The following is a 72,089-nucleotide window of genomic DNA, read 5'->3' as shown; positions in this document are numbered from 1 at the left end:
AATCAATAACTTTTCATTTAGATATCGAATAGTTTCGATGAACGGATTAAAAGATATGGTCAACTGAATTATGATTGACGTTAATTAGAATTGCTTTTGAATCTGCAATTAATATTTAAACAACTTGTTTGTAAGATTGATAAATTGGATTTTTGAATATTACCAACCGAGTAAATGAATTCTTATATAAGGCACGTCTCGTTTTGTTGAACTATTGTCAAAATTGACTTTTTGAAACGACTTTGGATAACTTTTGTATGTCGATCTCGAGCATTAGGATTGTGATACACTATGACCTGACCTAGCTTAATAGACATTTATTGACCAACATACGTTCTCTAGGTTGAGATCTACGGTTATTTGGTATTCCGAGTTTCGGTCACATTTTGGTGAACGACTTTATGTGCTGCTAAGGTGAGTTTCATTTGCTCCCTTTTTAAATGCTTTTGCAATATATATTTTTGGGCTGAGAATACATGCACTTTATTTTAAAAACAATGGACACAAGTACATACTAAATTCTATACTGAGTTTGAACCGAAAATCCCTTAGCTTTGGTAACTAGTAACTTCCAGTTATAAGAACTGGTGGGTGCGAGTAGTAGTATATGGATCCATAGCGCTTGATATCCCCGTCCGAGCTAGAGCGCTAGCCTTTTAACGGACATATGCTATTTGAGAAGCGTACACGTTGGTTTGCGTGTATTATTAAGATGATTATACAAAGGGTACAAATTATATATACGTTAAGTTTAGTTACCAGGGTGCTCAATCTTGTAGAATATTTTGATAAACGTTTCTGGATGAAACAACTGAAAATCTTGTAATCCACCTTTATATACAGATTATACGAGATATTAAAACTATGAACTCACCAACCTTTGTGTTGACACTTGTTAGCATGTTTATTCTCAGGTTCCTAGAAGTCTTCCGCTGTTTGCTTATATGTTAGACAAGCTATGTACATGGAGTCTTACATGGCATATTTATCAAGGAAACGTTGCATTCACCAAATCATCACCATGTATCTTATTTTGACTGCATTGTCAATGGAAGTACTATTGTAAACTATTATTTACGGTGATTGTCTATATGTAGAAATCATCAGATGTCGAAAACCTTTCATTTAAATATTCATTTATGGTGTGCCTTTTCAAAAGAATGCAGTGTTTACAAAACGTATCATATAGAGGTCAAATACCTCGCAATGAAATCAATGAATGACGTGTTCGTCCATATGGATTTGGAGCGATCGTCACAACCAGCTATGTTGATTATAGCTCCTCGGCTAATTTGGTCAACTTTCTCAAGTTTTCCATTGGCTACCTCTACGAGCATACTCTCCTTTAAAGGAACTAACGACCAATTTATCTTATCGCAAAAGTGTCTACATACATAACTTCTATCGGCACCAGTATCAAATAGGACAAAAGCTAATAGATTATTGATAGTGAATATACCTGTGACCACGTCGGGGTTTTCACGAGCATCCCTTGCATTTACATTGAAAGCTCGTCCACGCGGTGGTCCGCCGTCCTTTCGCTTGTTGGGACACTCATTTCTGAAGTGGCCCATCTATCCGCATTCATAACACTTTCTCGGTCCATTGGGGTTTGGCTTCCCAGTCATGGTGGTGATCTTGCAGTCCCTGCCAATATGCCCGGTCTTTTTTCATTTTTCACAAACAACATTACAGTACCCGGTATGGTGCTTGTAGCACCTCTTGCACTGTGGTAGAGTACCCTTGTAGTTGGGGTTTGAGCCAGTGTTCGGGTTGGGGTTCCCACCATTGTTGTTTCCTTTGAAACCCTCATGTCGCTTTGCCAGGTTTTAATCATAGGCTCTACCCTTGTTGTTATCCCACTTACGCTTATCACTACTACCCGCTTCGGACTTAGCCTTTTCCGGTTCATCGATGATGATTTGGTTCATTAAAGTGTGCACCGTGCGCATTGCTTTCGGGACATTGGGTGGCTTAGACGAGGTGACATTTCCCTTAATGGACTTAGGAAGTCCCCACAAGTACCTTTCCATACGCTTGAACTCTGGGGTAACCATGGTAGGACACATCAGGGCTAATTCTAGATACCTACGGTTGTAACCATCGAGGTCGTTTCCCACAACCTTCAACTGCATAAACTCAATCTCCATTTTCTGGATCTCGGTCCTAGGGCAATATTCTTCAATCGTGGCCCCCTTGAAATCTTCCCACGGCGTAGCATACGCCTCGTCAATACCCTTTGCTTGAGCCAGAGTGTTCAACCAAGTTAGTGCGCCGTCTGACAGCGTACTTGAAGCATACTTGATTTTGTTCGCCTCTGAGCAGTTACTATCTCGGAACACAGATTCTAATTTCTCAAACCAACTAGTGAGACCAACTGGCCCCTCAGTTCCACTAAAGTTGTGGGGCTTGCAGCTTTGAAACTCTTTGTATGTACACCCATTATGAATGGGCTGGATAACCGGTGGCGGTGGAGCTTGGGGGTTCATTTCCGCTAAAGCTGCGGCGACTCGTTCATTGATCATTTCCTCGATTTGGGCTGCGGTGGGTGTTGATCTTCTGTTGGCCATTGATGTTCTAAACAATCATTTTGACTCAAGTAAAAATCCAGTATTCAATATATAATAACACAGTATATGGCATCTAGCATGAAATCAACACAACACATGCTAATTAAGTAACGTAAATAGATACAGATACCACAAAGTCATCATACAGTAACATAAATAGAACACTGTGCAAGAATTAAACAACACAAAGTTCCATTCTTTAATAATAAGTTGCATACATCCGCATAGATTCGTACAATACATAAGTGAAACATGAAACTACAACTAGCTTACATAATGAAATCTACTACAAAAGCCCTACGGTGACGGTGGGTGTAGGATGTCCAATACGTGGGACATCTGGTCCTCGAGCTCAGTTACCCGAGTACGGAGGATCTCCACCTCCCTCATCAGTTCCTCGACAGAGGGAGATGGTGGGGCAGGCGGTGCAGGCAGTGCAGTCGGTACGGGTGGTGCTGGTGGAGCTGGTGGTTCAGATGGTCTGGCTCCAAAAGTAGAGGCTGCAAAGCGGTAAGGCTTACGGATGAAGGGATCAGTAGGATACGGTACAAGCCGCTTTCGGGCGGTAACCCTACGACGCCGACCATGAGCGTCAACGAATGGTCGACCTCCATTAATCCCTGGAATGACGGTACCATCGAAATGGTACCGCTTCTTCGGCGGGGTGGAGGGTGGCTGTATAGGTGCATCATCAGGGTCCTCATCTGAATCCTCGTCACTAGATTCGTCAGAGGATGAGTCGTCGGATGAAGAATCGGCGGATGATGGGTCGTCTAAATCGGCTGGGGGTGGCTGCATGGGTGGCTCTCCTCGGGCGTCCATCATCTGTCGGTATCTTCCTGGTTCGATCGACACGAGACGTCCATCAGGAAGGCGTCGGCACCAATGGTTATGCTCATTAAGGACCGGACCTTCCGCAAGTTCCGCGGGAATTACAGCACCACCGGGATGGTGCTGTGGCTCCGGAGGTCCTGGGGCAAGTGGAGCTAGAATCTCCGGTGGGTCCTCGGCTCCGTATGAGGTAATCACTAGGCCGGGTGCATGGCTACTAGCTCCGGAGGACGAAGCGCCTGAGTCACTGGAGGGTGTCGACGACGGGATCTGAGAATCGGCAACGATGGCAGGTGAGGTGGCTGATGAGTCTGTGTCACTGTCCAAAATGATGACAGGTGGAATATCCAACATCTGAACAAGGAAAAATAACTTTTTCCATGTCAGTAAGTCATAAAGCAAGCACGTATTAGGCAAAGTAACTACGACAGTCTAAATCATGTGTAACAGTAAGTAGCATGGCAATAACGGCAAGTATCATGCAATCGAAAACAGATAATAGCATGCAGTAGTGAAGTCATGTAGTAGCATACAACATATAGCAGTAAAAGTAAGCAACAGCATGCAGCAAATTCTGCAGAGACAAGTAAACTAGCAAGTTGTAGATTAGTCCTATTAGTGAATCCTACTCGGGTCGGTCCAGACTCACTAATGCAACCTAATTCCCTACAACCAATGCTCTGATACCAAATGTGATGCCCCGTACAAAACCATCGTGTACGAATCATCAACAACAGGATCATTACAAGGTCAAATACTATATGCGGTTTCAAAAGAAGTTTGCATTCATAAATAAAAGTGATGTCTTAACCAACATCAAATGTCTTACAACAAAAGTATGCTTCAATGAACAGAAACAATTAGTAATAGTACGTGACCCAATGGTCGTTACAAATCATTGTTTCAAAAGATAACATAGTTTGAATGCAAATAAAACATTTCATGCGGTGACAACTCTTTCAAGCGCAGCGGGTGTCTACAAAGCATGACTAGTACAGCGAAAGCAAGCAAACCTTAAGCATCTGAGAAAAACATGCTTAAAAACGTCAACACAAAGGTTGGTGAGCTATAGTTTAAGTATAACAGTAATGTAAGGTAGGCCACGAGATTTCAGTGCTTCAACAGCGTTTCAAAACAGTATGAAAAGTATATGTATAACCGTGGGCACTTGGTAACTAACTTAATGTTTATCACCCCCTAAAAGTATACTTGGAGAGTGCGTATGTTTACGAAGTATTAAACACCCGTTAAATGCTAGCGCTACTAACCCGGGTGGGGATGTCAAACCCTATGGATCCATATCTAAGATTCGCGTTCACCGGTTCAAAGACCAATGACTAAACGTTACCGAGCTAAGGGGAAAGTTTATGCCGTTGTATAACCCACACATATATAAAGTTTAAGTACTTGTGCCTAGTATGTAAAACATAAAACACGCATGTATTCTCAGTTCCCAAAATAGTTAAAGTAAAAAGGGATGCTATAACTCACAGTGTAAAGAAGTAGTAAAGTTGATTCGGGAAAGTAAGCAAGTATGTAGGTCCGGAAAGTCCTCAACCTAAGTCAAAAGTTACTAAGTCAGTAAATCGTTCCCAAAGGTTTAAATGTATGTAAATTAGGTCTTAAGTATCATCATCATTCATCATCAAACAAAAAGTATAAAGTAAGTTTCATTCTAGAAAAGAGTTTAAAACAAAGGCTGACTTCGATCAGTCTCCACGGCCTCTATAAAAACTGAATTGAGGTGGGACCAGTGGCCGTGGCTCCGTATATGAGTCCTTTAGTTGATGTAAAAATTCCAAAACTAAACTCATCTTCGTTTGACCGTGGCGACGGTTTAAGTACGAGTAGGTCAGAATTTTCAGCACAACGTTAAAAGGACATAGTGACGTTCGGAGGGCCATAGATTCTAAACCGTAACTCGGATTAAGATGAGTCTTAAACGAAAAATTATCTACTCGAATAGAGATAACTGAAAATCAACTTTACAGTAGCCCAGGTATTCTGATAAGACCCGAAAAATAGTAGGTTTAGTGTTCCTGTGGGTTCTTGGTGCTCGATGCTCATCACGGTTCTCATCCTTGATGCATATAGCTTCAAGTGTACAACTCGTTGATGTGTTTGCATCATCTTTACCAAGTTTTAACCATAATAACATAAGTGTAAGTCTAAAATAAGTAGCACAACTCAATTAAGTGTTGCAAGTAGTTTGATGAACCAAAGTTACATCAAGATCTTAGATCCGACACATACATGAACTCTAAAAGTAATATTAAGCTACAAACTTGAAAGTAAACTAAATAATCAAGATCTTAAGTTGTAGAACATAGTTCTTAGTTAGATCTTGAAGATCCATGACCCAAAAGTCTAGATCTAAAGTTACTAAGTTAAATCCTAAGTCATAACACTTGAATCTTTACTTTAATGAAACCATAAGTTATGAAACTTAGATTCTCATCTTGTAAAGTGTATGTAAGCTTACAAGCTCTTGTTTACAATAAAATAAGAAGACCATAAGCTATAAAAACTTAGATCTATCAAAAGTATATGAAGTTGTAACTAGAAAGTTAAACTTCCATGTTCTTAAACTTACATAGTTAACTTTTAGTTTCAAGAAATATGAGATCAAGATTAACTAGTAATACTTGACCAAATTAACAACATTTCAACTTTAAAGTACATAAAATGAAGAAATAAATTAAATCTACAAGTAACAAGTTCATGGTTGTTCATACTTTAAAGATTCAAGCCAAGACTTTGATCTTTAAGAAAATAAACCTTAAGTTTACAAACATGGATTCAAGTATGATTTTAAAACTCATGAACTTTAAATCTTTTAAAGCATTAAATGTAGAACCATAAACTAGAAAGTTTAGGTTCTTGTTTGTTCTTGAAAAGACAAGATAATATGAAGAATAAACTAGGAAGTTTGATTCTTAAAACTATTAAGTAAACAACTACAAACAACAAGTAAGTAAACTACAACAAAGAATAAGTAACAAAACAAACAAATGATGATGATATACATGTATATGTTTCAGTTTTTGGAAGAGGAAAAAGAAGAGAGAAATTGTTCATGTTACTTACAAGGTAGAGAGCAAATGAGAGAAAAAAGAGAAGTAAGTTTGTGTGTGTGAAAAAGTGAAGTGAACTAGTGAATAAGTAACACCAAAAATTGAAAACAAAAACTCCCTCCCTAACTAGTGTGGTCGATGGTTTTTAGGAGGAAAAAGGGGTGGTCACAAGCTTGCTCTCATGCATGGGGAGGAGATGTTAGCCTAAAATGGTAATAAAGCAAGTTGGCATGGGAAAGTGTTGTAAGTTTATATGTAACTAGCCTCCTTACTTCACTAACCATTCTAGTTGTATCATAATGAACTACTTGCATAAAAGATGGGCTAATTAGTCCATTAAGTGTGTAGGGTGGGCTTCTAAGTCCATTAATAAAAGACCAAGTGTGTTAACAAATTAAATAAATAAGCCCAAGTAATTAACTAGTAACCTTAGTTAATTAAAATGATTAATAATAATTAAATCATGAATGTAAATAATATTCGAAAATATTATTCGTGATACGTACGTGCATCACAAAGACAATTCGGGCCATGAAAAGTTAAATACGGTAACAAGTAACACGTATAAGAACACGTTTATTAAAACGCAAGCATTAATAATAAATTATTAATAATTAAACGTTGGAAAATCCAGGGTCGTTACACAAAGACTTGGGAGTCGTCTCAAGACATATCGTATTACTACTTGCTACACGTATAACTCAACATGAGACCCATATTGAATTTCTAGAAAGGAACCTAACGACATTACCTGAACCCGAACATTTTGAAGAAAATTTCGGGACATTTAGGCATTGATGCATGACCTACGTGTAACATCCCGCGTTTTTCCGTTAAATTTATTTTAAAACCGTCTTTTTTTTTTAATAATATCTTTCGTTATTTAAATTCGTATTTTCCGTTGACTAACGTTCATAATATTCTCGTTATTTAATTATAACATCACTCGTTTACTCGAGCGTTTTTAAAATATTCGTTTGGTTAATTCCCGCACCAGCTTTGAAACTTGAGTGACTAATCTTGGCACTTGGCCAAATTTTGGTAACTAGTCACCACCACCTCCCACCATCTCATCCATTCATTTCTCACTTCATCTTCTCCCTATTTTTCTCTCTTCCATTTTATAACTCAAACACCCATCTTTATAAAATCATCATCTAAATCCGGATCAAGAAGGAAACATCAAAACAAATTACATATTCGTGATCCTCTCTTCATCCTCTACATTTTGGTACAAATTTCATCAAGTTTGGGTAACATTTCTAAAACTCTAGATTTTCTCTAAATTCGTGTTTTTATACTTGAAATGGTGTTAGTTAGTGTCTATGGCTCGTGTGTAACATGAATATATATTTTGTTTGCTCGATTTGTTGTTTTGAGTAACTAGTTTGAACATTTGAAATGGGTTTGCTTAATCTTGCATTTTGGAAGATTAAATGTTGTTTGATTGTTAAAGTTCATGTTTTAATTGTGTTACTAGTATCACTAGCTTCGTTTTGATGCGTAGGTTGATTAAGAAAACTTCAAACACATGATTATTGATTTTTGTGAATTTTGGTTAGGGTTTGATAGACTTTGAAATGAACTTTTGATGCGTTGAATGCTTGTTAATGTTGTTAGTAAGTGTTTAGATGCAATGTATGCTTAATTACCTTCGAAACGGCATATCGTATGTGTAAATTGGATTCCCGAATCATAAAATACGTTTTACGAACTTGAAACTTTGAAAATAAACCTTTCTTGATCAATTGACGAGTTTTCGGTTATTGTAATTGATGTTTTTGCTTGTGAAAGGTAGTTAATTGTATTCCTTGTCAAAAGAGCTTTCCAATGATATAAGATGCGTATTCTAAGTGTTTACGGTTTGCGTTTTGTGCTAAATTGAATTTTGGATCAAGACTTGAACTTTTGAAACTGACCAGGTACCAGGCCACGCCTAATGTCGCGGCGCGACACCTCGGGCCGCGGCGCGGCAATAGCCGTGTTTGGGTTCTGACCTACTTTGTCAAATTTCGAAAAATGTTTGCTATGCTACGCACCTCTGATTCACATGTAACTTGTTCTAACATGCTTATATATGAATAAAAACCTCAGAAAAATAGTTCGGGACCCGACCCGATCCCGTTGACTTTTTCGTTGACTTTGACCAAGTTTGACTTTTAGTCAAACTTAACAAAACACTTATACAATCGTTCTAATCTTATTTTATACTTGATTCTTGCATGAAACTTGACAACGTGATTCACATGCTATATAATCGAGTCGTAATGAGCCATAGGACTAATTGAACACATTTCGCCCGACCTTGTGTCGTAACCGGTTAATTGATACAAATTACTTGTTTAGGTCAAGGCTAAGCAACAATCATGCACACGTTTACTTTGTGAAGTACTTTTATACTCGTGCACTCGAGGTGAGATCATAGTCCCATCTTTCAACAACTTTTATGCTTTAAACTATGGGATGAGAAACATATACGTATCATACTTTTACACTTGAACACAAGTACGAAAACGAACATTCCACGTACGGGTTTGAACAAAAAGCCTCAATTCAATTATCATTAGTTACACTTGCAGGGTGTAAACGTGAACTTATATTATGTGATCACATGGGCTTGACGAGCCTCATTCGGACGGTTCGCTACCGTTAGCGGATGAAATATATTTTCGGGTCTAGTGTATGTTCTAACACTACGCAAAGGGTGCAAAACAGTTAAGTTTGATAATTGGGTGCCCGGGATACAAATAACAACTTTTGGAATGCAAATGATTTTGATAATCATCTTATATTAAATCTTGTGGTTCAAATACAACGTTTACTAAAACACCTATGATTTCACCAACGTTTTTCGTTGACAGTTTTCTATATGTTTCTCAGGTTCATACTTGGCTATTTGTTACATGCTTCCGCGTACACTCATACTTGCTTGGAGTCAAGCATACATACATACATACGCTAGTGATAGCACCTTTGGATTCAAACTTTTGTCTACAGACTTACGCTATTTATAGCAACCGTGATTTTCAACTTACTTTATGTCGCAAGTTTATTTCATTTATACATTACTTTTGTAAACTTAAACTTGTAGTCAATCCGTTTGGTAAACTAAACTTTGCAAGTCTTGTACTTTTCAAATGAATGCGACGAAATTTTGGTCAAACGAGTCTCATATAGGGACTACGACCACGTAACGGGACCTAAGTTAGCGGCGCCGTCAATGACGATTTGGTCGGGTCGCCACACTACGAAACCTACGCACCCACACCGAGAAACCGTGAAATTAATTATGTAGATTTTGTTTTGAGATAGCATAAATAAAGCACCGTTAAATGAAATTGAGTAGAACTTGAAGTGATCACGTTACATTGACCATATGGAGTGATACTGGAATGAATGTACGATTTAGTACAATATAATGACGCCAGGCCAGCGTGATTATATTGAAGTAAATCATGCAGAAGTTCCAATGTTACTACATGAGGAATATGAAGTGATTCAAAGAAAATTTTGGTAGGAACCACTTGAGTATACGCATTATGGTCTGTTAGATGTAGGGAAAGAATAACCACATAGCCCAGATACTGTACAAAAAGGGCCTTGATTACAGAATTGATAACCCAAAAATTTGTTATAGATATAGACACCCTGGACACTTAAGGAAAAAGTTCTCAAATAGGAAAAACTTTGGACTTACTTGCGGTAGAGCAATCGTTATCTCAGCTATGGAGACTCGCATGGATCCTGATTTTTAGTTAGGGTACGTTGCGTCACAACGTTTATTGTCTCGAAGTTGTTTAATACTAGAGCGATAGAAACCTTGTATCTAAGAACCTTAGTGTTATGACTAATAAGCCATTAACAACCACGAGAGTTAAGTATTCTATAGGACAAGCTAATGGTAAGCTCGCAGAGATAGAGGAATGATTTAAGGTAGTACCTTAAAATTAACAGGTGGGTCATTTGAAGATGACCTCATGTCAATAAAACTTGGAAGTTTTAAAGTAGTAGTTGGAAAGGATTAGTTACCTACGCCACATCTATGTTATTTGAGAAGATTGATAGAATTTTTCACAGTAGTATAATAAGATTTGGTTGAAATGAACCTTAAGATTAACCTAACACCCATCAATTTGGGAAGCTTGATGTAAAAGTTGGAATGGACTTTAGGATTAACCTAATACTCATCAAGTTAGGAAGCTTTGATAAAATAGTTGGAACGGACTGGCTTTCAAGGATGAAGGCGAAAGTTATTTATAGTGAGAAGATTATTCGTATAACTCGCGAGAATGGTGAGCCAGAAGCCATCTGGGTTACTTTAACAACCTGAAATCCCACAATGGAAATGGGAAGGAATAACAATGAATTTCATCACGAAGCTACCGAAAACGGTAGGCGGTTATGACACTATCTGAGTTATCGTTGACCGCCTCACTAAATCTGCTCACTTTCTAGCCATGAAAGAAACATATACAATGGACAAACTTGTACAACAATACATAAAGGAAATTGTATCCCGTCACTTCAGCGATTCAAATTCTATATTAAATACTACCCAAGAATCTTATTTGATACTCATTCTTACGCGATTCTAAATCCTAACTTATTCCGAGAGATTTCTTATTTGATGATAATCACACCGTCATCCTTCTTACTTCGATATTAGTCATACCGGTTCAAAATTTTCCAAAATCAATGGGTGATAAATTCTCATCCTCATACTCTCCCATTCGTATCTCACTTATAAGCAACAACTTCACACTTAAGCATTTTTGGTCGAAGGACTTATGCCCTACTAATAGTCATCAACCACATTTAAATTCAATAGTTTTCATTACCTCGTAACATTTTTGCTCAAATATCACCCGAAATTTTCAAAAATCTTTTACTCAATCCTCCTCAATCTTTTCCAACTTGTAACCTCCGAAATATGAAAATTTTATTTGCCAAAATTTTAACACACAATTTTACTGTGCGATCCTCTCAAAGTTTTATAAAAATAAATTTATTTTATTGTCATTCGTACAAATTTTAGAAACCATATATGTTATATATAATAAAGTAAATAATTACTTATTTTGACCAGTACATATGAAATTTTACTTTCACTTTTACAAATCAATTCTTTTATTCAAAAGATATTTTACTTAGAATAGTACATGTTGTAGTAGTTTACTAAGAACTACGTTTCTTTTCTTACACTGTCACCTTAAACGATTTCTATAAAATTTTCGTTACTTATTATATAAAATTTTTCGCTGCTTATTCGTATCCAAATCATCATGAAGACTTGACAACTGTCGAAATCAAGAGATTCATGCATGTGTGTATGTGATGAAGGCACTTACTACCACGTCATGTAGAGCCTTCGGGCATCCACTAACACTTAAACCATTCAAAAATTATTACGTTACCCCAAGGATCTTATTTGCCACACTTGTTGGAGCGATGCTCTTTCTTACATAACCCTAAGTCCTGATTTATTCCAAGATATTCTCATCTAGTGATGTTAACACCATCAGTATTCCGACTTTAATATTAGTCATAACTTGTCTGGCATTTTGCAAAGTCAAGAAGCGATTAACTTCTCATCCTCATGCTCTATCCTTCATACCTCACTTTTTAGCAACGGCTTCGCACATGAACATTTTTGGCCCAAAGACTTATGTCCTGATAATTATCAAAACTACATTTAATTCATTAGTTTTCATTACCTAGTAACATGTCACCCGATGATTCAAAGATTTTTCACTCGATCTTTTTCAACTCGTAAACTCTGAAATACGAAAAACTATGTTATCGAAAATTTTTACACGTTGTTTGTTTGTGCAGTCCTCACGAGATTTATGGACAAATGAAAGTAATAAAATTTTTCTGTCACTTATGCGATTTATAAAAAAATCATATATGTATATAATTAAGTTAATAAATTTACCTTTACTTATTTTGGTTAGTACATACTAAGTTATACCTTCAAATTATTTAAAAATCGCTCCTTTATTGAGTTGTTTAACTTAAGTCAAATAGTTTTGTGCAAAAAGGTACACGTTGTACATATTTCCAAATTCATTAAGAACTTCGTTCCGTTTATGTTGTTACATCAAACGTTTAAAGGTTTTTCAAAACTTCCCTGGGTGATTTTATTAAAGGTTTTCGTATTAGTCTACACCATGTACGGATCACACTTCTTCTCGTCCTCCGTTTAGGGATGAAACTTACTATTAAGATCTTTGTTAAAATCTCTTGAGCCACTTCGGATGGCAGTTTTATAAAATTTGTTAGGAAGTCTTGGTGCTCATAAAAATGTTCCTTTTAAGGTTAGACATGGCAAAAACGCGGGCCGATAAATCAGTTTTTGGGGGTACACTCAGTGGTCACCCTATCGTAGGAAAGGCACTAGGCGGGTTTCTACTCTCAATGTTTCACGACTAATAGCAACACCCTCGTAAACATCATCTCTATGAATCAGTATATTGAGGTACAAGAAATCATTTTTGGAGATTCTTTTCACTTGGAGTAAACCATTCTTTACGACCTAGGGTTCACGTATCTTCTCATCCGCGCATTCGCTTAAGTATAAGGATAAATTCAGAACAAAACTGCTCGAAGAGTTCACCCTGGTTCAAAGATCACACCTTACTTGCGATTTTCTTTCAGAAATGTAATGTAAAATACTTTAGGAATCTATGAATCTTGTTATCCTCTTGGAAGAGACTGCTTGAAACGTCTATAACACTGATGTGGTTACTCTATATACCTTCCTTCGTTGGTTGCAACTATATGTTGTTCTAGTTAATGTTAACCCTAACTTCAACATGTAACTGAAAGGATAAAGTTACATTATGGAACTGTGCTTTCATTCCATCCCGGGGATAAGTTCACATGCGGTATGTTGTGATCAGTATGTTTTCCATTCTACCTGTCAACCTTGTATTGTGATATAAGCGCTCAATGTTTTAGATGAGTTTGGTAACATTCATGATGTATTTTATGCATTCAGCTTACTGAAGATGCCTGTAAGGCTAAAAACATCATCTTTCCTTTTGTGGGTATTTATTCGGATGACATATTCGTGTTAGCAAGAAACGAAATAGATTTGTTGATCTCTTAGGACAATAGACTTAGTTAATGGCATATACCTATTCTCACCTTTATACGCCCAAGTACCTTTCAAGGTAAATAACTCACTTCTGAGCCCGCGAGTCTCTCGGAACTTTTATACGCTCCTTCTTATTCATATACGATACCATTGTTGGTCACTCCACAAAATTTTGGGACGAAATTTTCTTTAACAGGTGGGTAATGTAACGACCCGGCTTTTTCGACTTGCTTTTGTGCTTGTTGTTTTCACGAAACTGCGTAATTGTGCGTACTGAGCTATGTGATGCTCTTGGATCTTATTCCATGTTAATTACTTTCGGTAATATCTTACAACGTGCTTTTAAGTGTGTAGTCACTTAACTTGATCCCCGAATATTTTTACGACCGTTGGTGTCACTTGACGTTTGAAACGAGCTATGTACTTGGTACACGTTTAACTTTGGTCATAATCGGAATATTATGACTACGTAATACTAATTGTTATTTCCTAATAACAATTACTTGAGTTTTTGGATGCTTAATTACGCTTAGTAATTTACTTATGCTTACTAGTTAGTCTTGTTGGACTTTCTACCTTGTTGGACTTTAGCCCACCCTACTCTAGCTAGTGGACTATTTAATTAGCCCAATTATTAATGAATTATGACTCATTTATATGTAAGACAAATGCCCATTTATTAGAGGGAACATACTAGCATTTTTGTTAACCATAATCACAATTGTTGCATGGGATCCCAACATAAGTACTAACTTTAGACAACCATTAACCAAAAAGCAAAAGTTGTCCCCCCTTGTCTCCCCCCAAACCCATGGCATCACCACCTCCCCACCACCTCACCACTCTATAAATACCACACAAATCTCACCCATTTCACACTTAATCTCATTCACATTTTACACACACTTACTCTCTAATTCTCTCTCTAGTCTTTCTCACTCTAAAAAGTGTAAGTTTTAAATTTTCTTCTTCTTCTTCTTCTTCTTCTACTCTTCTCATTGTCGACATCATCATCATCATTAAGGGATCTAGCTTTTTAGCTTTTTGATCTTGTTATATCTTGTAGATTCAAACTTGGGTTTGAATCCTTCAAGAACATGAAAGATTCAAGCTTTCTAGCTTTGAATCTTCATTTACTTGTTAGATCTATGTTTTCTAGCTTATGATTTCTTTATTTTGTTATAAAGATCAAAACTTGTGTTTATGATCTTCATGTAACTTGAAGATCTAGTCTTTTTCTTTAATGATCTTCAAGAACATTAAAGATCCAAGCTTTCTAGCTTAGAGTTTCATTATTTTGTTAAAGATCTTAGCTTTTTAGCTTATGGTCTCATTACTTTTACTAGATCTTAGCTTTCTAGTTTATGGTCTCATTAATCTTGTAAAGATCCAAGCTTTCTAGCTTAGGGTTTTCTTTATACTTGAGATCTAAGTTATTATTGTAGATCTCACTTCCTTTTTGTGATGGTTGTGATGATAAAGATCAAATCTTCATCATCTCATATGATGAAGATGCATAAACTTGTGTAAAAAGGATAAAGGTTGAAGCTTTATTGGGTTTATGCAATAAAGAGGCAACCTTGATGTTCAAAACTTGTAGAATGATAGTTTTTATTCTTAGTTGTGTGTTGATGGTTAAAACTTGGTCAAAGTGATGCTAAAACATCAAAGAGTTGTACACTTGAAGCTAACACGCATCAAGGATGAGAACCGTGATGAGCATCAAGCACCAAGAAACCCACCGGAGCACTTGTTTGCTGTTTTTCGGGGTCTGATCAGACTCCTGAACTTCTGGAAAATTAATTTTCAGATAGTTCATTTCGAGTAGATGACTTTTCGTTTAGGCCTAGCCTAAATTCGATATACGGTTTAGGATTTATAGCCTTTCGAAAATCACTACGCCTTTGTAACGTTGTGCTGAAATTTCTGACCTACTCGCACTTAAACCATCTCCACGGTCAAACAAAGACGATATAGGTTCTGAAAATTGGTCTGCCGTTAGAGGACTCACATACGGAGCCATGGCCACTAACTACGCGTCTTTTCGATTTGTATAGAGGTCGTAACAGCTGTCCAAAGTCAGCCTATTGTTTTGATCTCTATTCTTGTTAAACTTACTTTAGCTCTGATGAATGATGAATGATGATGATGATGATATTTAAGACTTAATTTATTCACTTTTAAACTTTTTGGGACAATATACTGACCTAGTAACCTTTGACTTAGGTTGAGGACCTTTTGGATCGACCAACTTACTTGTTTGGACCAACTTACTACTTGCTTACATTGTCGTATCGATTTTACCGCACATTTACTGTGAGTTATAGCTTCCCTTTTTTACTTTACTATTTTTGGGACTGAGAATACATGCGCTTTTTATGCTTTACATACTAGACACGAGTACTTAAACTTCATATATGTGTGGGTGATATAACGGCACAAAGATTCCCCTTAGCACGGTAACGTTTAATCATTGGTTTTTGAACCGTGAACGCGAATATTAGATATGGATCCATAGGGTTTGACATCCCCACTCGGGCTAGTCGCGCTAGCATTTAACGGGTGTTTGATACTTAGAGAACATACGCACTCGCCAAGTGTACTTTTAGGGGTTGATATTTATTTTACGTTAAGTTAGTTACCGGGTGCCCACGGACAAGCATATACTTTATCATACTGATTTGAAACACTGATTTAAACTGCTGGTTGAAGCACTGAAATCTCGTGGTCTACATTACATTACTGATTACAAACAAACTATAGCTCACCAACATTCGTGTTGACTTTTTAAGCATGTATTTCTCATGTGATTAGACGTTGTTGCTTCCGCTGTTAGACTTGCTGTTATAGTCTTGGTGTATAGACTTGCTGTTACAGACTCGCTGGGTTAGACTTCCGCTGCATTGTTTAGAGATGTCTCAAGCATGAAACTTTTACTTTGCATTCACAACGTATGTTACTTTTAAATAATGGCTTTGTAACGACCTTTGTGTCACGTTATCTTTTGTAAAACGTTGTCTTTCCATGAATGCAAAACTTGTTTTAAAATACATGTAGTATTATACCGTGTAATGGACCTGTTGTTGACGATTTGTACACGATGGTTTTGTACGGGGCGTCTCATCTTTAACTAGTTTTTATTAAAAAAGGGAAAATGTTTTTGAAAAAAAATACAAATTTAACAAGAGATAATAACCTCAATGATAAAAGATAACTCCAACGATGCTCAGACCTAGAAAAGCGACTAACATACAAACTAACTATACTGAGTCTCATCTTTATCCAAACCGAAATATAATCTACAACAAAAATAGACAAACCACGAAGACAAAAGTACGCTCCGAAACATGAAGCCGATAATTAATATCCTTGATAAAGATTCCGAATTCTTTCATTAATTCGTCTTGAACAAATTTTTTCTTCCGCCTTTGTTGTTTTTTATTCTTTACCTCGGGAATTTCGCTAGAACTAATAAGAGTAAATTATGATTAAAAACACTAATTCAACTAGTCCCACTAACATTAGCATAAATAATTGAAAACCTGTTGTACTCTGTATTTACCACCACTCGTAACGTATCAACTAATTCAACTGCAATCGAAACACTTGCAGACAAGATCTGAACAAAAGCATATGGTGACTTCGGTCACTCTGGCATCTACTTCGGCATATACTCTCAAGATATAAGTTTTCATCTTCGTTGAGCTGCTGAGTTGAAAAATGAAAATGAGCAAAACCCTATTAAACTAACAATGGTGGATTTTACTCCATAAGTTATCATTTTTAAACAATTAGTGAGTTTCCTTTTTGTGGGTCTTTAGCCCATCATCGCTCGCAGAAGTTCTTTTTTATTTTAAATAATTAATTAGTAGTTGAAAAATAATCTTCAGATGTAAATAAGATGACAAATGAATAAGAGATTCAAGTTGTAGTATTTTGATAGGGTGATGATTCTCACACACACTTTTTTTATCCTCACACACCAAATTAAAAAAATGGAGTATTATTAGAAGAGTAAAAAGTTAAAATAGGTGTCTGAGAATCAAAAAAGGGTGTGTTAGAATCATTAAGAGATTCAAGTTGTAGTATTCAAGTTAACAGTAATGTAATAAATTTATTAATATAAATATTTAGTATGTAGTAGTATCTTTTAAGGGTATTTTGGAAAATAGCATAAAACTAGTTTTCGAACCCTCGCTTCGCACCGGGGGTTCGATTTTTAATATATTTTATTGTGTTTAGTTACGGAGCTTGCGAGTGATAAATCAACATATATGAATAGTACCCTAAATATTTAGCGTTTTTTTAAAAGTGTCCGTTTTGCGTATAGTTAGTGACATTGTGTTCACAAAATTATTTCGAGTTTAAGGATGGTGTCGGAAAAATTTAACTCGTTGCGAGCGAGAAGATATGACCTGTTGAATATTTGAGTGGAGTTTATTTAAGATATTTTATGAAAATTTTGATTTGACGCTTTAACCCCTGTGTTGGGGGGTCGATTTTAATTTTTAAACAAAGCGTGGGGGGCTTTTGTGGTGTTACTTGAAAGAAAGAATGGAAAAAAAAAATGAAGGTGGAAAGACGAAAATACCCCTGGTACTATTCATAAGTTTTGTCTAATACCGTAGTTAATATGGTTATGATAAAATTATTTCGGGTTTAAGGATGGTGTCGAAAAAATTTAACTCGTTGCGAGAGAGAAGATATGACCTGTTGAATATTTGAGTGGAGTTTAGTTAAGATATTTTATGAAAATTTTGATTTGACGCTTTAACCCCCTGTGTTGGGGGTCGATTTTAATTTTTGAACAAAGTGTGTGAGCCTTTTGTGGTGTTACTTGAAAGAAAGAAGGGAAAAGGAAAGAAAAAAAAGGTGGAAAGACGAAAATACCCCTGATACTATTCATAAGTTTTGTCTAATAGTTAATAAAAAGACGAAAATACTCCTGGTACTATTCGTAAGTTTTGTCTAATAGTTAATATGATAAACTTATTTCGAGTTTAAGAATGGTGTCGGAAAAATTTAACTCGTTGCGAGCGAGAAGATATGACCTGTTGAATATTTGAGTGGAGTTTATTTAAGATATTTTATGAAAATTTTGATTTGACGCTTTAACCCCTGTGTTGGGGGGTCGATTTTAATTTTTGAACAAAGTGTGGGGGCTTTTGTGGTGTTATTTGGAAGAAAGAAGGGAAAAGGGAAGAGAAAAGAAAAAAAGGAAGGTGGAAAGATGAAAATACACTTGATACTATTCATAAGTTTTGTCTAATAGTTAATATGATAATATACTCCAGTGGATAAAGTAAAATGGTGGATAAAGTAAAATGGATGTTGGATATATCATTTTTCTAAATTAAATGATACCAGTATATTACGGAGTAATTGTTATTCCCTGATAATCACTATATATTCTTTTTTATTACTTCTTGTACATAACCAAGAGTATAATTTTTAAATGATTTATGATGATTTTAAATTTACTCTTCTTTATTTTTTACTTAAGTAATCGAGAATAACTAGAACTCTGTTATAAAAGTTAAATTGGATGTTAATTTTATTATTATTATAGATATTGTATAGTAGATTTTTTGAGTATAAATATGTGTGTTATGAGTTTATAAAACACACACTAAATATATTCTCTCATATTCTCTCATATTCTCTCTATATACTTATTAGTAGTCTACAGTCAAGAACTAGGCCACTAAAGGTAGTTATAAGCCTACAAAATTATAACACGTTATCAGCACGAAGTGCTCTGTATAATCAAGGTTTATCTAAGCAAGCACACGTCACTAATCAAGGTAAGAAATTATCTAACTTTTATTAACTTCACTAACATTTATATTTATGTTATTTAAGTTATATATGGTCGGTTATACCGCCTGAATTATATTTCTGTAATCTAACTTTAATTAACTTCACTAACATTTATATTTATGTTATTTAAGTTATATATGGTCGGTTATACCGCCTGAATTATATTTCTGTAATCTAACTTTTATTAACTTCACTAACATTTATATTTATATTATTTAAGTTATATATGGTCGGTTATACCGCCTGAATTATATTTCTGTAATCTAACTTTAATTAACTTCACTAACATTTATATTTATGTTATTTAAGTTATATATGGTCGGTTATACCGCCTGAATTATATTTCTGTAATCTAACTTTAATTAACTTCACTAACATTTATATTTATGTTATTTAAGTTATATATGGTCGGTTATACCGCCTGAATTATATTTCTGTAATCTAACTTTTATTAACTTCACTAACATTTATATTTATGTTATTTAAGTTATATATGGTCGGTTATACCGCCTGAATTATATTTTCTGTAATCTAACTCTTATTAACTTCACTAACATTTATATTTATGTTAATAAGACCTCATGATTGTACGCAACACGTCATTTGACAACACGGTACTTTATGTACGCAACACGTCATTTGACAACACGGTACCATGGGTCGAGATTAATTCCGATCAATACGAATACGATGGGGTCTTTATATGTTATCTAACATTTATGATTACTTATGCAATTAATCATTATTTATTTCATGCATACTAATGTTTATTCTTAAATTTATAATCTTAAAAGTTAAAATAAGAAAAGGTAGTTTGTATTTTTATTAAAAGTAAATCTTAAAAGTTAAAATAAGAAAAGTAGTTTGTATTTTTATTAAAAGTAAATCTTAAAAGTTAAAATAAAAAAAGTAGTTTGTATTTTTATTAAAAGTAAATCTTAAAAGTTAAAATAAGAAAAAGTAGTTTGTATTTTTATTAAAAGTAAATCTTAAAAGTTAAAATAAAAAAAAAAGTAGTTTGTATTTTATTAAAAGTAAATCTTAAAAGTTAAAACAGAAAAGCTAGTTTGTATTTTTATTAAAAGTAAATCTTAAAAGTTAAAATAAGAAAGGAACATAAGTTCCGAATATATTCCTTTTTTTTTGTTAACTGAATATGTAAACGATTAGTCAGCCTATAAAATTGGTATAATATGATTTATATTTTATTTGATAATATGAAGCAGGTTATGAAATCAAAAGTTGTGTATACCAAAACTCTACCTAAGTTGTTGAATATATTTTATTATTATAATATATATGTAGTCGTAAACTGGATATTTCTCGTTTGAGTTATTAACACATTAGATCTATGAAGTAATTAAATAGTTGTGAATATTATTTTATTCCAAAAAGAAGAAATATATATATATATATATATATATATATATATATATATATATATATATATATATATATATATATATATATATATATTGCAATACTATGATCTGCTACTCTCATGTTATCATATTGTGGTATACTGTTTTAACTTGTATGATTGTATAAACCGACTACATATGAGCATGTTATAGAACATATTTGTGTCTAGTTATCTTCGGATAGAATAACTATTTTTGAGTCTTATGCATGATGAATATAATCATTGATTTACGTTTTATATTGACTAGGAATATTCTATTTATGGAATGAATATTGATGAATCATAATCATGATTTTTTAAGACAAAGTATACTTGGTGTATTTGATGTATGCATCAAGTAATTTTATACTTATATATGTATATATGTATATATTGTGATTATATATGCTACATGGTTATGGTTGCTACCTTGTAAGTTTTTAATTGGTCTAACATGAAACTTGGAAAAAGTGGTTATATTAATTTGTTATATCATGACCTATGCTATTATTAATCTAATTGATTAATAAGTTAGTGGATTAGATTGGCATATTATTTTGTGACCGGTGTACTCTTTTAAACTCTCGCCATATACATGATTATATGTGCTATACACTAATGCAATTTGATTTTTTTTTAAATCACGATAAATTGCATGTTGGATTATTTTAATATTTAATGTATAATTGATAATCATCATGATCTTTTAAGATTAGAAATATATTTGATCTGTACATAAATTAGTTGTATACTTAATATGCATATCTTTCAAGTGAATATAATTCACAGACCTTTGATATATTAGATCGATTTACATGGTAATTTAATATTTGAAATGTTACCTTATATTTGATATATATTATTTTATGCAAAAAAAAATAATAATAATAATAATAAAAAAATAATAAAATAAATAAATTATGTGGAGTCCAGTTTTATGATGATTAATTGGGCTTATCATGACTATTGCTACTAGGTTACTAGTACGATTGTTGAGTCGATTTCTAATGCGGTTCTTTCTCAGATTGTAACTTGTTTGCAGATAATGGTAACATACACACTATGATCAAATCTAAGAAATATTTCATTGATTTAAATCAAATGAAGGAATTATAAATACTATATCAGGTCTTTCAAACTTGATATAAGGAACGGAAAAGGCAAAAATTCATATTACCAAATGGTAAAAATTTTCTGATAAACAATGCCTTGTTTTCTCAAAATCAAAGAGAAATTAATTGAGTTTCTCTGATATATATATATATATATATATATATATATATATATATATATATATATATATATATATATATATATATATATATATATATATATATATATATATCATAATGGATATGATTATCAGTAAATGATAACAGATAATGAGAAATATCTATGTAGCACCGAAAAGCGCATATGATGAAAAGCGCATATGATAAAAAGCGCATATGATGAAAAGCGCAACGCATATGATTAAAAGTGCATATGGTGATTAATGAAAAGCACATTGAGAAAGAATCACCAATATTTCTTGAAAGAATTCAAGGGAATATATATGGACCAATTCATCCATCATGTGGACCATTTTGATATTTCATGATTCTAATAGACGCATCTAGCGGATGGTCTCATGTTTGTGTGTTATCAAGCCGTAATATGGCATTTTGCAAAGTTTCTTGCACAAATTATTAAATTGAGAACACATTATTCTGATTACATCATTAAAAGGATGAGACTTGATAATGCTGGTGAGTTAACATCTCAAGTATTGAATGATTATTATATGTCTACAGGGATTGTTGTTGAACATCCAGTTACTCATGTGCATACACAAAATTGGTTTAGCTAAATCAATAGATAAACGCTTGCAGCTAATAACTAGACAATTGGAAATGAGTACAAAACTCTCAATATTTATATGGGGACATGTAAAATTACATGATGCGACATTAATTCGTATTAAACCAAGTGCAAGTCATAAATATTCTCCATTACCAACTTAATTTTGATCGAGAGCCAAATATTTTTCATCTTAAAACATTTGGTTGTGCAGTGTATTTTTAATTGCACCACCACAATAAATGATTCCTCAAAGAAGGATGGAAATATGTGTTGGATATGAAACATCTTCAATCATAAGATATATTGAACCCATGACGGGTGATGTTTTACAGCACATTTTGCTGATTGTCACTTTAATGAAACATTGTTTCCTATATTAGGGGGAGAAATGAAAAATAAATAAAAAGATGCTTCATTATGTGAACATCAATTAAGGTATATAGAACTCGCACAAAAGAATGCGAAACGAAAGTTCAAAAATAATGCATATGCAAGAACTTGCAAATTAATTACTTTATGCATTTAAAGATACAAAAAGAGTGACTAAATCATATATACCAGCAGTAAATGCTTAAGCTAGAATTGAAATTCCAAAAGCTGGCAATAATGTCACTCATGAGTCTTCGCCACGTCTGAAACGTGGAAGACAAATTGGTTCAAAAGATAAAAATCCTAGAAAAGAAAAATCAGCTGATAATGAGGTAAAAAAAAAGTGTTCAAGAAGAACCACAAATCAATATTCCTTCTGCAGAGGATATTGATAAATGTAAATACATAAATTACAATAAATTATGCAATATTATGGAACCGAAATGAAATGAAAAATCTTGATGAGATATTTTCATATAATGTTACAATGACATCATGAATAAAGATGATGATCTGGAACCAAAATCTGTCATTGAATATCAAAATAGACATGATTGAGCTCAACAGAAAGGAGCAATACGAGCTGAATTAGAATCACTCAATAAAAGAAAAGTTTTCGGATCAATCGTTATCACTTTTAAAGATGTGAAACGTATGGGATATAAATGAATTTTTATCCGAAAAAGAAATGTGCAAATGAAGATACAAGGCAAAACTAGACTTGTAACTCAAGGTTTCCCACAAAGACCAGAAATGAATTATGAGGAAAACTTATCCTTATGTAATGGATACAATTACTTATTAGATACTTAATCAACCTGGTAGTTACTTAAATGCATCTCATGGATGTTGTTACTACTTATCTATATGGATCACTTGATAGTGATATATATGAATATACCTGAAGGGTTTAAGGTATCAGAAACATCTAACGCAAAACCTAAAGAAATGTATTCCATTGAATCACAAAGATTTTTATATGGGTTGATACAATAGTATAACGGATTAAGTGATTACTTGATAAGAAAAGTGTATACATATAAACTTATTTGCACATGTGTTTTAATTATGAAAATAATGACCAGATATATATCGTAGTTATTTATGTCAATGGTCTTAATATCATGGTACAAATAAAGAGATCCATGAAGCCATTCAACTTCTAAAGAAAGAATTTGAAATGAAAGATCTCGGAAAAACCAAGTATTGCCTTGGTTTACAAATTGAACATATGCTTAATGGTTTACTTGTACATCAAACAACATATACTGAAAAGATTTTAAAACGTTTTAATATGGACAAGGCAAAACTATTAAGTACTCCTATGGTTGTTAGATCACTTAATGTTGACACTGATCCATTTCGTCCCTGTGAAGATCATGAAGATATCCTAGGACCAGAAGTACCATATCTTAGTGCAATTGGAGCTCTTATGTATCTTACAAATTGTACAAGACCTGACATTTCTTTTGCAGTTAATTTGTTGGCAAGGTTCAGCTCAGCTCCTACCAAAAGACACTGGAATGGGATCAAACACATATTTCGATACCTTCGAGGAACTACTGATTTAGGATTATTTTATTCTAACGAATCGAAACAAGATTTGGTTGGTTATGCAGATGCAGGTTATTTATCTAATCCACATAAAGCTAAATCTCAAAATGGATATGTATTCCTAAATGGAGGTACCGCAATATCATGGCGTTCTCAAAAACAAACACTTGTTGCAACATCATCAAATCATGCCGAAGTGATTGCATTACATGAAGCTACTCGGGAATATTTTTGATTGAGATCAATGACACAACTCATTACTGATTCTTGTGGACTAGAACGCGATAAAAGTCCAACAACTATCTATGAAGATAATGTAGCTTGCATAACACAGATGAAAGAAGGGTATATCAAAAGTGACCGAACAAAACACATACCTCCTAGATTCTTCTCATACACTCAAAATCTCATTAAGGACAACCAGATTGAAATGAGATATGTTCAGTCCAGCAAAAACTCTGCTGACCTTTTCACCAAAGCACTTCCAACTGCTATTTTCAGAACACACATTCATAATATTGGCATGAGGCATGTTCAGAAGATGTAACAATTCAGGCGTTGCCTAATTGAGGGGGAGTCAACTCTATGCTGCACTCTTTTTCCCTTAGCTAAAGTTTTATCCCAATGGGTTTTCTTTAGCAAGGTTTTTAACGAGGCAGTACTAGTTATTCTCTAATAAAATTGTCATCCAAGGGGGAGTGTTATAAAAGTTAAATTGGATGTTAATTTTATTATTATTATAGATATTGTATAGTAGATTTTTTGAGTATAAATATGTGTGTTATGAGTTTATAAAACACACACTAAATATATTCTCTCATATTCTCTCATATTCTCTCTATATACTTATTAGTAGTCTACAGTCAAGAACTAGGCCACTAAAGGTAGTTATAAGCCTACAAAATTATAACAAACTCTAAATTTTTTCATATGTTCTAATTATAGAGTATATGAATATGAATATGACTCCTTTTCTTTAACGTTTTGGAAATATTATTACGCTCATCATTAGAGGTTTAAATCGAAGGTTAAAACATAAAATTTATCGAATAATAGTCAGTTTTGATATGAAAGAATGGAAAAAAGAATATATTTGATATTGTTATAATTCAGTAGGCTTATAACTACCTTTAGTGGCCTATTAACTACTTAAATATGTAACAATATGTAAGAACAAAGAGAGAAGAAATATTGATATTGATATTTCAAGAGAAATGGTACACAATTAAATGGCTACCATACATGCCTATTTATAGTGTAAAATATTACTATGCAAGCTATACAAAGTTGACTAAAATTTATCATCCATATGACTTTTTGTACTCATATTATAACACTCCCCCTTGGATGATCAATTTTATTAGAGTGCAACTAGTACTGTCTCATTAAAAACCTTGCTAAAGAAAAACCTAGTGGGATAAAAACTTTAGTCAAGGGAAAAAGAGCGCAGTATAGAGTTGACTCCCCCTCAAGTAGACATCGCTGAGTCGTCACATATTTTGAACTTGCCTCATGCCAATATTGTGAACGTGTGTTCTGAAAACAGCGGTTGGCAGTGCTTTGGTATAAAGATCAGCAGAGTTGTTGATTGAACGTATCTCATTTTAATCTGGTTGTCTTTTACGAGATCTTGAGTATATGAGAAGAATCTGAGGTTTTCATCTGAAACTGTATCATCTAAATCTTTTATGTACAAGTTTAGCCCCTGTGATTTGTCTACAGTCTCCTTCATGGTTTGCTCAAACCCTTGTTGCAATTTCTATTCCCTTTTAGTCTTTTCTGAGCCTTACCAACATACCATTCTTTTCTATCAAACTTATGACCGTTAAGACCGTCTATGGCTTTAGCGTCTCGTCAGCATTTATATTTTGTTCTGTCACTTTTGATACTCTTCTTTCATTTGTATTATGCAAGCTGCATTATCTTCATATATAGTTGTTGGTGAAGATAGTTGTTGGTCTTTTATAGCGTTCTAGTCCACAAGAATCAATAATGATTTGTATCATTGATCTCAACCAAACACATTTTCTAGTAGTTTCATATAATGTAATCACTTAGTCATGATTTGATGATGTTGCAACAAGTGTTTGTTTTAAGAACGCCATGATTTTGTGATGCCTCCATTTAGGAATACATATCGAGTTTGAGATTTATCTTTATGAGGATTTGATGAATGACCAGCATATACATAATCAATTCCCGGTCTTTGAGAAAAACCTTGAGCTACAAGTCTAGCTTTATACCTTGTAACTTCATTTTTCTCATTTCTTTTTCGCACAAAAATCCATCTATACCCCACAGGTTTCACATCTTTAGGTGTGAGAACGATAGATCAGAAAACTTTTCTTTTATTGAGCGATTCAAATTCATCTCACATTGCTCCTATCCATTGAGTCCAATCATGTCTATTTTGACATGCAATGAAAGATTTTGGTTCCAGATCATCATCTTTATTCATGATGTCATTTATATGAAAAATCAATATTTGTCATTTTGTTTCGGTTCCATAATATTGCATAATTTATTGCAATTTATGTATTTACATCGTCAATATCCTCTGCAGAAGGAATATTGATTTGTGGTTCTTCTTGAACACCTTTTTACCTCATTATCAGATGATTTTCTTTTTCGAGGATTTTTATCTTTGGAACCAATTGGTCTCCCACGTTTCTGGCGTGGCAAAGACTCAAGAGTGACATTATCGCCAGCTTTTGGAATTTCAATTGGAGTTGAGCATTTGCTGCTGGTATATATGATTTAGTCACTCTTTTTATATCTGTAAATGCATCGGGCAGTTTATTCGCAAGTTCTTGCATATGCATTATTTTTTTTTAACTTCGATCTCGCATTCTTTTGTGCGAGGATCAAGATACATTAATTGAGGTTTGTGACAACCCGGAAGTTTTCAACCAAATTTAAACTTTATCTTTATATTATTCCGACACGATAAGCAAAGTTTGTTAAGTTAAATCTCAAGAATTTTAAATTGTGTTCATACATTCATTATAACCTCGACCAAATTCCGACGATTCACGAACCGTTATATATAAATAAATATGTATATATATGTATATATATATTATAACTTGAGAATATTAATAAAGTATTAAACGTATAATACTTTACATGAACGTATTTGTTTCAATATGTTTATCGATGGAATTAGAAGATAATATCAAATGATTGATTTATCAGATACATTATGATATGATTACGGGTCTATGTTATGAGGTCCACTGTGATTTAAGAAATCTATTCTTTTTGACAACATTCGAAAAATGGTAAAGTGATTTATATGTAAGAACGTGAAGTATAAATAACTTAGATGTTGGATATCGACAAGTTAATTAACTCGACATTTTTCATTAAGATGATTTCATACGTTTATTTAACCTTTGAACTTTATCCCATGCTTCACCAACAAACTGTAATTTAAAAACTTGAAACCTATTATGAATATATATGATTCTACTTTTCTAAAACATTTTATGATATAACGATTTCTATTATTTTAACCTTTAAATAAAATGATTCTTAAAAATATATTTGGTTTTGGAAAACAAAATTATTATATTTATTTGATTTAGTTTCAAACGTACAAAAATGTTTTCAGTTTAAAAAGAACTTTATTATTAAAACGTATATAACTTTTATAAATATCTAGAACCACTTTTGACAACTCATTACTTAACCAGTATGATAAAGATAACGATATTTATATTTTATTTTATTAAATATATATAACGATTTAAATTAATATTATATATATTTATACGCATATTATACGTACATGGTTTTATACTTTTACTATACTTAAACTTTACCTTTACTTTATTTTTACTTTACTTTAACTTTAATAATTCACTTTAATAATTCATACTTTAATAATTCACTTTAATAATTCATACTTTAATAATTCACTTTAATAATTCATACTTTAATAATTCACTTTAATAATTCATACTTTAATAATTCACTTTAATAATTCATACTTTAATAATTCACTTTAATAATTCAAAAATCTATTATAAATAGAATTCAATAGGTTTCATTATTTCATAGAAACTTGAAAATATTTTTCTCTAAACTCTCTCAATCGATTTACATATATATATATTTACTCCGTATTATTTCAAGATATTATTAGTATACATAAAATATTACGTCAGAGTGCTGTCCGAGTGATTTTGAAATTGTTTTTCGAGTGGGATTGGATTAAGGAAATTATGGGTTATAGCTATGGAGGTGATTGGGTATGGTTCATGGGTATGCTCGTGAGGTCAATATAGTGGTTATCATCTCCGTTGCGTCTACGTACCTTTCCTGCAATATTGAATCTCAATATTGATACGTTCGTGAATTCGAGGCCAACCTTGCACTTGTTCAATGACGTTATATGTATTTTTACTACGAAATACAGTATGGTGTTAAAGAAAATCTTCCGCTGTGCATTTGCTCATTTTAAAGATATTACTTGGAGTCTTTCATAGCATATTTCGAAGAACGTTGCATTCGAGTCATTGAGTTCATCAAAGATTATTATTAAATCAATTTATTGTTGGATAGTGTATATTATGAAATGGTATGCATGCCTGTCAATTTTTGATGTAAAGAAAGATTGTCTTTTAAAAACGAATGCAATGTTTGTAAAATGTATCATATAGAGGTCAAATACCTCGCAATGTAATCAACTATTGTGAATCGTTTATAATGTATATGAACGGGTTCTTTCAGTTGGTATCAGAGCGGTGGTCTTAGCAAACCAGGTCTGCATTAGTGTGTCTAACTGATAAGTCGTTAGGATGCATTAGTGAGTCTGGACTTCGACCGTGTCTGCATGTCAAAAGTTTTGCTTATCATTTCTAGTCGGAAATCATCTGCTTATCATCCATAGAAAATTACCTGCTTATCATTATTAGTCTAGACACGTCTTGCTACATTAATTACATGAGTAGTGTATAGACAAAATTCATATCTTAGCGTATCTGCTAAATCATATCTTATCGTATCCGTTACTTTAAACTTTGCCTGACATATCCCGCAAATTCCTCCGTAATCTATGAAATCTTTTGATCTCTATATATAGATATCCTATGTAAATAGAATACCACCCGACAGCCGAAAAATCATTTTATATCAAAAATCCTTTATCCAATCGTATGAAATGGAATTTGTCATCAGTTCAAGTCACTCGAATTCCGAAATGGAATCTCACTCAAGCTCCGAAAGCAGTGTGACCGGAATGGATCAACCAATCAGTCATCACCTATTCTGGATGAATTGGGGATGGGTTTGTAGCCTCTTCAATCATTGGAAACAAGAAGAAGGCGATCCTTTCCATCCACCACATTGCCCTCTTGGCGAAGAACCTGAAGCACTTACCGGCGAACCTGTTCGAGACACCATTTTCTCTCTCATTTCCAGGGTATCTCGTCACGATTATATACTACATCAAATTCTAGATTTTATTTATCCGCTCGTTTCGACCGACAATCATCCTGGAATAATAGAAGAAGTCAACGAACTTCACGCTCGGGTAGTGACTTTGGAGAATATGGTGCAGAGATTACAAACACCAGCAGCAGCACCAGCAGCATAACCAGTACCACCATCATCAACGCCAACAGTACCATTACCACCTCCAACCACAACCGCGTTGTAAACCTCAACTTCACAATCTGTCCCACTAGTATCAACGTCATACGCACCATAGATACCAAGGAGTACCAACAACAATAACTGACGAAGTATTAATTCATAACTTCATTGGAGAAACATTCCGCGGCGATTATATAATCTCTAAAGTCTTAGAGATTATCTAATCTAGCCCTAACCATAAATCAGTTAAGCGAACCAAAATGATAGAAGGAAGAGTAGAAACCCTGACAAAAATGGTGTGTGATTAACAAGTTAAACTTGTTTTACCAACAGCATCAACAGTACCGTCAACGTCACCAACATCGTCAGTACAGTCAACATCAGAATCAACAACACCTATAATATCACAAACTCCGTCAGTTCAAGAATCACTGTGGACATCATTACGAATCAATAACGTGTATATTGTATCAACAAGTTATGAAGAATTAACTCATTCCCTCTGAAGAAATTATATATATATTTTATATATATATATATATTTTGAAATAAAAAATAAATCTTTCCGTGCTAAGCTATTGTGTGTGAATCTTAACTACTCGATTAATTCATATTACAAATATGCAATAATGTACGTCCCTCGCCCGTGACTTAACCATCGTTAACTACAATCTCTGTCTCAATTCAACAAATTCCAATTCCTAATAAATCAAGTATATATTTGATTTTACACTTCATCACTGATGTAACCGAAACTTTTCAGATAACATCATTCGTACATTGCGAAGTTCACAAGAATTTAACAAAAACCAACATCACATCTCAACAAATAACGAAGTATTGATTCATAATTTCAATATTATTGAAGAAATACTTATGTAACCTCTAAAGCCTTCAAGGAATTATTCAATTCTAGTTCCAACCGTAAATCGAATGAGTTTAATTTAGTATTAACTCATTAAAATCTATGTTACATCTGAGGAGAATATATACATATATATTTTCATAAAGACTGTAATAAAATTCTTATGTACAAAATATTAATTGTGAAAATTTTTTAACGGGTAGGTAATACCCGAGAGATATATATAAATTCACAATTAATATGTTACATTCTTCGAATCAGATTAAGCAAATTATCAATTATACTTCCTACTTTCACAATAATATACATTCTTTCATAGAAATCAAAACAACCATACTCATTCAAACCCAATTACATATTCTGATTTTAAAATCTCAGAATTCAATTCGAGATATAACCGGTACCATCACTTTTAGATTCCTACATATTTCAAAGCTATACTTTGACTTCAAAAGTGTGTTAGAACATCAAATGTATACAAACAATTACAATATGTGTTCAAACCCTTCGAAAATCTCTGAAGACACTTCAAATAATGAGCAATCGAGATGATGATCCAACCACATATTACCCATAGTTATGTACTTAAAAAGCTCTCGAAACCAAAGTCATAATTCAACACATATCTGTGTCAGATCTTTTGGCATTTATTAGCAAAAATAACCTTGCCATTCCTTTGCAAAGTAGCAAATTATATCACAGCTCCAGCAAGACAACTTTGATTTTTCATTCGGAGTAGCCTTATCATAATTTTGATATATGTGATTACCTTTTTGTTACCGGAGAACCTTTCATATTCCACCACATTAGCAATAAACTTACCAACAACTTCACTGATCTTGGGCATTTCGAAGAATCTTTATATTTATCGAAACCTCATCATTTACTCATCTGCCTCTTGTAACGAGAATTGCCATACGAATCATTGGGAATTAGCAATCAGTATTTTGAAATCTCATAGCATGTTGACGCTAACAGTTATACATAACGTCTATTTCCAAGGCTTACATACTTCGAATGTGAAGTTTCTGAAAAACACTCTGAACCGCGAACTAGTTCTCGAAATGCTGATGAAGCAACAAAAACTGTAAATGACCTTAGCAGTAAAAAGTTTGATGATAAAGATTAGTGTATTAACAAAGCTCAGAAATAGAGAAGTTTTGGAATTGGAAAACGGATTGAGCAAAGTATGAAGGAGGCTGTGGACAAATCAAAAAGACTGAACCTGCCTTCAAAGAATCCAAATGATTCAGTGTCTGCTGAAGTCATTAACGAATACCTTGCTCCTGACACTAATCCCTTACAGACAATATTCTTCATCATCCTCTGATATTAGAAATTCTAAGATATCATCGTATCTTTCATTATAAATATCCTCCATATTTCTGAAGATATTTCCATAACTATTCTTATCTGGAATCATTTATCTCTTTGCACTATCTGTATTACATCAAAAAGGAAACTGTTTAGTTCCTATACTCTGTAAACTTTTGAGTTTAAAATATGAATGTTTTTGAAGTAGTGTTGGAAACTGAAGCATGAGTTAGTATAATATAATGACACTTGATCAACGTGATTATATTACAGTAATTCATGCTGAGTTTCTAAATGGAACGTAATGATTCACAGATCATAACATCATCATGTGCCATGTTATACGACTCTTGTATTCTATTTAACCTCTAAAATATCAAGAAAATATTTCTTGATGATTCGGCCTTTTCCAAGGTATTCTAGTAATTTGACAAGTCAAGATCGTGCCATCACAATTTCCTTCCTAGAACATTAACAATGTTCATTCCGAAATTCATATCTGTGAATTCTGGACCATTACAAGCGGTGCTTAATCGCAAGAAGAAGAAACGAAAGGACAAAACTTCGAAATAGAAATCGGGGTATAAATAGCAGCAAATAAAAGAGAGCCTTAACTGTGGATGACAATGATTATAGAAGATAGAAACAGAGACTTTGAAATATAAGGGAAGATATAAAGCCCAACGACAAACCAAAAATTATAAACCATATATATCGATGCATATAGCAATATAAAGACACGGGAGAACTAGAAACACTATAAACCCAAGAGTATAGTAGAAGTAAATAGATTCTTCCGGCGGTAGATGAAAAAGAAGAATGACCGATATGAAAGTTATAAGTATATCGAGAATCAGAACTGCATGGAGCATATTGATGAACACTTTAAAATATGAGTTGAGGGGGAAAGAATAGAAGGTGATGAAACATGACTAGGAACTTAGAAATCAACAGATTTAACTCACACAATGACGGAATACATGAATCAAACCCTCTAGTAAATAGGTTAAGCTTTTTGGGATTAATTTAGTCATACCATAACTAAATTAAGTGTGATTAGATCAACACCTAGAGCTATTATTCACCACCTGAGTGATTTGGGTTGAGAGAGAATCGGAGGAGCTCACCAGATCTGAGTGTGTGTAACAAATGAGAGGCTTAACCTAAAATGATGAACATTAGACTTTATATACCCCTGCTGTTGACTCACCCGTACGATTCATCCATCACACATACGAGTTGGCTTCATCAGCCGTACGGGTGATCACTCACTCGTATCTTCTCATTTAGGTTGTAATTGTGACTTAGCTCAGTATCAACCGTGCGTATGAGCCTATCAGCCGTACGAGTGAGGCTTCACTCGGACGTCTGACTAAGTCTAACATAGTCAAACATCCAAATCTCGTTCCTGCAGTTGCTGTAACCACATACAAACACGGATAGGATAATAACGAACGATCGTGGTGGCCTGTAAACTGTTGTACCTGCAATGGATGTGGGTAGATGTCTAGGGCCTTGCATAAAATGCATCAACAGAAGGTGTGAGTTGTAAGAAAACGAAGGAGGTGAATTTATAAGAAAATCTCTGACAGAACAATTAAAATGGACTATCGCATTTAAAGCGGATCCAAATTCCTTTTGTTACCGGAGAATCAAATCTTATTACAAAGATTTTCTTCAAATCCCTTGAAATCTGAAAATCAATCATATCTACATCAAATGATAAGAAGAATCTACACTTACTCATTTCACTCTTCTATGTTAGCTTCATTCGTACTCTTCATATAAATGGATTGTTTATCCAAATTATTCGCTGATGATAAAACTCTAATTTTCAGCCTGTATGCATCATGAAAACATACTTATTATCATTCACGACCTTTCCACTCAAATTTCGGGACGAAATTTCTTTAACGGGTAGGTACTGTGACAACCCGGAAATTTTCAACCAAATTTAAACTTTATCTTTATATTATTCCGACACGATAAGCAAAGTTTGTTAAGTTAAATCTCAAGAATTTTAAATTGTGTTCATACATTCATTATAACCTCGACCAAATTCCGACGATTCACGAACCGTTATATATAAATAAATATGTATAAATGTATATATATATATTATAACTTGAGAATATTAATAAAGTATTAAACGTATAATACTTTACATGAACATATTTGTTTCAATATGTTTATCGATGGAATTAGAAGATAATATCAAATGATTGATTTATCAGATACATTATGATATGATTACGGGTCTATGTTATGAGGTCCACTGTGATTTAAGAAATCTATTCTTTTTGACAACATTCGGAAAATGGTAAAGTGATTTATATGTAAGAACGTGAAGTATAAATAACTTAGATGTTGGATATCGACAAGTTAATTAACTCGACATTTTTCATTAAGATGATTTCATACGTTTATTTAACCTTTGAACTTTATCCCATGCTTCACCAACAAACTGTAATTTAAAAACTTGAAACCTATTATGAATATATATGATTCTACTTTTCTAAAACATTTTATGATATAACGATTTCTATTATTTTAACCTTTAAATAAAATGATTCTTAAAAATATATTTGGTTTTGGAAAACAAAATTATTATATTTATTTGATTTAGTTTCAAACGTACAAAAATGTTTTCAGTTTAAAAAGAACTTTATTATTAAAACGTATATAACTTTTATAAATATCTAGAACCACTTTTGACAACTCATTACTTAACCAGTATGATAAAGATAACGATATTTATATTTTATTTTATTAAATATATATAACGATTTAAATTAATATTATATATATTTATACGCGTATTATACGTACATGGTTTTATACTTTTACTATACTTAAACTTTACCTTTACTTTATTTTTACTTTACTTTAACTTTAATAATTCACTTTAATAATTCATACTTTAATAATTCACTTTAATAATTCATACTTTAATAATTCACTTTAATAATTCATACTTTAATAATTCACTTTAATAATTCATACTTTAATAATTCACTTTAATAATTCATACTTTAATAATTCACTTTAATAATTCAAAAATCTATTATAAATAGAATTCAATAGGTTTCATTATTTCATAGAAACTTGAAAATATTTTTCTCTAAACTCTCTCAATCGATTTACATATATATATTTACTCCGTATTATTTCAAGATATTATTAGTATACATAAAATATTACGTCAGAGTGCTGTCCGAGTGATTTTGAAATTGTTTTTCGAGTGGGATTGGATTAAGGAAATTATGGGTTATAGCTATGGAGGTGATTGGGTATGGTTCATGGGTATGCTCGTGAGGTCAATATAGTGTTTATCATCTCCGTTGCGTCTACGTACCTTTCCTGCAATATTGAATCTCAATATTGATACGTTCGTGAATCCGAGGCCAACCTTGCACTTGTTCAATGACGTTATATGTATTTTTACTACGAAATACAGTATGGTGTTAAAGAAATCTTCCGCTGTGCATTTGCTCATTTTAAAGATATTACTTGGAGTCTTTCATAGCATATTTTGAAGAACGTTGCATTCGAGTCATTGAGTTCATCAAAGATTATTATTAAATCAATTTATAGTTGGATAGTGGATATTATGAAATGGTATGCATGCCTGTCAATTTTTGATGTAAAGAAAGATTGTCTTTTAAAAACGAATGCAATGTTTGTAAAATGTATCATATAGAGGTCAAATACCTCGCAATGTAATCAACTATTGTGAATCGTTTATAATGTATATGAACGGGTTCTTTCAAGGTTCACACTATGAACCATCATTTTCTTTATTTTTTATTTCTCCCCCTAATCTAGGGAACAATGTTTTATTGAAGTGACAATCAGCAAAACGTGCTATAAAAACATTACCCGTCATGGATTTAATATATCTTATGATTGAAGATGTTTCATATCCAACATATATTTCAATCCTTCTTTGAGGAACCATTTGTTGTGGTGGTGCAATTAAAAATACACTGCACAACCAAATGTTCTAAGATGGAAAATATTTGGCTCTCGATCAAAATTAAGTTGGTAATGGAGAATATTTATGACTTGCACTTGGTTTAATGCGAATTAATGTCGCATCATGTAAATTTACATGTCCCCATATAAATATTGAGAGTTTTGTACTCATTACCAATTGTCTAGTTATTAGCTGCAAGCGTTTATCTATTGATTCAGCTAAACCAATTTTTGAGTATGCACGTGAGCAACTGGATGTTCAACAACAATCCCTGTGGACATATAATAATCATTAAATGCTTGAGATGTTAACTCACCAGCATTATCAAGTCTCATCCTTTTAATGGTGTAATCAGAATAATGTGTTCTCAGTTTAATAATTTGTGCAAGAAACTTTGCAAATGCCATATTACGGCTTGATAACACATAAACATGAGACCATCCGCTAGATGCGTCTATTAGAACCATGAAATATCAAAATGGTCCACATGATGGATGAATTGGTCCATATATATAACCTTGAATTCTTTCAAGAAACATTGGTGATTCTTTCTCAATATTCTTTTCATTAATCACCATATGTGCTTTTCATTAATCACCATATGTGCTTTTTCATTAATCACCATATATGCTTTTTCATTAATCACCATATGCGCTTTTAATCATATGCGCTGCACTTTTCATCATATGTGCTTTTAATCATATGAGCTTTTCATCATATGCACTTTTTATCATATGCGCTTTTAATCATATGCGCTGCGCTTTTAATCGTATACGTTGCGCTTTTCATCATATGCGCTTTTCATCATATGCGCTTTTTATCATATGCGCTTTTAATCATATGCGCTGCGCTTTTAATCATATGCGCTGCGCTTTTCATCATATGCGCTTTTTATCATATGCGCTTTTTCGTTCCTTATATCAAGTTTGCAAGACCTGATATAGTATTAAGAAATATTTCATTGATTTAAATCAATGAAATATTTCTTAGATTTGATCATAGTGTATATGTTACCACTATCTGCAATACATAGGTCTTTACCATTTAATTGATGTTGTATTTCAGTAGGATTCATACTAAAACTTCAAATAAGATAAGCAAATAATGAGTTATATTTCAGCAAGATAATCAAATTATATTACCTGCAAACAAGTTACAATCTGAAGTACATAAAAGATAACACTTAATAAACATATGCGTTATGGTCTAAAACCATTTATTTATGAGTGATACATAACAAGCTAGGCATCTTAGAAAATTCAAACCATTCAAGTCTCAAGGTAGCTCAGGTTTATTTAATCAAGATTTTTCAACAGATTCACTCTCGTTTTCTTTGCTTTTGGGGCTTATTTGTAGAGTTAAACAAGATGTTCATGTATTCAAGAAATACTAGACTGATGATCCACATTACCAGATCATTAATAAGAATATCCGGGATTCTTATAAGAGCGTCTACTAACATCTTCAATTTTATTCTTTCATGGATCACCGTTATTTCTTGATAATTAATATCGTATCTATCTTTGAGTATTTTCAATAATACACTTGGATCTTTGATCATATAATATGTAGATTCTAAGGACTCGTGAATATGTTTGCTAAGAAAAATACTTGCTATTGCTTTCTCTTGTTCGGAACAATTGTTATTTTCATTCAGGGTTTTTAAAAACTAATTGATTCGAGATGTTTTTTCTACATTCATAACCCATGTTAAGTAGTTGTTCTCACTTGATTCTAAAGGAGTAAATTTAAGCCTTTTTAAATTCGACATTTTCTATTAAAAAAAATGAACAACATAAATAATAATCATAATCAAATTCTATTCATAGACAAATAATAAAATGAAATTAGAATCATTTTAAATTCATAAGTAGCAAACAACAGAATAATGGCATGATTACAAATGAAAAAAACACAAGAGCAAGATAGAATATAGGTTCACCCGGTGGTATATTAGCAACAATGATGATAGTAAGTATGACAAATACAATAGGAAAAATCATCCTTGTGTGAATCATCTTTACAAATATTTTTTTTTTTTTAGAGTGGTAATCTGAGAAAATGAAGATTGATTTGTGAAAATGTGAAAACGGAGATGTTTATTTTATATTTGAAAAATATAGTCGTTGTAACGTCGTCAGTTGACGTTAACAACCGTTATGTATATATGACCGTTGTAACGTCGTTAGTTGACGTTAACGACTGTTATGTACTCGTTGTATTAATAATAAGATACAAGTTAGAATTTCTTGATACACTGTTTCGCGTAATGCTATATTGGAAGTGTTTGTCTGATATTCGAGTGGCATGTGTTTCATGGAATATTTGTTTATGCGTCGGATACTGTTATTAGGATCTCACAGTATCTTATTATTGTATATTGTCATATGTCTGAACCTGTGTTATACTGTTATTAGTACAGAGGTATCTAATTATATTTTAACCTTATTATTTTTATATTTTCCGTATAGAATGACATGTGAAAACTTGTGACATCTCACATCAATTATATGTGTGGTTGTACTAGATCCTAATGAACTCAGTCTTGCATTTGTTAATTAGCATACTAATTAAATATATTGCATGAAAATTCACTAATCATGATTTATTTTTTACATATAGTATAAAGTATAAAAACGAAGAAAGAGAATAAACATATTATACATAAATAATAAATTTTAAGAATAAACATTAGTATGCATGAAATAAATAATGATTAATTGCATAAGTAATCATAAATGTTAGATAACATAAATATAAATGTTAGTGAAGTTAATATGAGTTAGATTACAGAAATATAATTCAGGCGGTATAACCGACCATATATAACTTAAATAACATAAATATAAATGTTAGTGAAGTTAATAAAAGTTAGATTACATAAATATAATTTAGGCGGTATAACCGACCATATATAACTTAAATAACATAAATATAAATGTTAGTGAAGTTAATAAAAGTTAGATTACCTAATTATAATTCAGGCGGTATAACCGACCATATATAACTTAAATAACATAAATATAAATGTTAGTGAAGTTAATAAAAGTTAGATTACATAATTATAATTCAGGCGGTATAACTGACCATATATAACTTAAATAACATAAATATAAATGTTAGTGAAGTTAATAAAAGTTAGATTACAGAAATATAATTTTACTTATGATGATAATAATATTTACCTTACTAATAAATAATAGAAGATATCGTTAAAGAATTTCTTACCTTGATTAGTGACTTGTGCTTGCTTAGATAAACCTTGATTATACGGAGCATTTCGTGCTGATAACGTGTTATAATTCAGTAGGCTTATAACTACCTTTAGTGGCCTATTAACTACTTAAATATGTAACAATATATAAGAACAAAGAGAGAAGAAATATTGATATTGATATTTCAAGAGAAATGGTACACAATTAAATGGCTACCATACATGCCTATTTATAGTGTAAAATATTACTATGCAAGCTATACAAAGTTGACTAAAATTTATCATCCATATGACTTTTTGTAATCATATTATAACCGATATTTTGTTTAATTTTTTTTTTTCAATATTTCATTTTAAATTAAAAGGATCTCACTTCCATCCCTTTCATTCCTGTTCATTTCATTTCATCTCTTTTCTTTTAAGAGGGTTTTATTTTTGTTGATCAGGAAAGAGCAAACAAAGAGAAAAAAGTAAGGGTCTGATCAAAGAAGAGAATTTTTTACTAGTTTTTATTTAGAACGCATCACTACTATTCCTAACTTGTTTGTGACATCACATACAAATTTTCATTTTTTTTGCCAAAAAGTGCGATCTTCCAGTGACATGTTAGTGTCAAAATTTGACCCTCAAATACAAAAGTGATGACACACAAACAAAAGTAATCTAGACATGGTATTGATGATTCCTCATTCATTTCAAATATTCGTCCCACATATCGGGAGTGGTTCCATACGCCAATTGGCATATAGCCGAAGTACATTTTTGTAAGGTAGTAAAAGTAGGTCTACCGATAGCATCATAACGTTGGGTGAAATAACTAAAATATTCGGGAATATTATCACTTTAGAAATTAGTTATACCTTGCACAATTCAGAGGAATAATTGTATCCGCATTCGAAAATGCCTTTCAACTTTTTTGCGCATACTTTGGCGTCTCACAAAAAAATAATCTCTTCACAATTATTCAGCAGCCTCTTCACAATCTCTGGGGATGTAACCTCGAAATTTTGGAATATGCGATGCGGATTCGACTTTGGATTCATCTTCTTCTATTTGTTAAATACGTAGAACAACGTGCATATCTTTCAAATCGGAATTGAAACCAAGTAACCTCGAACTCATATATAAAAATAATAGTAGACTTTATAATACATAGTAAAATGTAGATAGAAAATAAGTTGTTTGGTGTGTAAAAACTGATAATGGAAATGAGTTTAAATAGATAAAATTAAAAGGTTAAAAAAGTAAAAAAAAAAACAGGTATATAGCCATTGCCAACGGTTATGTATCCTAAACCAATCAAGCGTTGTCACCTAGCACTTGACCTTCCTTTTTTTCTGTCAAAAAATCAACTGACGCCTCCTAGCGTCAAAATCCGACGCCACGTCAGAGGCGTCGATTGTGCCAACTCAGTTGACGGAGGCAACTTTGATGCTGCTTTAGGAATAATCTTAAAATAAGGGTTTGTGTCTCAAAGACGATGTTTTCTAGTTTCTAAAAAAATCTAGATTTTCTTTTTTAAGGACGTCTCAAATTTCAATTCATACAAAAACACTTTCTTTAAAAGGTATAAAAAAACTTTAAATTTTTATTCTTATATTTTTCTTATGCAAGCAGATAAATTTTCGACATCTCAAAAATGAATATCAAACAATAAATATACAATTAAGGATTACTCGTTTCTTCAACCTATTTTTATATTTAGGTTATGTTTCGTACATAACCATTTTTTATCCATACACAACCAAACAAGTCTTAAAGTATTGTACAATAATATCATAAAGCATGTTTAGTTGTGTGACGATCGCTCCAAATCCATATGGACGAACACGTCATTCATCGATTTCATTGCGAGGTATTTGACCTCTATATGATACGTTTTGTAAATATTGCATTCTTTTGAAAAGGCACACCATAAATGAATATTTAAATCAAAGGTTTTCGACATCTGATGATTTCTACATATAGACAATCACCGTAATATAATAGTTTACAATAGTACTTCCATTGACAATGCAGTCAAAATAAGATACATGGTGATGATTTGGTGAATGCAACGTTTTCTTGAAAAATATGCCATGTAAGACTCCATGCACATAGCTTGTCTAACAGATAAGCAAACAGCGGAAGACTTCTAGGGAACCTGAGAATAAACATGCTAACAAGTGTCAACACAAAGGTTGGTGAGTTCATAGATTTAATGTTTTGCATAATCTGTACATAAAAGTGGATCACAAGATTTCAGTTGTTTCATCCAGAAACGTTTATCAAAATATTCTACAAGATTGAGCACCCTGGTAACTAAGCTTTAACGTTATAATAAGTACCCATGTTTTAACATACATGCAACCAACATGTACAATACACGCAAACCAACGTGTACTAAACTCAAATAGCATACGTCTATTTTATAGTTCAGGCTAGGGTTTCTATACCTGGAACAGACGGGGATGTCAAGCCCTATGGATCCATATACAACTACTCGCGCCCACCAGTTCTTATGACCGGCAGTTACTAGTTACCAAAGCTAAGAGATTTTCGGTTCAAACTCAGTGTAGAATTAAGTATGTACTTGTATCCATTGCGTTTAAGATAAAGTGCATGTATTCTCAGCCAAAAAATATAGATTGCAAAAGCATTTAAAAAGGGAGCAAATGAAACTCACCTTAGCAGCACATAAAGTCGTTCACCGAAATGTGACCGAAACTTGGAATACCAAATAACCGTAGATCTCAACCTAAAGAACATATGTTGGTCAATAATTGTCTATCAAGCTAGGTCAGGTCATAGTGTATCACAATCCTAATGCTCGAGATCGACATACAAAAGTTATCAAGAGTCATTTCAAAAAGTCAATCTGACTCAATACAATAGTTGAATGATCATGGCAATCTAAACATTTTAACATTTCACATAGTTTCCTAATTTTTGTAAAATTAAACTATAGTTTTTATAAGACTTTAAAATATGATAAAACAATCAATTTTGACAATTGTTCAACAAAACGAGACGTGCCTTATATAAGAATTCATTTACTCCGCTGGTAATATTTAAAAATTCAATTTATCAATCTTATAAACAAGTTGTTTAAATATTAATTACAGATTCAAAAGCAATTTCAATTAACGTCAATCATAATTCAGTTGATCATATCTTTTAATTCGTTCATCGAAATCATACGATATCTAAATGAAAAGTTATTGATTTTTCGCCAGCTTTTCAAAAATATACATATCATATACCTTTTATTAGTAATATATGTATTTAATTCGTGATTCATCATAAAATGTTTAACGACGAAATTTAGCATACTAGCATGCATAAACATATATACTCTAACACTAGACATGTATACACTATTAATATATAAAAGATAAGTTATAAATGCTCACGTATCAATATTGTGATTCAATATTGCAGGAAAGTACGTAGACGCAACGGAGATGATAAACACTAGGTTAGACTTGCGAATAATACCCATGCACATTACTCATAATCTCCATAGCTATAACCCATAGTTTCCTTAGCTTAAACCCGTTTGAAAACTTGTTTTTAAAGTGACATGCTCATGATCTCGTCGTAGTATTTTATGTATAATACTAATTAATAATACTCCGGACTATAAGATTAATAATAATAATAATAATAATAATAATAATAATAATAATAATAATAATAATAATAATAATAATAATAATAATAATAATAATAATAATAATATTAATATAATTATATATAGAGAGAGCAGAGATATTGAAAGAGTGTAAAACATTCGGCAAAAACTGGAGCATTTATAGGACTTTTGCTGAATCCATGTGCCATGCGATCGCATGGCTTGGTAGAGGGATTCCCATGCGATCGCATGGGGTCCTTTTCCGGCTCACATGATTTTTGTTATTTTCCTCGTCGACATAATATTAAATTAATATAATATATATAATTTAAATTAATTAATTAATTATATATTATATTATATTCTCGTGCCTAGTTAACTTGTAATCTTGGTTCCGATGTCTTGTACGTTTATGTTCGACTTATGTCCCGCTTCCGGTTTCTCGAATGCATTTTCGTACGCTTAGAAAACTAGTACTTTTCGTTACGCGACGTGTACCTTTATCAAAAATTAAACTTAACCTTTGATAAACTATGTCACTCGAAGTGTAGCTTTAATCAATTAAGTGTTTTGGTTATTTGCTTCTATAAATCATCGCCTCGTAGTATATACATATACATATATACATTTTCATTTTGAAATAGTGTTTTACTGTAACAAAGTTACTGTAGCAAAGTTTTTTTACTGTAGTAAATAGTGACTTTCAAAAACACTGTAGCTTTTCGGGTACTGTAGCAATTCGAAAATACTGTAGCAAATTAGTGTTTTACTGGTTCATCTTAAACGTTTTAGTTAACTTATCTAAATATCAATCGAATCAATAATCGAATGTTACTATCGCTTACTAAATAACTTGAAATCATATATATATATATATATATATATATATATATATATATATATATATATATTGTTCGTGAATCTTCGAGAACAGTCAAAGAATAATTGATTACATGAATATAGTTCCAAAACTTGAGACTCAACATTACAGACTTTGCTTATCGTGTCGAAAACTTTAAATCATTTAAAGATAAAGTTTAAATTTGGTCAGAAATTTCCGGGTCGTCACAAGTTGTGTATGAATAAAAAATGATTGTATACAAATCACTCTCCGTATATTTAAAACCAAAAAATATAAGGTTATATCCTTTTATTATTCCGACTCTATACTATGTCTATACTCTAATGTATGTAGTTTATCTAGTTAACCCGTTACTGTTTTTAACTCATTATTAACCACCACAAAAATTGGATATGAAATCTCTTATAAAATACAAAAACCTCGTATGAAATCTCTTGCAAAATATTAAGACCTCAACTCAATCAACTACTAGACTATATTTTGAAACCAAAATATTTTCAGAATATATCTAAAAACTGAAGAAATGCTAAGAGAGAATATTTAGCCATTTTATGTAATATTTCATGTGACGCCCTGTACCCTCGTTGATATAAAATACATAAGCAAATATAATGGACGTTAACAAGATGACACGTGACACATATTACCTCAATTGCAACCTTTATAAGATTTTTTTTTTTAACCTCAATTACAACTTTTAAAAAATATAAAATTAAATTGCCTTCTTAAAACTCATCCTTACACAGCCTTGTTCATTTGCATGTGATATTCGTTAAAACAAAAAACTACAATCACGAGTGTTAAGACCAATTTTAACCCTTCGTCACTTTCTATCCGTCAGTTGATGTGCTATTTTTAACGAAAACTGACATTTTCTAACGCGGCGTTAGTTAGTCCGAGCTCCATCCGTCAAGGAAGTGACACATTTCTTTGTGTCCGTGAGTTCCCTCAACAACCCTCACACATTTTCTTGATTTAATTAATACTCTGTATATATTTTTTATTATTAGTTTATTTTTTCCCACTCAATATCCAATCAGATTTTACCACATCACCCTACTCAATATTTGAAACAAAAAACTGACACAACGGTAATCACATTTAAATTTCACTTTTTGGTCAAAAAGTGCACAACCTTGATATCACCCCCAAGGTTTGAAACGGTCTATAACTGCAAAGACCTGCATACATGGCGGACCAAACAACAAATCCACGCTTTTAAAAAAAATCCACCTTTTCTAAGGAACTAGATCCTAATCCTATGCCACTCTTGCAGGATTGAGCCCATGACACTCTCTAATCGAACCCGAATTGGCGCTTAATGCATCTTGCTAACTAATGTTAACCTTTAGAGTGTATTCATTTACATCATAAACAACTAGCTAGACATATTACGGTAAGAAGATAGGAAGTCGTAAAGTAAATAAGATTCCACAAACAAAGTCCAAAACTCTAGGCTTCACTAATAACCGGAAAACTCAAACTCGAATGATGTAACGAATCTAGCATTATTTGAAAACTCAAATTAGAATATGATGTAATGAATCTAGCTTTATTTGATTACAAAATGAATTATTTATTATTAGATAAACAGTAGTCTCGACAGCCTGGTCCGCTTACATCACGAACACATAGAAAGCTGCTGTTAAGTATAATTGTACAACATAATAAGGAAATAAGATATGAATAATGCTTCTAGTTTCCTTAGACTTGATCAGATTGTGGCTATTTGAGCTGAGATTTTAAGCTTGCTGGGTGAGGTCTCTGTGAGTGTAGACTACCCCTTTATCGTTATCCACCACATGTCCATTTCCTCTTGCAATCCTGATGATTTAAACACATAAACCGAATCAAAGTATGTATATTTTTACACTAAAAAGGAGCTTCATGTGCAAATCATAATTGTGTCTGAAAATATAAACAGACGTACCATCGTGTTGTGAGCAATCCTTCAACTCCAACTGGCCCACGAGCGTGGATCCTGCTTGTACTTATACCAACCTGTTGTGTGGTTAGACAACCAAAGTGACTATAATTAACAAGAGAGAAAAACAACGCAATGGTATTTTTTAGGGGGTGTTTGGATCTGCATCTTTGTTGATTATGTAATATTGAATAAATCAAAATCTAGTTAAAAATGGAATGTTTATCAGAAGTTATGTAAGAAGAAGAAGAATAATGAAAAATGATACCTCTGCGCCAAGTCCAAAACGAAATCCATCACTAAATCTTGTGCTGGCATTATGAAATACAGCAGCACTGCAATTTGGATGTTAGGATGATAGCAATTTAATTAATTGTTCCATGCACATATATATAACTTAATTAATTAAAGCTGATGATATAAAATACAAGAAAATATATGAACCTGTCAACTCGATGCAGAAAAATGTTTGCAACTTCTGGATCTTCTGTTATAATGCAATCAGTATGTGCACTGCAAACAAAAGTATCCCAGATATAGTTATAAATAAATAAATAATTTGTATAATACACATGTGCAAATTCTGACCTATCTAGATTTGTAGTAACATAATAATTCTTATTTGTATTCATATGTACCACAATTACTATTTACATAAAATGGAAAAATGAACAAAATGTTATGTTTGCAGGTCGATTGTTCCATGTCTAATAAAATAAGATAGAATAAATACAAGACATAGTTATAAGTACTACATATGTTAACTTGCCTTCCATGTTTGTGTATGTGATCAATAGCAGCATGCACATCATCCACAATTTCGATAGTACAAGTAAGGGAACTGTATTCATGATGAAACGATGGTGCTGGTGGTAGATTAAGCAACGTACACGCCCTTGGACCCCCATTGATACTCACACCTGAAACAATAAACACATCCATCCATATAACATTCAATCCTTCCTTTTCATTATACGATAAAAATAAAATAATAATAATAATAATATCACTTTAATTTTTCAGTCTTATGTATGTGACAACGTTTATTTATGGTCGTTTCGTAACAAGTAAAATTAAGTTTCATGCCTTTAATTTGAAGTTCAATGAGAAGCTCATTAACACCACCGTTCTCCATCAGTTCCTCATGAACAAGAAGTGTTTCCTGGCAAAGCATATCAAAAACTATCATTATGCATTACAACATATTATATTATTAATTAAATATTATTATTATTATTATTATTATTATTAAATAAGACTGTCAACTAAAGGGCAAAAGCAAAAGATGTTATTTACCATAGCATTACAGGCTGCAGGGTAATCGGTTTTCGCATCCAAAACTATGTTCTTTGCTTTTTCCATATCAGCAGATTTATCAACATAAACATGACAGATTCCATCTGAAAAGTTGGGAAATCGGAAATATTATATCGTCCCTCACACGTCAAAACATTTTTTTAACCTTATAACACGGGACAACTTACCTGCATGACCAAGAACAGGAATTTGTGTTGCAGACTTTATTTGATAAACTAGTTCATTGCTGCCTCTTGGAATCACAAGATCAATAACATCATCAAGCTGCGTCAGAATTTAAGTCGTACATATTTTAGAGTATTTAACAAAAAATTTACAAATCCAGTTAAATATAAAACCAACCTTGAGTAATTCTGGAATTTCTTCTCTAGAAGTCACAAGCCCAATTAATCCTTCACCAACTGTCTTCGGGATGCATGAAGTAATAATCTAATAATAATTCATAAAAAGTATAGGAACGTGATATTAATAAAACGAGACATTAACGAGTAATGTGTTTGTATCAACAATTAACTAAACAAAGTTAAACCTTGTGCAAGATTGCATTAGAGCGTTTTGCTTCCTTCCCTCCTTTTAATAAGAGCCCATTTCCAGTTCTGATGGCTAGTGATGCTATCTGTTTTCAAAATGAGATGAACATCTTTCGAAAAATAAACTTAGTATTTTACCAGGATTGAACCTCAACCGCACACAGTCAAATAGTGACATGTTTATTTGCAAGCGAGCTTGTAAGGACCTCAAAACATCACTCACTTTGAATATCAATAATACACAAAAGGATACAACATCTAATTTAATACACTATCATGGTACCTGAACTAGTGCCTCTGGCCGTGACTCGAAGATAACAAGAAGAACACCCAAGGGAGATGACATCTTCTCTAAGATGAATCCATCCGACAGCTGGAAACAACAATATTCATTCGATAAAACACGTTGTTTCAAAGCGTGGATAATTCCTTGTTTCATTGAAATTTATAAAAAAAAAAAACAAAGTGAAAACTTATTACCTCCGTTCTCTTCAGAACTTGGCCAATTGGCTCTTCCATCTTTGCAAGCACACGGATTGCCTTTGCAAGACTTGACACCTGTCAAAGACTAAGATTTAAATTACAAAAAAAAAAAATAGTATTTCAAATCAGGAAATGACCACATATAAGATGTGACTTGCCTTCCCAGGCTTGAGAGCCAACCGATTAACTAAGGATAAATCATATGAATCATCTTGTGCATTAGCAACATCAGCTTCATTTTCATGAATGATAATTTTCTCATTTGCTTCCAGAGCATCAGCTATCGCTAGCAAAATTTTACTCCTCTCTTCTGCAGGCATTCCCTAAATAAAAGTAGCAACTTGTATAATATCTATATCGTCATGTTTATCCAAATGGGTCGAATTGGGTGGAAATCTTGGCCCGTTTACTTATATATCAGAAAACTTAAAATGAAAATTGTTCGGGGTCAACCCAACCTGGTCTACCCCGTATCAATCCATACCAAAAAACTTGTAAACTTTTGACTTCTTACCTAACCTGCCCAATCAACCCATTTTGCTACCTCTAGCTTTCAACTGTGGTGCTCAACATTAGACACATATTGAAGGGGTTGCCTCTTACTGTTAAAGAAGACAACTTTAAAAAAAAGTTATTCAAACTAATTACCTGAAGAAGCCTGGAACTTTCTCGCGCTGCAACCGCCATTTCACGTGAATTTAACTCTGCACTTGGAATCCATGTATGAGCATCTTTATGGAATAACGTCCCAATGCACTGTCCTCGTAGAACTCTTATGATATTGTCACCAGCAAAGCCACTTCAAAATCAATAAAACACATCATATTCTGTTATTTACTGTAAATCAAAAGCATATTGTAAAAATAAAACTCAAAAATGAACAAGCGACATGTGTCAACACCTCGTGATGACAACAGGTATTCCAGCGTCGGCGGCATAAACAGCTGCTTTTACTTTAGCAGTCATACCACCTCTTCCAAGCCTAGACTTGTCACCAAACGTAATCGTATTTTCAAGTTTTTCCTTAATGTACGTATTAATTAATCTCGATTGCGGATCACTTGGGGGCCCACTATATAGACCATCTACATCACTCAACAGCACAAGAAGATCGGCTTTTAACTCCAAAGCCAATAGCGCAGCCAAACTGTCATTATCCCAGAATATTCCAGAAGAATCCTACAGAAATTTGCACACGGCGTAACGTAATGAGAACACGTAACATAATACAGATGCAAATTTCAAAAAATTAAAGGAATTATACCTCATATGGCGCCCTGCGGGTGCTAATGGAATCATTCTCATTGAAAACGGGAATAACTTTAAGCGATAACAACGAATCCACCGTTTCAGTAAGTTGTTTCCTGAACTCGGAACTCCTAAAGTCATTGTCAGTTACGAGAAGCTGCGCTGATGTCACATCCAGCTGCAAATAAAAATAATAAGCATTTTTTTAGCAGGGTAAAAGGCGAAATAAGAAATAAAGGCATGGATTATGTATTCACCTGGCTAAACAATGTATCATAAAGTGCCATAAGACCATTTTGTCCAACAGCTGCACATGCCTTACCATCAAGCTCATCTTGTGGTTTCTGAAGATCAGCAAAGCTTCAAAAGAAAAAGAACTACTAGTAATCAATATACCATTTGATTGAATATTACTATCAGAATAGATTAGTTTTGAACTTTGTGACTTAATTATAACAAGAACAAAAGCACAGATGTAAGCAATGAACTTAAACACTTTCAGGAAAAGCTGAATTGGCTTATGAGACACACAGAATATGATCACAGTATAAAGATCACTGTACCATCACATGATATGCTTAAACCAAGCATAACACAAATATCTGCTGCCATTTTCTCTTTCTTAACCTACTGTTGCCCTTTTAGAACTCTCCTATTCGAGAGAGAGAGAGAGAGAGAGAGAGAGAGAGAGAGAGAGAGAGAAAGAGAAAGAGAGAGAGAGAGATGTAAAGATCAAAACTTTTTTGTTTCCTAATTGACCAGAAATCTATTTCTATGGTTCATTGTTCGTTTGGATCAGATATTGGCATTAAATATCTCTCATGAAGCTATTGGCACGGAAAAAAGGTAGTGTTGCACATTGACGAACACTTCTACATAGAAGTTTATCAATGGGATAGCATTTACATTGTAGATAATTTTGCACAAAACTATATGATAATCAATATTCTTTTTCAGTATACTCCGTAATAAGTAGCATGATTTCTGTTTCAGAGTGACATCATAAACTTTTAATTTATCAGTGCTCAAACTGATTACACATGTTGTAACTAAGATTCTACATGATACCATGGTTGGCTTGTAATCTTAATAAGCCATGATCTTGTATAGTTATAACATATAACCATAATACTATGTATATGGTGCCATTTACATCTCAATCTTCGTTTAGAAGGCAAAAGGTTAAATCTATAGGCATAATGATTACCTTTTGTAAAAAGTGTGAAGTATCAAGTATGACAACCTACAAAGAGATCAGAGCGCTTCCCCACGTTTATTACACATAACCTTCATAACGCATGTGAGTATGTACCCTCATGTCCTATTTTGAATTTCCTCCATACATTAAGTGCCTGAGGAGTAATGATACTGTTTTATATAGTATTTTGGTGACAAAACTATTGATGAAAACATGGAGGGGAAGGGCCCTGCTCAAACTGATTGCATATGCTGTAACTAAAATACTCGTTTTCTGTTACAGTAGTCCATCGACATCGACCGAATTCTGAGCTGGACTTCAAGATCCTTCGTTTTGTAGTAATGTATCGTGAAGGATGCATTCAAAGATTCATTTGAGCACCTCAACCTAGAAGTGCGAGGCGAATCAGCGAAACTATAGAAGAGTTTTTAAAATATGGTCCAAATTCGAATGGATCATCACCAAATAGAGCGGGTCGAGGTTTTGTCGTCTTGTTCGCTAACGTCCAAATTCAAGCGGTCCAAATCCGCAGTTTTCGCGGCATGTTGGAATATTCCGCCTATCGACGACAATGAGATTGGGATTTAACCACTTTTATTGGTCATTCAAAAAGGTCCACACTTGATAATTTAGAAATAGTTTATAACATTCCAACTAATATTGAGACTCCGCCCACAACCAAATTTCATCGGTACCTTCCACCCTTCTCTGGTCCTTGAAGCAACTTCACCACGTTTCCCCAGTTGTAGCATCCAACTTTCAGCCTCGTAATTCGTCCTTTGGTTCTCTAATGTACTTTCAGCCAACCCAGTGTTTGGGGCCCTGACATCGTTGCAAAAGGTCTTAGGTTCGAATCTTGGAGTGGTCAGGGAAGGGTTGGAAACATCCAGGGAGTATTTCTGATGGGTTGCGTATGGTAGAGTATGAGGTCTGATTACTCGCCCTCCCGGGTAACCCGAATAGGGAAAACCATAGAACTTTATTTCTTTTGGTTGTGATGATCTCATTGGTGGTAGTTATCATTCTTATATTTACATCTTTGAGACGATGTTGGTGTCAGTACCTCGTCTCCTTGTAATTGTGTGTCCGGTTTTTGGGTGCCTCAAGATTGTCGTCACATTATAAATTTGTTATATCTTTGAACCAAATGTTAGGCGGTGTTGTGTTTGATGGTATTGTCATTAAGAGTATGGTGTTTGGATGGTATGTGTTTGTGAATTGGGTTTGAGACATCTGGTATGGATGACTACACATTTGTGAGTTTAAAAAGGTTGATATTGACGGATTTGAAGAAGATGATACGTTCGGGAAGGAGTTATATCAGGAGCGAATGTGGTACAGATTGTTCAGGTTGTTCGACATCTTGAATTACTGAGCATCATAGTGGATTGAATTACTGAGAATCATAGTGGATTATTGTGAATCATAGTGACTTATAGTGAACAAAAGAGTTTTTAAGTATGAAAATAAAATTGAGTTTTGATTTTGTTTTGAAGTGTTGTATTTTTAGGGGATTAAATACTAGGCTATAAAATTAAGATTAAAAAAAATGAAAAAGAAACGGATGTTTAAAATATTTATTATTAAAATTAGCCGTTAGATGATTTAAAAAGGAAACAAATGAAAAAAGTAGCATCGCAAGACCGACGTCGTTCCTAACGCTGGTGGAAAGACAGCTTGAAGAGTAAAAACGACGACAAAATGTCGCTTACTCCGTAGGCTCAAGTGGATTTGAATTCAAAATATCCATCAAAGAAAGGGAAAAAACTCTCCTCAAGTTTCTGTACTAGAAATGACCATTAAAAACTCATCAACATTTTAGACGACTAATTCAATTCAATGATCAATACACATACAAATATAATACTCCGTACATTATTTGCTTACCAATATCAAAATGACTTTTCTAACCATAAAACTATGGGTTCAAGTCCAGTGGTAGATAGTATGCATATACTTGTGGACGAAAACTGTGTTAAGGTGTGTGTTGTCTTTTTTAAGTAAAACATACAAATATAACACACAGATACTTTACACTAAAATACAAAAAAAATATGCCACAACAATACAAAAAACTTTTTATCAATAATTTTTGCTACCATAAATAATAAATAAATCAAGTAATAATAATTGCATAAAGATATAATTTTGGGAGGTTCAAGCAAGTACCTGCTGTTGATTAGTTTCCTGTATCTAAGTCGTTGTCGACCAGCTCCAACTGCACCAGATGACACCAAGATAACCTCAAATCCTTGAGTATTCAGTGCTTGAATCTGTTCATAAGAAACCGTCATCGTTATAAACGTTCAAACTGTATCAAATAAGTATACAGATATGCTTTTTGTCATACTAAATGAATTATCCACCTGTTCGCAAAGTGCTCCCAATCTTCCTAGTGCAAGCCTTCCATCATCTCGAGTTACAACCGCTGTCCCAACCTTCGAATCCAAAACATAATCATTTCAGATTAAACGAGTAAACATAAAAAGTTTTTCCTGTTCAGACTAACCGGAAATAGGTAGTAAATTTTCAGCATGACTATGTTAAGTATATAGATAAATACATGTATTTACAAAAAAAATAAAAAAATAAAATAAAAAAAATTAGTCATAAATAACATATCAAATTAGGGGAAAAAATCGTCTTAAAACGGGCCAAACTGAAGATTACTAGCTTTCTGCTAAATGATTATTTTATTGTTATTCTATTATATGTTATTATAATTAATAATTATAATTATATTATATTGCATAACTGAATAAAACAGAGCATACATTAACTGCGTAATTACCAGTATCAGTATAATTAAACCCTTGCCACAAACAAAATAACATAAATATAAATTCATGAAGAATAAAACTTGTGATTACAAATTAACACATAATTATGCATGATCAGCTACCAAAACAAAAATTTAGCGAATGTGATTTGAAAATAAGTAAGCTAGAAATGAGTAATTAGATGATTAAAGTGAAAATAATATACGGAGTAATAGGGACTAAATTAGGAATAATGACCTTAATAACGATTCGTCTAACATCTTTAAGGAAAACGCGAGTTGGATCAATTCCGTCCATTTTGTTGAATTGAATTGAATTGAATTGAATGAAGTTGATATAATAATGAATTAGACAGTGTGTGTGTGTGTGTGTGGTGTGGATGAATGATGGATGAGGAAACTTGTGTACGACTGAGTTCTAATCGTAGGGTTCCATCTGATTTTTGCAGCGATTTCGCCGCGTATATATATATATACATATATATATGTATAATTAAATTAAAATAATAATTAATTAACAACATGCATAATCCATAATTTCGCTTTCTACCAGTTCTAGTCGCTCTATTTACATTTCTTACGATTGCATCCCTGTTCTATTATTTTATTTTATTTTATTTTATTTTATTTTATTACTGGATGGATTATGGATTATTACTGGAAGTTAAATCCGTTTGTTAAACGGAATTTTTGAATTTAATATGAAAATGAATTTTATACAAATTTATTTAAATAGTAGTGAAATGACCCGTGGAATCACGAGTTTATTTAAACGAAATAGTTTAATCATATGTTTTAGGTGTTAAGTGAATATAAATACTAAAGTCATTTAGTTTAATGAACCGCGGAATTAAGGATTCCGACTAAAAAACTTGTCGTTGTTTTTACAAACATATTGATATACTTAATTTGGTCCAAAAAAATGAACTACATTTATTCTCCCACCACCCTCTTCCATTTTTTCTCAAAATTACTATTTTCATTGTTATAAAAGTCCACATTACAATCTTTTACCGAGACATGTATTGTTCATGCATATATAACGTAATTAATCCCGTAAAGAAAACTCATATTAGAATAATAATTATATAATAATTATAATTATAATTATAATAATAAAGTTTGCTTTAATATTGAGTATTTTATATTTTTAATAATAATTATTAATAATAACAAATGGCTATTGAAATTTTTCAAAAATTAAAATACAATTATTATAAAATGTTGTACAATATGCTTCAAATTTTGTACATGTGTTCATGGGTGTTTTATAAAAGATTGTACAGTTTGTTTTAAAGTTTGTACATATGATCACGAGGTGTTTTATTATAAGGTTCTACATAATGTTTTAAAAATTGTACATATGGTTATGGGGGTGTTTTACCATAAGGTTATACATAATGCTTCAAATATTGTACATATGGTCATGAAGGTGTTTTATCATAAGGTTGTACATAATGATTTATACCATAATCTAATGGACGATCGTACCCCTGGAAGCAAAGCATAAAAGATTCTGCCATTAAGGGTACAATAGTAATATCGGGGACAAGGACTTTAACCGGTGCAGTGAAATGTCAAATCACAGCAGCAGAAATGATTACCGCTAAGTTTAACTCTACAAAGCTTATATATTGATAGTAACGCTTCGTAAAATTAAACTGGGGGGCTTGATAGTGCACCCCACCTCCGGTTCGTTTACCAGCTTCGTAGTTTACTTCAGAGGATTTTGCTACAACACATGGTACGAAGGAAACTTCGGCTACAATGAACGAGGTCATGAAATCAGAGCAAGAATAGTGATCTTAGAGCCCATAAAACCTCGGTCAATTACAAAGTCAAGCTAGCGGAACTATTTCTAGCTCGGTTGCACGCTTGTACAACTAAGGAAAGGGACAAAGTTACTTTTCTCTGCAGGTTTACGAAAAGGGAAAAGTCAACTAGTATTCCAATACCATTGGGAACTAGCAAGCTGGTATAGAAAGCCACTCCAATCCACTTATAAATAGAATAGAATGCAGGATACATTCCACATTCAACACACACACACACACTCATATTAACATCATATGTTATACTCATTACTTCGGTGGCGTAAAACAATCACCTGATTGTTACCTTCGGGGAATCGCCAATGAACGAAGCTAAACCCATAATCACCCAATCTTATATTTCAATGACTAGGATATTCCTATATCAGCACTAGATCGCCGGTTATTGAACAAATAATTGGCGCCATCCGTGGGACACACATTTCATTCATCTTGTTGAGAAAGAACCGACGTTGATGATACGTATCATGATCCGTCTCAAAAAGGCACTAATTAGTAGCATCCAGGCTAGGGTTGTTCCCCGGCATAATCCTATCCCGGAAAAGGACGTCTTCCCGGCATCACCTCAGTGACCCGACCAGAAGGTTACTTATGCATGCACCCGGGAAGGACCACGTCGGACAATGGCTAGCCGGGAATGCCATCCAGCCCGGATAAGCATACACGCTACCGGCATAACCTAGACGGATGCAGAGGCATTAAGAAGTTAAGGACTATATCATCACAAATAAGTCTGCTGATAAACCAACAACAATTTGCCCGGTCATGACTAGCACCGCGAAGAAACACTTGGAGTAAATAGAAAACAAAACCTTCCCGGTTGAACTAAGTGCTCCGTGACATCTTAGCCGGGACCAACACGCTGCCGGTACCGTTACTACTTCCCGGTCCAATATTCCAACCCGGTATAAAGATACCTTCCCGAGACAAGCACTGTCCCGGAACAGACACTTCATCTCGGAACGAGTACTCGATCTCGGAACAAACACATAAGCAAGTTGCACGCCAAGACAGCCCACGAATCTAGGAAAGTTTGTTAGGATCTGCTCGATTATTCCCATGAAAGGGACAGGTGCCACGTCACCCTGATATCGGCCAAAAAGTCACGTTTTTACCCCCGATATTGGGCCCTAAAACCCATAAAGTTCCAAACTTTATCGCAAAAATAATCACTTTTTCGGTTGATTTTTTAGATTACATAATTACAAAGGCGATGCAAAAAGAATCAAGTAAAACGGAGCTAAAACGAAGAATCTAGAGCGAAAACGGTGAAAGACAAGAAAACGAGTTACGATCCAGAAAATCAGGCTGACCAGGCAAGCCAAACGGCTTGCCTGGCTCAGAAACAGCCTGCCAAATGGCCCAAGCAAATGGCCCAAGAAAACGGCCTGCCAAACGGCCTGTCAGCCGTTTGCAGGCAAAAATCAAGTCTATTTAAAGGGCCTTCTCCATCCATTTCAACACACACTCAATTTACAATTCATTTTATATTTTCAAGTTTTAGGTTAGTTTTTAGTAGTAGTTAGCTTAGCTTTTATTTTCCAGAGGATATCCCGGCGAGTCCCTGCGATCTCGGGCAGATTTCTTCAGCCTTTTCAGGTTTTTATCCGAAACGCTTGTCTTTTGTATTAAACATGTATTCTTATCTTTTATGTTTAATAATGCATTCCGATATTACCATGATAGCGTAAGTAATCTGTATGTTGCCATGATAGAAGTTTGAGTTAACGTAATTATGTTAAATTATTACGGTTATTGTTATTATGCTGAACTACGAAGTCTGATAGATTTGTATGCTAGCATCTTAAGGAGTAACCAACCTAGATTGTGATCAGGACTTGTCTACCTATATGAACTTAGCTACTTCATAGGATTAAGACCCCTGGTTATACTATATCTGAAGATTCTATGAACTCGGTATGGCCGGAGTTCCCGAGAGGCATTTAATGCGCTTTTAGGACACGGAACTTAGGAATTGAGACATGAATGACCTAGTATACCTATTGACTGTTCCAAAGAGACCTCTTAGGAGCTATTAATTTCTAGCCAGTGCCCTGACTGTATGATCCAAACATATTGCATGTTCTTGTTTGATTGTTGCCCTAGGACTAAGTCATACCAACTGTCTAGGTACCTGTTAGGTTTCTATCTGCTTTACTTTCAGTATATCAACGTTAATGTTGTATAACGTTTGTCTTAGTTTGATCTCATTAGTATGATGAAATGGTTGTTAGTTTTCTTTTAAGGTTTTGTCAACTTAACTCGACGTACTCCTTCCGTTTGTGATCAGTGTTCAATCAACATGGCACGTTGTTATTCAGTTAACCAAACTGATAATGAGGGCTAGGATAGAACTCAACTCGCTAATAAACCTAGTGCTTTACTAATGGTAACCTCCGAGGTATTGTCACGTTTCAGTTATACAACCACGTGATATACTTTTCACTGCTCAACGAGAACTCTGAGAGTTTAGAGATAAGTAGGTCTGTGTAATTGGCTCATCCAACCACATCTACACCATTTCAGTCATAAGCTTTAATATCAACATAATTACCTTTCCCTAACCCAAACTGATATCTTGGTCAATATTTCCTGATCTGCACACTCCGGACATCCTCCCACTTTATTTACTTTTTCGCAATTAGGATTTTAGCTTAAACCAACTACTATCTTTTATCCAGGTAATTTAAATAAAAGACAATTATCCATTTGATCTTCAATTCGTTAAACTATTCAAAAGCACGACCCTAGGTTAACTTACACCTTCTACATTAGAAAGTTAAAAGTAAATTTAGGCCCCGCAAAATATAAATTAAACGGCAACTTCTCTGTGATATACCAAATTTGACGCCCTGCGACCTAACGACACCACACGAACAAAACCGTCTGTTTTGGCTATATCATAGGAAGGCTCATCATTTTGGCGCCGCTGTCGGGGATCGAATATTTTGATTGAAAAAGATTTTAAGCAGACAAAAGTATTATTTGGTGGTGTCTAAGAAAGACATTTATACATGGACTTGGTTGTTGGATTTTCCAAACAGTCTCCAATTATATTGGAACCAAAAGGATCCTGCCTCTCCGTAGTCGGCCTGGCCACCTAGATACCTAGTAATCTGTAAGAAATCCTATCAATTGGAATATCGATAAGGTTAGTGACCGAATTTCAAGAATAATTGTTTTTATTAAATTATCGATCCTTTTTGTTAAAAATGGAACAACAAAACACCCTTGTTTCTATGCAAAAATCATGCTTAGAAGAAAGATGAGGACCAATCACCTTAGGAACTGAAGGAACTCCTGAAATTAGTTCACATATGATCAAGCTGGTCAATATGATCTGTAAATTTCAAGGATTACCGACTGACGATCCAAACTTTCACTTAAACAAATTTATAAGTCTGGTTGACTCTTTTAAGAAGGAAGAAAACGAGAAAAACCTTTTAAAACTTCACCTTTTCCAATATTCTCTGTTTTCACACGCTTTAACATGGTTTGATGGTCTTAACCCGAATTCAATAAACTCGTGGGAAGAATTAGCCACTAAGTTTTTGAACAAATTTTATCCACCTTCCCTGCAAACCTGTTTAAGAAATGACATCACCAAATTTTCTCAAAAAGAAAAAGAGTCATTGTGTCTAGCGTGAAATAGAGTAAAAGTGATGCTTAAAAGATGTCCGAATCATTCATTAAGTCGGGCAGACATAATCTGCACGCTTTACAATGGTTTGACCAAGGATGATAAGTCTCTCCTAGACATGGCCTCGCAAGGCAATTTCATGTCCCGAACAGCAGACGAAGCATGTGATCTTTTGGACACAATAGCTGCACAGCAGGATGATTGGAACAAAGAAGCTGCTGAGAAGGATGACATCTTCGCTCGTACGGTACAAATGCTGGAAAGTAGGTTACAAGATCTCACCCTCACTCTTCAAAGTTTATCGATTTCTAAAAGTACCGATGCTACTAGAACCAATCTAAGGTATCCTTACCGTAGATGGGCATATAAATAGCAGAATAGCTCGAACTTTAATATACTCCTCCCACTACACCAATCTGCTACTCTCTCTAAAGAAACTTTAGTTGAATTAATGAAAAAGCAATACACGATAAACCTTCAAGTCATAGAATGCCAGAACAAATTTGATACCTTGATAAAGACTTTTGAAGAGTTAATAATCAATTTTCAGCTTACACTTAAACGTTTAACCGCTAAAGTTGAATTAGAGAGTAGTGAGTTTGATGCCCTAGTAGTAACTAGAGGTGGGAAGGAAACAACTGTTAACATACCCTTACAAGATTTTTCCAATAAGGAACCTGTGTCAATTGACCCAGTTGTCAATCCACCAAAACATATCTCTCCTAAGGCCCCGAAAATCATTATGCGCGCCCGCATACCCTTCCCAGGTAGGCTTAGGAAGGAAAAACAAGAAGCGCAATTCGCTAAGTATTGGGATATTATTAAGAATTTACATTTGAATGTGCGACTAGTAGATGCTTTAGTAGAAATGCCAAACTGCGCTAAATTTTTCAAAGAACTGCTTTTGAACAAAGAGAGATTAAGAGAGATAGTTAGCTTGCCCTTAAGTGAAGAATGCTAATTAGTTACAACATGGTATTCCCCCTAAGTTAGGATATACAAGAAGATTTACGGTACCTTGCTACCTGCAAGATGTCCAGATTAGCAATGCTTTAGCAGACTTAGGAGCCAGTGTAAACCTAATGCCCTATTCATTATTCCAAAAGCTAGGATTAAAAGACTTACGACCAACCAGAATGACTATCCAACTCGCGGACAGATCAGTTAAGATGTGACGACCCGAGAATTTTTGACCAAATTTAAACTCAATCTTTATATGATTTCGACATGATAAGCAAAGTTTGTAATGTTGAGTCTTGAAAATTTTAGAAACTATGTTCATATATTCAAATTACCCTTTGACTATTCCCGACGATTCACGAATCAACTGTTGTTAATAAATATGTATATATATATATATATATATATATATATATATATATATATATATATATATAAAATATATGTTAAATTGAATTAATAAGATACAATTTAATAATTTGAATTGGAAATGTAAAGTAATATACGAACTAATTACGTCGTTATTAAAATGAGTTTATAAATAAATATATATGATGTCTATACATAATTATTATTATATTTTAATATACATATATATAAGAGATATAAATATTATGTGTTGAAACTTTTAATATATATTTCTTTTATGAAATAATATAATATAGTAAATAGATATATAATAGTTATATATATATATATATATATATATATATATATATATATATATATATATATATATATATATATATATATATATATATATATATATATATATATAACATTATTAATGTATTCCTATTTACATGATGTAACTAATATGCAAACACAACTACATACTATTATATATAAGATTATGTAAATATTAAATATTCAGTATATATTATTATGAAACTATATATGATTTCTATTAAATATTTCAATTTTAAATGTTCAGTAAATGTCATCATATAACATAATCTTATCTAAATAATAAATGGTATTATATTAGATTTCAATTTGAATGTAATTAATATATTAAAATTATTAATACTTTCATTATTATTATTAATAACAGATTTGATACATGTGATATGCTATATTATTATTATTATTATTATTATTATTATTATTATTATTATTATTATTATTATTATTATTATTATTATTATTATTATTATTATTATTATTATTATTATTATTATTATTATTATTATTATTATTATCATGTTTATCAGTATTATTATTGATAAAATTATCATATTATCAAATTATCATTTTTATTATTATCAATATTATTATTGTTACTTTATTAGGTACTCTTATAATTAATAACAAGTTACATCATATTTTTAATAATTAATTTATATTTATATATCAGCATTTCTAATCAGATAAAAATCAGATTTATTGATTATTATTATTATTAATTGTATTATTGTTATTAATATGTTAATTATTAATATATATTAAATATGAAATATATTATACAGATATATATATATCCGTGATTTATGTTACCCCACAGACTTATTTATTTTATCTTTACATCCTTCTGTCTTCTTGTTCTTTGTCCAAGTACCTGGTGTCGACATCATCGATACACAACAGCGAAATTACTGTTACAATGATTTGATTAAGATCTTTATTATCATTAGATACTGAGGGGATTAGCTATAATCGAAAAGCAAACACAAAATAATTAAGAACACATTATTTTTTTTCTTCTTTTCTCTGCTCACGACACTTTTCAGCCTTAATTCAAATTCGAACCAAATTCGAAAATCTATAATTGCAGTCTTGTCAAAAATCCTCCAAGGAAACTTTCTGTAAAATTTCAATCTCCAATTCCTTGTTTTGATCATTAATTTTTGAGTCAAAGTTTATTTCTCAAAAAGTCAAACTTATGAACAAAGATCAAATTCGAGTTTGTTTTCTATGTTTCGAGGTAATTAACGATTCCAATAGTTTTTACATATGTTTATCAAAGTATTTCATGTTATAACCCTAGTCAATTACGCGTTCAAAGTCGAAAATCATATTTATTTATTTTTGTTTATAAGCTGCGACAACAGTAATTTTTTTTATTTTTTTTTATTTTTTTTCATTTAAAGACACTATATATTTTTCGGGTTGCTATAAGCCTTCAACAACAACAATTAAACTTCGTAATTTTGATTGTATATATATATATATATGTTTTTTTTTCGATGGTGAAAGAAGGAATAGAAGAAGATAACAGATTAAGTATGGTTTTATATAATTAAATTGTGATTCACTTCAGGAAGTACAAATTAGAGGAATGGTTAAGGGATGGGGTCGGGTTTCAAGAGGTCGCGGGTTCGATACTAGGGGGGACATATTTTTTTTAGAATATAACAGCATCCTTCTTACTAGTTGGGTTTGAGTATTGTTGGGCTACTTTCTCGGTTGGGCCGAAAACTAGAGTTTAAGTGGACTGGACACAAGACTAATAACAGGCTAAATATATATTGAGTTGGGTTTTAATCAGGAAAGATAGTTTGGATTGGATGGTTTGGGTGTTTGATTGGTGAGCGGGAGGTCATGGGTTCGAGCCTCGTCATGGGCAATTATTTTTAGGAAAGCATTTATAAAGGGTATATATTTTTATTTCTTTTCCATTATCATTATAATTATTGTTATGATTATTGTTATTATTATTATTATTATTATTATTAATTATTGTTAACATGATAATAGAAATAATAGGATTAGTATTATTATTCTTATTATCATTACCATTCTTGTTAAAATTGTTATTTTGTTATCATTTAAAAACTATCAATATTATTATTAGAACTTTTATATTATCACCACAATTATTATAGCAACTATTAAAATTAATACTAATATTATTAAGGAATATCATTATTTTTATTATCATCATTGATATTATTAACAATCATTAATATTATCATTATTAACAACATTTTAAGAAGTATCGTTATTATTATTTTTCACTAATATTAGCAATAATATCATTTTTGGTAATTATTAGTTTTACTATTATTGTTATTGTTAACATATGTATATTACAAATGTTATTATCATTATTTTTACTAATATTAACTTAGTATAATTAGAACTACTGTTTTGATAAACAAAATTAAATACATACATAAATATATATATTTAACACATATAACATAACAAAATTTAATATTTATATATATATATATACATAATGAACATATAAACCATATATATATATATATATATATATATATATATATATATATATATATATATATATATATATATATATATATATATATTACTATATATATATATATATTACTAACATGAAAATGATATAACTAATATATTTATACATATATATATGTGTGTTCAATTACAACTATGAATATTAATAAATATACAAATGATATAGGTTCGTGAATCCAAGGCCAACCCTATACTTGTTCAATGTCGTTCTATGTATTTTTACTACAAAATACATTAGGTGAGTTTCATTTGTTCCCTTTATATATATATTTTTGGGACTAAGAATACATGCGCTGCTTTTATAAATATTTTACGATATAGACACAAGTAATCGAAACTACATTCTATGGTTGAATTATCGAAGTCGAATATGCCCCTTTTTATTAAGTCTGGTAATCTAAGAATTAGGGAACAGACACCCTAATTGACGCGAATCCTAAAGATAGATCTATCGGGCCCAACAAGCCCCATCCAAAGTACCGGATACTTTAGTACTTCGAAATTTATATCATGTCCGAAGGAGGATCCCGGAATGATGGGGATATTCTTATATGCATATTGTGAATGTCGGTTACCAGGTGTTCAATCCATATGAATGATATTTTTGTCTCTATGCATGGGACGTATGTTTATGAGAAATGGAAATATGAAATCTTGTAGTCTATTAAAATTATGAAATGATTATTTTTGTTAAACTAATGAACTCACCAACCCTTTGGTTGACACTTTAAAGCATGTTTATTCTCAGGTACGAAATAAATCTTCCGCTGTGCATTTGCTCATTCTAGAAATATTACTTGGAGTCATTTATGGCATCTTTCAAAAGACGTTGCATTCGAGTCGTTGAGTTCATCAAGATTATTATTAAGTCAATTATAGTGGATATATTATAAAATAGTATGCATGCAGTCAACCTTCGATGTAATGAAAGATTGTCTTTTCAAAAATGAATGCAATGTTTGTAAAATGTATCATATAGAGGTCAAGTACCTCGCGATGTAATCAACTGTTGTGAATCGTTTATAATCGATATGGACTTCGTCCGGATGGATTAGGACGGGTCTCTATAGTTGGTATCAGAGCGGTGGTCTTAGCGAACCAGGTCTTGCGTTAGTATGTCTAACTGATAAGTCGTTAGGATGCATTAGTGAGTCTAGACTTCGACCGTGTCTGCATGTTAAAAGTTTTGCTTATCATTAGTGTCGAAAATTATTTGCTTATCATCCTTAAAGTCTAGACACGTCTTACTGCCTCTATTGCGTAGACAGTGTATAGATAAATTCATATCATAGCTTATCTGTTATTTTTACCTTTGCCTGACAGCTTCCGTAGATACCTCCGTAACTTATGGGATTTTAGTATTATATATGCACATGTAAATTATGTATTGCAGGGTACTAATCTACATCCTATAATCTATTTCTTATCGAAAATCCTTCATCTAATCGTACGAGATGAATCCCTCAACCAGTTCGAGTCCATCAGAATTCGATAGCTATTCCGATAGTTATTCCGACCGCTATTCCGACATGGATATTCACCTAAGCTCCGAAAGCGGTGTCACCAGAATGAATAAATCAATCAGCCATCCCCAATTCACATGATGGGTTCTTAGTCGACTTAATCAATGGAGGCGTGAAGAAGGCAATCCTTTCCACCAACCAAATTGCCCTCTTGGCGAAGAACTTGAAGCACTTACCGGCGAATCTATCCGAAACACCATTTTCAGCCTCAGTTCCAGAGTAGATCGACACAATTATATTCTATCCACAATTCTGAACCTTATTCATCCGCTCGTTCCGACCGACAATCATCCCGGAATAATAGAAGAAGTCAATGAACTTCGCGCTCGAGTAATCAATTGGGAGAATATGGTGCAAAATTTACCGGCTTCAGTAACATCACCGGTACCAATAGTACCATCAGCAACAGCACCAGTATCATCAACAATCCATGCCTCAACATCTCATTATGTACCTCGATTATAATCATCGTTCTACGAATCGTTCTACATCAATTATTTTCGTTCGACATAGCGATTATGTAATCTCTAATGTTTTAGAGATTATATATATTCTCGTTCTAACGGTAAAGCAAATGAGATTAATATCATATTAACTCATTAAATCCATGATTACGTCTGAAGAAAATATATATGTATATATATATTTTTTCATGAAGATTGTAATTAAAAATTCTTTCGTACAAACTGTTAATGGTGAAAATATTTTAACGGGTAGGTAATACCCGAGGAATATTTAGATTTCACATTAATAAGTTACATTATACATTCTTCGAATCTGATTCAACAGTCATTCACTATCCTACTTACATCCACAGATATACGTATCCGTTCACCGCAGAATAATCAATTTCATTCAATTTCATATTTGGATGTTGACCTATCAGAATTCAACAAGTGGCATAATGAAGAAAATATTTAACAAAAATAAAATTTGTTAGAAACAGACAAATTAACTATGAAGAATTTTGTTAAGAATTCACGCTAACAAAATCCTAGCTAACTGTTAATTTCGGATTACATTTTATTTATCGCAATTTATTTATCGCATTTTATTTATCGCAATTTTAATTCTCGCAATTTTATTTATCGTCATTTAATTTCTGTTATTTATTTTACGCACTTTAAATATCGGGACACGTATACAAGGTTTTGACATATCATATCGACGCATCTATATATATTATTTGGAATAACCATAGACACTCTATATGCAGTAATGATCGAGTTCTCTATACAGGGTTGAGGTTGATTCTACAATAATATATATAGTTTGAGTTGTGATCGAGTCTGAGACATGTACACGAGTCACGATACGTATTAATTAATTCGAATATTATATATAAAACTATATATGAATTATTGGACTGTTAACTGTGGACTATCGACTATGGACTGCCAACATTGGACAATTAAAATGAATTAAAATATTAATTATAACATATGAAACTAAAGAATTCTTCAAGTTTGCCACTTGATTTCATCTTAAACCTCGTTTGTATCTTGACTATTACAATCTGCGTTCAAACCTTTCATGATTCTTGAAAACACCTCAATCGAGAGGATGAACCAACCGCACTTCAACTACGAAAGAAAAGATTGGTGCATATAGTTATACACCTGAAAACACTCGAAACCTGAGTAAACGTTTAACACGTATCTGTACTAGCTCCTTTGGCATTGTCATTACCAAAAAATAACATTTCAGTCCTTTTTCAAGTTACCCAATTTTGTCACAGCTCCAGCAAATCAACTTCGACTTTCATTCGAATTAACCTTATTATAACCTCGATATATAAGTTTGTCTGTCATCATCGTTACCGGGGAACCGTTTATATTCCACCACATTAGCAGTAAACTTACCAACAACTTCAATGAATTTGGATTTTTCGAAAAATCATTATATTCATTGAAAACTCCATCGCGTATTCATCTATACCCTGTAACAATAATTGCCATACCAATTACCGAGAATCAGCAATCAGTATTTCGAATCTCGTAGCATTTCTACATCAATAGTTATATGTATACTGTGATGACCCAGAAATTTCGACTAAATTTAAACTTAATCTTTGTATGATTAACATTTCCGACACGATAAGCAAAGTCTGTAAAACTGAATCTCCAAATTTTTGAATTACTTTTATATATTTAAATACCCTTCGGTTGTTTTCGACGATTCGCGAACAATTATATGTAAATAGATACATATATACTATAACATGAAAAGGTAACAATGTATTAATTGTTTGATACCGTACATTAAACTTATTGGTTTAAATATCTATTCGAATGTATATGATAAGTTGAAATATTTATTATTAAAATTTATTTATAAATAACTTCCAATGTGTATTTAAAAACTGATTTATGTATATTAAAAAGATATATACATATATATAATAAACGATAGTAACATTCGTTTATTGATTCAATTGATATTTAGTTAAGTTAACTAAAGCGTTTAAGATGAACCAGTTAAACACTAATTTGTTACAGTGTTTTCAAATTGCCACATTACTCAAAATGCTACAGTGTTTTCGAAAATCACTATTTGCTACAGTGAAATTGACTTTGCTACAGTGAATTGCTACAGTAAAATTTGACTTGCTACAGTAACTTTGCTACAGTAAAACACTATTATAAAAATGTGTTTTAACAAATAGCGAGACGATGATTTATAGAAGTAAATGACCAAAACACTCGAAAGTTTAAGATACACTTTGAGTGATATAATTAAGGGATAATTTAAGGCTATATTTTGACAAAGGTACGTGTCACGAAATGTAAAATGCAAGTTTTCTAAGCGTACGAAAATGCGTTCGAGAAACCGGAACTGGGACATAAGTCTAGTGATGACGTACGACTTATCGGAACAAAAATTACAAGTCTACTATGCACAAGAATAAAATATAATATATAAATAATTATATTAATTATTTATATATTTATATTTATTTTATATTATGTCGACAAGCTAGGAGCCAAAACAATGTGAGCTGTCCCTGGTCCTCATGCGAGTCGCATGGCCAGAAGGCCATTTCCATGCGAGTCGCATGACTCCAGATTTCAGGCCAAGTGCTATAAATTCTCGAGTTTTGGCCAGATAAATCACACACACATAAATATTATTTTTACTCCGTATTTATTTATTTTATTATTATTATTATTATTATTATTATTATTATTAATAAGATTATTATTAATCTTATTATTTTTATTATTAGTGTTATTATTTTTGCGATACAAAAATAATAATGTACATAAAATATTACGACGGAGTGCTGTCCAAGTAATTTTTTCAAAACGAGTTTCCGAGAAAGCTAGAGCTAAGGAAAATATGGGTTATTGCCAAGGAGGTTATGGGTAATATTCGGGGGTATTTTTGTGAATCAAACCTCGTGCTTATTATCTCCAATGCGTCTACGTGCTTTCCTGCAATATTGTATATCAATATTAAACCGTGAGTTTCATTGATCCCTTTTTATACATATTTTTGGACTGAGAATACATGCGCTGTTTTATGAAATGAATACAAAAACTAAAACTGATTTGTGTGAGTTTCATTGATCCCTTTTTAATTGCTTTTGCAATATATATTTTTGGGCAGAGAATACATGCACTTTATTTTAAACACAATGGATACAAGTACATACTAAATTCTACACTGAGTTTGAACCGAAAATCCCTTAGCTTTGGTAACTAGTAACTGCCAGTTATAAGAACTGGTGGGCGCGAGTAGTAGTATATGGATCCATAGGGCTTGATATCCCCGTCCGAGCTAGAGCACTAGCCTTTTAACGGACGTATGCTATTTGAGAAGCGTACACGTTGGTTTGCGTGTATTATTAAGATGATTATACAAAGGGTACAAATTATATAAGCATTAAAGTTTAGTTACCAGAGTGCTCAATTTTGTAGAACCAATTGATAAACGTTTCGGATGAAACAACTGAAATCTTGTGGTCCACCTTTTATGTTAAAACATATTGATAAACGTTTTGAATAAAATAACTGAACTTTTGTAATCCATATTGATATACGGATTATGTGTAATATTAAAACTATGAACTCACCAACCTTTGTGTTGATATTTGAAGCATGTTTATTCTCAGGTTCCCTAGAAGTCTTCCGCTGTTTGCTTAGATGTTAGACAAGCTATGTGCATGGAGTCTTACATGACATATTTTCAAGGAAACGTTGCATTCACCAAATCATCACCATGTATCTTATTTTGACTGCATTGTCAACGGAAATACTGTTGTAAACTATTATTTATGGTGATTGTCTATATGTAAAAATCATCATATGTCGAAAACCTTTGATTTAAATATTCATTTATGGTGCGCCTTTTCAAAAGAATGCAATGTTTACAAAACGTATCATATAGAGGTCAAATACCTTGCAATGAAATCAATTAATGACGTGTTCGTCCATATGGATTTGGAGCGATCGTCACATATACATATAACAATTATCTCCTAGAATTACGACCTTCAATTCTGAAATTTTGAAAAGCACCCACTCTACGAATCAATACATTGAACTTTGAAAAAGCTGAATGAAGCAGCAGAAACTGCGGGCAACCGTAAACGACCTTAATCGTCGGAAGTTTGATGATAAAGAATAGTATGTTGGAAAAGCTCAGAAAAGTTGGAACTGAAAAACGGATCGAGTTATCCACGAAGGAGACCAAGGACAAATACAAGGACCATAACATATATTCAAAGAATCTAGGTAATTCTGGATCCGATGAAACCTTCAACGAATTTCTTGCTTCGTAAAATCTTTCTTCATCAACCATCGAACTTAGAAATCCCAAAAATATCATCATAAATATCTTCGGTATTTCTGGGGATATTTTCATAACTCTTCTTGTCCAAAATTAGTTATCTCTTCGTGCTATCCGTATTACATCATAAAGGAAACCATTTTAGTTTCTAAATTTCTTTAAAATCCGAGTTTAAATTATGAATGACTTCTGGAGTAGTGTTGGAAATGATGCATGAGTTAGTATAATATAATGACACTTGATCAACGTGATTATATTACAGTAAGTCATATTGAGTTTCTAATAGAACGTGATGATTCTCAGTACCGTCATCATGTGCCATTTACACGACTCTTACATTCTACCCAAATCTCCAAACATATTAAAAACATACCTTCTTGATAGTTTTATCTTTTCGGATATTCTAGTAATTTGCCAAATCAAGATCGTGCCATTACGATTTTTTTTTCTTTCTTAAGAACATTAACTATGTTCATTTCAAAATCCATACCTACGAATTCTGGACCATTATTCGCTTGACTCGCGGACGGGAAGAGAAAACGAAAGCATGAAGCTCCGAAATATAATGGAGAATATAAAGCTCGATAACAACACATAAATTATAAACCGTGGATATCAATGTTTATCGCAACATAAAGACACGAGAGAATTAAAAACACTATAATCCCAAGGGCGAAGTAGAAGAAAACAAATTCTTCCGGTGGAAGTTGGAAAAGGAGAATGATTGTTGCAATAGTCAGGATAAGGACAAGGATTAGAACTGGATTAAGCATTTTCACAATCTTTTGAATTTGGGAAATTAGTATAGAAGTGGTGAAAACTAATGGAACGAAAAAAGATAAATTTATAAAGGAAATATCAGACGTAGTAATCGGGACAGATCATCGCATTTAATTAAGGAGATCCTAAATTCCTTAAATCTCGAAGAACCAGATCTTATAGATTTCCAAGATTTTCTTTTAAATTCAGTGAATTCCGGAATTCAACCCTGACTTTGTCAAAAGTTAATACGACTCTTTACTTTCCCTATTTCAATTTTTTGTGATAGCTTCACTCGTACGCTTCGAGTAATAGAATTGTTTTATCCATATTACTCAATGATGATAAAACTCTATTTATCAACACAATTTTCGTCATGAAAACATTTTTATTGTTAACCATGACCACCTCACTCAAATTTCGGGACGAAATTTCTTTAACGGGTAGGTACTGTGGCGATCCGAGAATTTTCGATCAAATTTAAACTCAATCTTTATATGATTTCAACACGATAAGCAAAGTTTGTAATGTTGAGTCTTGAAAATTTTGGAAACTATGTTCATATATTCAAATTACCCTTTGACTATTCCCGACGATTCACGAATCAACTGTTGTTAATAAATATGTATATATATATATATATAGATAAATATAAAAAAATATATATGTTAAATTGAATTAATAAGATACAATTTAATAATTTGAATTGGAAATGTAAAGTAATATACGAACTAATTACGTCGTTATTAAAATGAGTTTATAAATAAATATATATGATGTCTATACATAATTATTATTATATTTTAATATACATATATATATATAAGAGATATAAATATTATGTGTTGAAACTTTTAATATATATTTCTTTTATGAAATAATATAATATAGTAAATAGATATATAATAGTTATATATATATATATATATATATATATATATATATATATATATATATATATATATATATATATATATATATATATATATATAACATTATTAATGTATTCCTATTTACATGATGTAACTAATATGCAAACACAACTACATACTATTATATATAAGATTATGTAAATATTAAATATTCAGTATATATTATTATGAAACTATATATGATTTCTATTAAATATTTCAATTTTAAATGTTCAGTAAATGTCATCATATAACATAATCTTATCTAAATAATAAATGGTATTATTTTAGATTTCAATTTGATTGTAATTAATATATTAAAATTATTAATACTTTCATTATTATTATTAATAACAGATTTGATACATGTGATATGCTATATTATTATTATTATTATTATTATTATTGGTATTATCATGTTTATCATTATTATTATTGATAAAATTATCATATTATCAAATTATCATTTTTATTATTATCAATATTATTATTGTTACCTTATTAGGTACTCTTATAATTAATAACAAGTTACATCATATTTTTAATAATTAATTACTATTTATATATCAGCATTTCTAATCAGATAAAAATCAGATTTATTGATTATTATTATTATTAATTGTATTATTGTTATTAATATGTTAATTATTAATATATATTAAATATGAAATATATTATACAGATATATATATATCCGTGATTTATGTTACCCCACAGACTTATTTATTTTATCTTTACATCCTTCTGTCTTCTTGTTCTTTGTCCAAGTACCTGGTGTCGACACCATCGATACACAACAGCGAAATTAATGTTACAATGATTTGATTAAGATCTTTATTATCATTAGATACTGAGGGGATTAGCTATAATCGAAAAGCAAACACAAAATAATTAAGAACACATTATTTTTTTCTTCTTTTCTCTGCTCACGACACTTTTCAGCCTTAATTCAAATTCGAACCAAATTCG

The 72,089-nt window shown here is 32.4% G+C and overlaps 1 protein-coding gene across 1 annotated transcript; it reads right to left on the bottom strand.

Annotated features, from left to right (window-relative positions):
* Nucleotides 1-45,536: 45,536 nt before the first annotated feature.
* Nucleotides 45,537-53,932, bottom strand: LOC139894620 (delta-1-pyrroline-5-carboxylate synthase-like). Its single transcript, XM_071878019.1, has 20 exons — nucleotides 53,721-53,932; nucleotides 53,070-53,141; nucleotides 52,873-52,976; nucleotides 49,763-49,865; nucleotides 49,522-49,683; nucleotides 49,159-49,436; nucleotides 48,906-49,056; nucleotides 48,416-48,580; nucleotides 48,255-48,332; nucleotides 48,058-48,147; nucleotides 47,774-47,860; nucleotides 47,587-47,673; nucleotides 47,412-47,508; nucleotides 47,224-47,327; nucleotides 47,014-47,089; nucleotides 46,697-46,847; nucleotides 46,372-46,440; nucleotides 46,196-46,262; nucleotides 45,934-46,004; nucleotides 45,537-45,827 (listed from the first exon to the last, which is right to left on the bottom strand). Exons 1-20 carry the CDS (start codon nucleotides 53,778-53,780, stop codon nucleotides 45,746-45,748), a joined length of 2,154 nt encoding a protein of 717 aa, XP_071734120.1. The 5' UTR covers nucleotides 53,781-53,932; the 3' UTR covers nucleotides 45,537-45,745.
* Between the last annotated feature and the right edge of the window lie 18,157 nt (nucleotides 53,933-72,089).

The sequence above is a fragment of the Rutidosis leptorrhynchoides genome, chromosome 2 (genome assembly GCF_046630445.1).
Source record: "Rutidosis leptorrhynchoides isolate AG116_Rl617_1_P2 chromosome 2, CSIRO_AGI_Rlap_v1, whole genome shotgun sequence".
NCBI lineage: Eukaryota > Viridiplantae > Streptophyta > Magnoliopsida > Asterales > Asteraceae > Rutidosis > Rutidosis leptorrhynchoides.
This window is presented reverse-complemented; position numbering and strand designations above follow the sequence as displayed.

Coding starts and splice junctions, on each gene's coding strand:
- LOC139894620 (XM_071878019.1), bottom strand. CDS start 53,780: ATGGACGGAATTGATCCAACTCGCGTTTTCCTTAAAGATGTTAGACGA. Junction 47,328..47,411: donor TCCTGTTCTTGGTCATGCAG/GTAAGTTGTCCC, acceptor CCAACTTTTCAG/ATGGAATCTGTCATGTTTAT. Junction 46,441..46,696: donor CACATACACAAACATGGAAG/GCAAGTTAACAT, acceptor TTTTGTTTGCAG/TGCACATACTGATTGCATTA.